This window comes from Gopherus evgoodei, chromosome 7 (assembly GCF_007399415.2).
Source record: "Gopherus evgoodei ecotype Sinaloan lineage chromosome 7, rGopEvg1_v1.p, whole genome shotgun sequence".
NCBI classification, from domain to species: domain Eukaryota; kingdom Metazoa; phylum Chordata; order Testudines; family Testudinidae; genus Gopherus; species Gopherus evgoodei.
The window spans coordinates 65831166-65903254 of NC_044328.1; the positions used below are offsets into that span (position 1 = coordinate 65831166).

Genomic DNA, 72089 nt, shown 5'->3' on the forward strand with positions numbered 1-72089 from the left:
AGATCCATTGTTGCTGCCCATATCGTACTTGTTCTGTGGATACATTATCATTAAATGCATTTCAAGACCCCTGTTCTCACTCCATGTGGCAATGCACTACTTTGACACTTTTCACCACAGCTGAATTCATTTTCAAAACTATAAAATGCAGTGCAGTGGAATGCCAATACCCTAAAGTATCAAGCAGGGAATTAGAAGTTTACTCAGAGCCTTTGGACATGTGCGGTGGTGGTGGTGGCAGCTTTATCATTATAGCTGTGTACTAAGGCAGTGTGCTGTTTCTGAGGATTATCTGGACATGGGTGGGGGGTGTTAATCACCAATGCATTTGGAAGGGGCTGGGCTTTTCTTCTCCCCAGCATGATTTGACAAGAAATTACTATACTGTCTTATGATGCTGCTTTCCTGAGGGACAAATTCCATACCTGTATAGTGACAGTGCAGATGCAACCCTCATGGCTGGCTGCCTTTAGCAACAACTTCAGGCTCAACTGTACACACTTCTAATAAAAATGCAATATTATTTGGAGGGCAAAGAACATGATTAATTTACAGAGAATGTTAGTCATGTATGAAAAGCTTCTCTTGGTTTATTTCAGAAAGGCTCTTTGCAATACCACCTGAGTGCGTGAAACAGAAGAGCAGGCATGCTTCACACCAAGAGCTATTCCTCTGAAACCAGCAGCCAGGCACCATATGAAACACCATCACTATCTGACCTTCAGAAGCTGTTCTGGTTCAGAGGAGGATCTGACAATCATTTGGACCAAGTCTGGCCAAACCTATTCCTGGGAGATGCGTAAGGGGATATTGTATATAATGTTGTTACTAGCACACTAGAGAGAGATGGAAGGGTGTAAAGGTGGTTAACAGTGAGATGTAAAGCTATGCTCACATCACAGGGTTCCAAAGCTAAACACCATGACAGTCAGCCTCAAGTGGTTTGGATGTCATGAAAAGTTTGACATGTACACGTATAATTTACTCTTAGTCTGCCTGAGCTGTGCTTTCTACATTCCATGGATCACAATGGATTTTAGCAAGATAAACTTATTATTTTTTAGCATGAACATTGGGGGTTTTGGGGGGCTTTATCTCCTCCAAATATTTAGAGTTTGCATTTATAAAGGAAACAGTTTAAAACACAAGCTCATTGATCTGACTGTATTAGAAGTGGACTCATTTAGTTATGGTACAAAGCTACTCCAAGAGACATTCAATAGCTCTTATCTTATTATCTTTTAACTCTAGGTACCTCAAAAAAAAAAAAAAAGATGTCTATTCCCCTCTCTATATAATAGATCCTAGAAGGCCACAACTGAGATTGCTATCTCATTGTGCTAAGCACTGTACATATACATGCTAAGAGAGAGTCCCTGCCCTTAAGACCTTATGCTCTAAATAAGACAGACAATGCGTGAGAAAGGAAGTATTATTATGCATATTTTACAGACAGGTAACTGAAGTACAAGAGTTTCAGCCTCAGGAGTCAGAATGAAGAGAGGACAAAGATCCATAATTATATGGGATGGGGCCCCACAGATGCAAACGCAGAATTTCTTTTACCAGCTTATAACTAAATATCAAAACATATTGCACAATTACTTTGTACTTGTGGCAAATGAAACATTGCTATGCTGAGCTACTTTGCCTCTCTCTATCAATCACCAGACAGACACTTCTGTCTATTTGTAGAAATCGCTTTTCATCCAAGGATCTTAAAGTGCTTTAAAAACATCAAACATCACAACTTCATTGTTCCATAACTTAATCCCCATTTTACAGATGGGAAATCAGGTAGGTCTGCAGAGAGGAAATGATTTGTTCAAGGTCACACAGTGTCAGAAACAGGAATGGAACCCAAGAAAGAATGGCTATTTTCAATAACTGCAGGGCTTTGAGATATTTTGTTAACATGACGCCCACTTCATGGAGCACATGCGTACCGGAAGTGGGATCAGCGTGGACGGTCAAAGGAGAATCCTAACTACTATCCTTTGCTCTAACCACTGAACAACATTCCCAGTGGTTAACTATAAGGAGGGAGTTACCTGAACAACTGGTATCTCACAGGCTGGCCTGTACTCATGTAGTCCCTTCCCTGAAGTGTGGCTCAAACCTTCTCCCTTCTCTCTCCACGCAGCTTGCCATCATCAATATTAGGAGTTGCTTCTTCCTCCTCCTTGCACGGGTTGGGTCCTGGGTATTTTCTGGAATGTGGTGTCTCCACCCAAGGTGACTCCTCACTGCCCCATACACAGAGGTGCTTCCCTTTGAGAAAAATCAATACAACTAGCTGGCAAGGAGTGTGAAGCCCAGTACACAAGGGACAATGAAATACATAAACAGAAACCCCAGCAAAGAAAGAACATACCCAAAAGAGCAGCATAACAAAGCGGGGCTTTACTGGAACAGGAAAATAGAATTGAGGGAAGGAAAGGGTTGAGGTTAACTAATAAGTACTAAATATTAATAAACAAACAAATACCTCACCTCCCAACACTCACAATTTATCTCAACCTCCAGCTCCCACCTTGGCATCTACTCAGGAACATGGCAACCTGAGGTTGAATCCTGAGAAGGAGTGTTGCAGCACTGAAATATGGTTTAGATAGAAGTCAGCTTACTTAAATTCTTCATGCCTGATTGAGCCAGGATCTTCTCTGGACTCATACTAGGCTTCCTGTTTCCATGGTCTAGAATCCTGGGGGGGTCTTGGCTTGGCACCAGGTTGGATCTCTCTCTGGCTGGGTGCTGGAACGGCCCAATCCATGCAGCTAGATCTCACAGCAGAGCAAACACTTGCCTTGGGGGCAGTGGGCGCTGTGCTGTTTCTTTCCCATTTTCCAAACTCAAAACTGAAATTAATCCTATCTGTGTGGAGTCAAGCTGTCCCCTGCCTGGGGGCGTGCAGCCCTGGCTTGTCACTGGTCCAGTGAACTCTCTCCATATTAGCTTCACCAGTAATTTCTAGTTCCCCACCCCTGACTCCATGCATGCTGGGAAATGGTGTCAAAGGCTCTGGTAGCTGCTTTAGTTGTAGTCCTTTTTGTAATGTCCCCTAGAGGAGAGGTTCTCAAACTGAGGGACGGGTCTCCCTGGAATATATTTGGGGGGGCTGGGTGAGAAGCTTTTGGAAAAAGAAAACTTACTGCGCACATTTTATCCACAGCAATGTGTAACTAGCAAAGCTGTTTCCTCCAGACATATCAGGTCCACAGATGGCGCTGTGCATTTGACTCTAGATGGCGCTGTGCATTTTGACGGATTTCTGCTAAGCTTGTATAGCATTATACAAAGTCGTTGCCACCTGTACATTAATTGGTTTGCTGTCATTTAATTTAAACATCAACCATTACAGTTTGACTCAACATTACTGGTTTTAATATTCAGTGATGGTTGCATGTTGATTTTTTTAAAATCAATATATGTACTTGTGTGATGGGAAGGAGGATGTAAACTACTACAGACACAAACTAGGGGGTGCAATCAAATTAAAGACCCATTGTCCTAAAGGCTCAGTTTGGTGCTCCAGCAGCGGGCAAACTCCAAGTGGTGGTTACAATATCATCTCACATTCCTCAGTAGCTATCTCTCTAAGACCAAGGCGCTATGGACTAACACAGTTGTCTGTTAGCCATTCATAGCCCTGTAAAGCGAGCTGCAGTGCTTGCATTCTTCCCCAGGGTGAGCAGGCATTCACAGTAAACAGTGCTATTTTAATGCAGAAGTCAGCGATGATCTCAGTGAAACCTTCATCATCTTTCAACAGATGGGCTGCTAGAAGTAAAGCAACTCTTCAAAACCTCAATATTACTCACATCCTTAATGCAGCAGATGGGCCGTACAGTATCAATACAGGAGCCAGATATTACAAAGATCTGCAAGTAGCGTACCATGGAGTAGAAGCATTCGATGACCCTTCCTTTGATTTAAGTATCTTTTTCTATGATGCCGCTAATTTCATACACAAAGCCTTACAAACACCAGGAGGTAAGGAAGGTGTTTGATATTATGGAGAACATGTGCGTAAGTGCTTTGCTGAATGGGACCTATAGCTCTAATTCAGACTATTTCAGTCAATTAAGCCTGAGAGGCAACATGAACTAGTGTACTGTGCCAAGGATGGAGGGCCTGATCAATGCCCACTGAAGTCACGGGGATTCTTTCCAATCACTATCAGCATCATGGTCTAGTTGCTAGGAATTTTTTTAGGTCTAGTTGTTCCCTCTGATCCTGACTGGCTGTGTGGTCCTTGGCAACTAGTCAATGAGGATCTTATCCTAGGATGTACCAATCACCCTCCACTTCCTCCTCAGAGCCTCACAGGTCTGGGCCATCAACCACTTTGCATCTCAGATTCTCCACAAGTAAAATGGGGAGAACAGTCATTTACCTCCTTGCAAAGTTGCTGCGAGGGTTCGTGTTCATCCAGTACTTTGGAAAGGTAATGTGCTCTCTAAGTGCTAAGTATAATTAGAAAAAAGAAACCACCTGGTGTAGTAACAAAGGGAGAAATAGAGGTTTGCGCCTGATGCTTGGAAATAACATTTCATAATCCCAATAATGACTAAGGTGTTAACATTTTATGTTCTGTGGGGTACAATATTTTTCATCTTTCCCCCATTTCAAGAGAGGAAGAGTTAAAGAATTTTTGTTTGCAGCAACTGTTGGGGGCACACATGAGCCGGGGGTCTGATCTTTAATGGCTTGGCTAAGGCTCCAAATCACCAGGGGAAAAGACAGTCCTCCTCTGTATAGTTCTAGTGAGGGCATACCTAGATTACTGTGTTCAGTTCTGAGGTACCTCAATACCAGAAAGATTATCAGAGGAGTTTCAGAGCAGAGCAACATAATACATAAAGTGACAAGAGGGTTTGACTTGCGAGGAAAGATTAATAAATAGTTTGGCTGAACAATAGCTAAGAGAGGCGACATGATAGGATCCTACAAGTTCATGAAGCTTGCAAACCCTAAGAGGAGTGGAATTGCCTTAGAGTACAACCTTGGAGTAATGAGGTGACAGTAAGAGAGAAAAAGGTTAAGCAGTAGTAGGAAAAATTTCTTGTTCTGAGAGCTATTAGTCTGTGGAATAGTCTCCCGTGGAAATTGACGGACTCTCCCCTGATTTGAGATCATTAAAGCTATCCTGGAGAAAGCTGTAGACTAAACCTTCTAGATTATAAGTCTTTTATCTATGTTTAACTGCCTTGGTTTGAGGAACATCTGAACCACTTGGCCCATAAATGAAGTCAGAGACTTTTATTGTGAGATTTGAGATACTTCCAAGTTTAAAAGTTTCATATCCCATTACCAACCTCTTGATAGTTTTGCCTAACAAGATGCCAGGCAAGGATAACAGAGGTCAAAATCACCTATCAGGAGGATACTTCCTTTAAGATCAGTGTGGAAACCACAGATGTGGGAAGAGTTCAGCACTTGGGTCACAGAAAAAAAATGGTAACCCTGCACTTCTCACTGGAACGCTTTTAAAATATTCAGTAGTTAAGCCTCACATCACAATTGTTGATGTACAGTAGGTAACATACATATTTTACAGCCAGATGATACATTAACATACAGAACAATTATATAACTTGCTGAAGGTCACCATTAGGGCCGGTTGAAAATTTTCTGATAACATTGTTTTAACGGAAAACAACATTTTTCACAAAAAGCATCTGCCTTCTGCAGAAAGTTTCAATTTTTTGTCAAAAAAACAAAATATTTTGATTTGGAAATGGGAGCTGTAATGTGGTTTCTTCATGTCCCCATTGTCCTCTGTAGGTCATGCTTCCCTGCTGGACTATATGTCCCATGATGCAACATGGCCAGGGACTCTCATGATGCACCACCTCTCTTCTCCGAGACGGGTGACCATGGTGGGAGATGTAGTCCAACCAGGGGGAAATGGGAGTACAAGGCAGTTAAACTACAGCCCCCATGAGATGCTTTGGTAGCCTTTCCAAATTGAAATATTTTATTTTGGGGGCAAAATATTTCTATTTCTGGCTGAAACATTTCAGCATTCAAATTTTATCCAAAATTTTCCACAGAAGAAAAACACCATTTTTCAACTTCCTCCAGCCACAGTGAGTCCGTAGCAGAACCAAGATTATTATCAAGGAGTCCTGATGGCCAAGCCCTTGCTGTAAGATCTAGATCCCACTCCCTTCCGGTATATGTTTAGTAGTATAGCTATTGCTGTTACTCATATATGGATGACCAGAGAGCTTCGTGTCCCAAGCCAACAGCACCTCAGGATGTGCTAACAATCAGTGAAAATCTGGCTATTTATTGTATTTATTGATTCTGGCTGTTTTGACCCCTCTGGGTCTATCTTACCTTGCAAGTTCTAAAGCCCACTAGGCATGTATTGTCTCATTTATTTTCAGGTAAAGTGTTCATTCACTGTGCCATGGGGATAAGCCGCTCCGCATCTTTAGTGCTTGCTTTTTTAATGATCCATGAAAACATGACGCTTGTGGAGGCTTTAAAAATGGTGAATTCTCACAGAGAGATCTGCCCAAATACAGGATTCCTGAGCCAGCTCCGAGACCTGGACATCAAATTAAATGAAGAGAGGAAAGAAGTTAGAGAATCTGCCAGCTAAGAACCATAACACAGAAATGCACAGAGAGTGGATGCAACACATTCAGTATTTCCTGAATCTCTTTTAAAATGAATTATGTTTTCTAAGCCAATGGCATAAACTGAAAATGCAGTGTAACATATATTCTATATGTAAATGCTTATTTGACTTTATTATCTTTACTTTGTATAAAGCCTATCTAAATTCTACCTTCAGCTCAATTGGCTATAGTATTCTTCACTCCCTGTCCTCAGCTGTTGTGAGAAATAGCTGTGAAGTGTTAAGCAGCTGCCAAGCTCCACCACAGAGGTGGCTGCATTTCAGGGATGCATGACTTTTATATTAGTCTGCGAAGTGTTAGGATTCTTTGGGGGTAAAAAGTGCATTCTTATTATATTATTTGTACTTCAGTAGTGCCTACAGGCCCCAATCAGGGCTCCCATGGTGCTATACATGTTTAAGATTGTTGGTGTTTTGAGGTTTTAATGTTGGCATCTGTTTGTTATAGGTTATAACAATTTGTGCAGCAGTCTGAGCCCCTTGGCTGGGCCATGGAGGCTCTTTAAATATAGAACAGCTGGGAAATGTTGAAGCCACTCTCTTTAGAAACAATTCCAGTCTGTTTTCCATATTCCTCCCCCTGGGTCTTCATCAGTAGGGGATTTTCATGAAAGGATCTTAACTTGAATGGATTTTCATCTGCTCTGGCTGCTCCCCATCAAAAGTCAAGCAGTTGCTGTAGAAAATGATTATGCTGTCATAAAGGAGGCAGCTTGGAAATGGTCTCACAGCAGAGGGCCAGAAACTATTGCATTGGCAGCAGAGGGTGTGTGGGGTGTCTGTGTAAAAACTCAAAGCCATCAAGAATCAAGGGTCTTTCATTAGACTTGAAAAGATGATCCAACTTTGCAACTTTAATTTTTATTTATTTACAGTTTTCCCTCTCAAAATCAAGACTACTTTCACAGAAAGTTCATGTTTTGTAGTATTTGCCCATCTATAATGAGAAAACACAAAGAGAAGCCACTGGGGCACTGGATTGTTAAGGAGAGTGCTAATAGATACAGCACCTTTTATCTCTAGGTCACTGGAGCATAGGGTGACTAGATAGCAAATATGAAAAATCAGGACAGCAGGTGGGGGGTAATAGGCACCTTATAAGATGAAGTCCCAAATATCAGGACTGTCCCTATAAAATTGGGACATCTTTCACCCTACTGGAGCAAGTCTGGGCCAGTGTAGCAGTGACCCACAGTCACTGTCATCTGATGGCTCTATGTTGGCTTGTAATTATGTGAAATGAATCACAAAGCCAGCTCCTGAACTGCCACTGATGTGCCCATCCTTGCTGCCAGTTTCAGGAATGAATAGGCCTGGATACCAGACTACCCTGAGCTGGTTGCTCAGGAACAGGGCTGAGGCAGATGAGTATGGCAGCATAGAAAAGCATGCACTGCCCCTCCCTGTGCTGTCCATAAGACAGATTTCATAAGACTCCCTCCCGGGCAGTCAAGTGCAGAACTATGCACAATTACAGGATTTTCTCTGGTTACCAGCAGTTCCCAATGAATATGGAACTTTGAAGTGGACCAGACATCTTTGAGTACTCAAGCATGATCCTGTTACCATTAAAGTCTACAGCAAAGTGCTCATTGACTTCAGTGGAGGGAGGACTGAGCCCTTCAATGTTTTCCTCCCGGGGAACGCTGCCATTGAACCCTGAAGGAATTTGCTGAATAGCAATATTTGCCATTTGCCCAGAAGAAGGTGTAGTAAGATCTTTCCCACAGGACATCCCCAAGGATCAAAACCTAAGGAGATTAATTTGTGTACAACATTTAATATCTTTATTGTTGCATGTTTACACAACAGGACAACAGATGCATTGTAAAAAGGAGAGAACCAATATTTTAATACTATTGAAGTTAACCCACAATTCCAAAGGAGCTGGTTGGCGTGACAGACATATGGGTGTGTCAGAGCTGCTGTGGTTATTCATTGTTATGATGGAAAAATTCTATATGGACTATAAAGTGTCATTGATACTATAGCTGTGACGGTTTACTATAGTGCTGTTCAGTCGTTTCCATGGAAGAAACTCTAGTGCATTTTCCCAGCATTTCTGATTTGTTGGGGGGGGGGAATCACTAGAATGGTGTTTGAACTGTCTCTCTAATAGCAAATTCCAACCCAAGGATTTGCAGACTGTTTCTGCAGTAAGTCTACTCTGTGGGAGCAGTATGAGAAAACATGCCAGCCAGGCGCTATGATCCTCTCTCACCAGTAGATGGCAGTATAAACCCGAGGCTGAGCTGAGGAACCCAGCCAACTAAACTCTGAGTAATATGTACACAGCACATTTAAAATCCTACATACAATCCACAAGTTTTCTCATCATTCTTTCAAGAAAGCAAATCACCACACCATGCTGCATGTGTTCCATTAGAGCCAGAATTACTACATCTCAGATCATTAGGAAAGCTCTCTGTCTCCACCCTGAAATTCTTAACATAAACTCCTCCTTTGTACAGTAATAAGCTGTAAACACTTTTATTCTCTCTCTCTATTTTTATATATAGCAAGCAATGATAGCAAGCAATGATACAACCAGATTGGGACAAATTTGTTGCACATCAAACAGAGAAAAATAATAAATTAATAACTTGTATTCCCTATGCGAGATGTGTTTTACTCCATGTTGAGGTAGAGGTCCTATCCCAGGATTAATGAGGAGCTAGGAGGAACAGACTGGCCCAGTCTGCACCTCTGGCTATTAATTCCAGCTGGTCATTAATCCTCAGGAAATTCCCTGCCTTGAACTCTATATTGCTATTTTTATTTAGGATTCTTTGAAAAAATCCTAAGTGGATGGGATATTTTATGGTGCTTTCAATTGATAGGTTTACTCAACAGCACAAGGAGCTCAGATTCTTAGGTTATGTAAATCAATGTAGCTCCACTGACATTAGCAGAGCTACACCAATTTGCACCAGCTGAGAATCTGATCCCATTTAGATCTCAGTTTCTGTCTGTTGTTGTCTCAGCTGCCCTTTACTGCATGCTTTAGGTTTATAATTAACTCATTAAAAATAGAAGTTGAATACACTGAAAGTAGCAGGCAGTCTGGAAATCTGCTGTGTAACTAACATCTTAGGAAGAAGCTAAACGGCATCATTTAAACAAAATTAATCCAAAACAGCACAGTGAAGGAGCTGCAACTTCAAGGCAAGTACTTTTAAGCTTGTTTACAAACCAATAACACTAAACTTAATAATCTTTATAAGAATCTTGTAGGGGAGGGATAGCTCAGTGGTTTGAGCATTTGCCTGCTAAACGCAGCATTGTGAGCTCAGTCCTTGACGGGGCCATTTACGGAACTGGGGTAAAAATCTGTCTGGGGATTGGTCCTGCTTTGAGCAGGGGGGTTGGAGTAGATGACGTACTGAGGTCCCTTCCAACTCTGATATTCTATGAATACATGCACTGGGCAGAACATAAGAACGGCCATACTGGGTTAGACCAAAGGTCCATCTAGCCCAGTATCCTGTCTATTGACAGTAGCCAATGCCAAGTCCCCCAGAGGGAGTGAACCTAACAGGTAATGATCAAGTGATCTCTCTCCTACCATCCAACTCCACCCTCTGACAAACACAGTTTAGGGACACCATTCCTTACCCATTGTAACTAATAGCCATCAATGGACTTCACCTCCATGAATTTATCCAGTTCTCTTTTAAACGCTGTTATAATTCTAGCCTTCACAACCTCCTCAGGTAAGGAGTTCCACAAGTTGAGTGTGCGCTGTATGAAGAAGAACTTCTTTTTATTTGTTTTAAACCTGCTGCTTATTAATTTAATGTGGTGACCCCTAGTTCTTGTATAATGGGAATAAGTAAATAACTTTTCTGTATCTACTTTCTCCACATCGCTCATGATTTATTATACCTCTATCATATCCCCCCTTAATCTCCTCTTTTCTAAGCTGAAAAGTCCAAGCCTCTTTAATCTCTCCTCATATGGGACCCATTCCAAATCCCTAATCATTTTAGTTGCTCTTCTCTAAACCTTTCCTAGTGCCAGTATCTCTTTTTTGAGATGAGGAGACCACATCTGTATGTAGTATTCAAGATGTGGTCATACCATCAATTTGTATAAGGGCAATAATATATTCTCCTTATTCTCTATCTCCAACATCCTGTTTGCTTTTTTGACCGCCTCTGCGCACTGCGTGGACGTCTTCAGAGAACTATCCACAATTACTCCAAGATCTTTTTCCTGATTTGTTGTAGCTAAATTAGCCCCCATCATATCGTATATATAGTTGGGGTCATTTTTTCCAATGTGCATTACTTTATATTTATCCACATTAAATTTCATTTGCCATTTTGTTGCCCAATCACTTAGTTTTGTGAGATCTTTTTTAAGTTCTTCACAGTCTGCTTTGGTCTTAACTATCTTGAGTAGTTTAGTATCATCTGCAAACTTTGTCTCCCCACTTTTTACCCCTTTCTCAAGATCATTTATGAATAAGTTGAAAAGGATTAGTCCTAGGACTGACCCTTGGGGAACACCACTAGTTACCCCTCTCCATTCTGAGAATTTACCATTAATTCCTACCCTTTGTTCCTTGTCTTTTAACCAGTTCTCAATCCATGAAAGGACCTTCCCTCTTATCCTATGACAGCTTAATTTACGTAAGAGCCTTTGGTGAGGGACCTTATCAAAGGCTTTCTGGAAATCTAAGTACACTATGTCCACTGGATCCCCCTTGTCCACGTTTGTTGACCCCTTCAAAGAACTCTAATAGATTAGTAAAACACATGTTGACTTTTGCCCAACAATTTATGTTGTTCTGTGCGTCTGACAATTTTATTCTTTACTGTTGTTTCAACTAATTTGCCTGATACCAACGTTAGACTTACCAGTCTGTAATTGCCGGGATCACCTCTAGAGCCCTTTTTAAATATTGGCGTTACATTAGCTATCTTCCAGTGGTTGGGGACAGAGGCTGATTTAAAGGACACGTTACAAACCCTAGTTAATAGTTCCGCAACTTCACATTTGAGTTCTTTCAGAACTCTTGGGTGAATGCCATCTGGTCCCATTGACTTGTTAATGTTAAGTTTATCAATTAATTCCAAAACCTCCTCTAGTGACATGAAGTGGGCTGTAGCTCACGAAAGCTTATGCTCAAATAAATTTGTTAGTCTCTAAGGTGCCACAAGTACTCCTGTTCTTTTAATTTCAATCTGTGACAGTTCCTCAGATTTGTCACCTACAAAAGCCAGCTCAGGTTTGGGAATCTCCCTAATATTCTCAGCCGTGAAGACTGAAGCAAAGAATCCATTTAGTTTCTCCGCAATGACTTTATCATGTTTAAGTGCTCCTTTTGTATCTTGATCATCCAGGGGTCCCACTGGTTGTTTCGCAGGCTTCCTGCTTCTGATGTTCTTAAAAAACATTTTGTTATTACCTTTTGAGTTTTTGGCTAGCTGTTCTTCAAACTCCTTTTTGGCTTTTCTTATTAAATTTGTACACTTAATTTGGCAGTGTTTATGCTCCTTTCTATTTATTTCATTAGGATTTGACTTCCACTTTTTAAAGGAAGTATTTTTATCTCTCACTGCTTCTTTTACATGCTTGTTAAGCCACAGTGGCTCTTTTTTTAGTTCTTTTATTGTGTTTCTTAATTTACGGTATACATTTAAGTTGGGCCTCTATTATGGTATCATTAAAAAGCGCCCATGCAATTTGCAGGGATTTCACTTTAGTCACTATACCTTTTAATTTTTGTTTAACTAACCCCCTCATTTTTGCATAGTTCCCCTTTTTTAAATTAAATGCCACAGTGTTGGGCTGTTGAGATGTTCTTCCCACCACAGGGATGTTAAATGTTATTATATTATGGTCACTATTTCCAAGCAGTCCTGTCATAGTTACCTCTTGGACCAGCTCCTGCGCTCCACTCAGGACTAAATCTAGAGTTGCCTCTCCCCTTGTGGGTTCCCATACCAGCTGCTCCAAGAAGCAGTCATTTAAAGTATCGAGAAATTTTGTCTCTGCATTTCATCCTGAGGTGACATGTTCCCAGTCAATATGGGGATAACTGAAATTCCTAACTATTATTGAGTTCTTAATGTTGATAGCCTCTCTAATTTCCCTTAGCATTTCATCAGCAGCACAAAATTAATCATAGGCAACTCTGAGTGGTGGAACAACTGCAGCTCTACACCATGTTATGATCTGCATTGTTGTTCTCAAAAACAAACATTTGTGAAGCTTAAGATTGCTTTCTCCAGTTGGATTATCAGGAGAAGCAACTTGCATTGAAAAGGACAATTAAAACAATGTTGCTTTTAATTCCAGTCCAGACAGGCATTCTTAATTTAAATAGTATATTCTATAATAATGCACTTCACAACATTTTGTAAGGTTTTCCTGATCCCATCCTGATGTTTATATGAGTCTTTTGAATGATTGACTAATATACAGGGAAAACATTAAACTGATTATACACAAAATGCTGTCAAATGCACAAAGCAAACTGAAAAAATAGAGAAATATATTTTTTTGGTAACTCCTTTCAATTATAGTGATCTTAGGGGTTACTTAAAACCAAAGCAGAATGTGAGAAATGTGATTTTTGCAATGATATTCCCTTGTAAATTGCAATTATTGAGGTAATGCATACTATAGGGCTGGGAAGGCAATGAGTAGGAACGTGCAATTGGTCAATCTCTGACAGCAAAGAGCACAGACCTAGAAAATTCATTTCAATTAATTCCTGCTAAATATGGACCAGCAGACATTACTGTGTGCATGCGAAATTATACACAGAGCTATCCCAGGGTTAAGGAGACACTGTTTATCTAAGAATTTATAGCATAGTCCTCACTATGTAAGAATTTAAAGGAAAGCTCCAACTCAGCACACAGGGCTCATCATCTGCTTCTATCAAGATAAAATCATGGGGGAAATCATCCCTCTCGCTCCCGATCTATGCATGGCAGGCTCCTTTATATAGAGATCTACCCTTTTCATGTAGAAGGGAACTCTACCACGTCTGTGGTATTGGCAGCGGTGGCTCCAGGCAGCAGTCAGGCAGCCTTCAGCAGCTTGCCTGTGGGAGGATGTCCCTGGTCCCGCGGATTCAGCAGTGGCAATTTGGCGGCAGGTACACAGAAGCCACGGGACCAGCGGACCTCCCACAGGCAAGCCGCCAAATCTGCAGGACCGGGGACCTCCCGCAGGCAAGCCGCCAAAGGCAGCCTGCCTGCCATGCTTGGGGTGGCAAAAAAGCTAGAGCCGCCCCTGGGAATTGGCCACCCAGCACCACTCAGGCCTTGCAGAGCTCTCTCCATGCAGTCCACACAGGGGTAGGAGGAGGAGACTAAGCCAAGGTGATGCAAATCATTCCCCTTCTAGCTCCATGCAATTTACTCTTAGAACTTGAAGCTGTTTTACCTTTATGTTACCCCTCCCTTTACCCCCACCAGGTTTCCCAGGGCACCCACAGATGAGGGAATGCCTAGTAGCACAGTCCAATGCAGCTGGACTGCCGGGGCCACAGCAGGCAAAGAGGAACTGGGTCTCGTTGCAGATAGCTTAGGCCTCAGTGCTCATCTTCTGCTCCTGTGGCTTTTTCCATGGGGGCCACACACCCCTAACCTGACCAGTCATCATGGGGCAATCGCAGAGAGGGAAATGGGTCCTAACAGATTTGAAGAGCATGTTTGTTTCTGTTTTTAATAATCTATGAGGTTATTAAAGTTAAAAGGGCAGTCTTTAAAAGGAGTGTGTAAAAAACATGATTGTCTCTTTAAAAATAGAGCTGGCTGCTGAGGCTCCAATGCTACACTCCTCCCCTCTTCTCTTAGCTTCATGCTCTCTCTGATCTTTCTTTCACATCCTTCACCTTAAGGTTTCTCTTTAGTGTGGTTGCCCTCCTTTCTTTCAGGAGCAATATCCACTCTACTTACTCAATGCCCCTGTTTTGTGATTCCATTCTCCTGCTGTCTGCTAGGCAGGGAGCAGAAGTTGCAGGACCTGGAGCTGCCTTTGAGGTGCAGGTAATTATTTTGTGCATCTGTTGTATTGTGATCTCTGCCTCAACAGGTGGAAAACATGCTGTTGCTCTGATAGATTTGCAGTGCTCTGTGTTCTTGGCTTCTCCTTACTGTGAAGCTAGTCATGTGCTGGTTCTACAATAATAAACACAGTCTTACCACTGCTACAACCCCCCCTCAGTAAATATCTTTTATTGGAATGAAATATTATGAAGGATTTGAAGAGTTAGTTACTGAAAGCAAAATATGAGCAGTAAGGTTGGGGAAAGAAAGAAAGACTAGTTTGCTACCTCTCCCTGAGGCCTATAAAGGCAGCAGTGCCTGCACTTTAGAGTTGGATAGTGGGGAATTACTTATGATGGAAACAATTCAGACTATCATAGTATAGCATGAAAGTTGCTCACATTACATCTGTTTTCCATTCTACAGGCTATATCCTGCCCTCAGATAGACATGCACAACTCTCATCAACTTCAGGGCAAATTGTATCTGAAACCAAGATATGTCATGCTGTCTTTCTAAAGCATCTCTATGGTTTCATTGATGAGCACTCTCACCTGTGGGCAAAAGGACTGTGCACAGAGCTTGTCTGATTCCCAGTGGTTTAGTTCTCAGGGGTCCATACAAACATCTTGTTTTCTGGTGTCAGTTTTTGAGAGACCCACATTTGCTGAGTTTCGCTTTGAGATTCATCTTCCTAGTAGCCCCAAGCTGTAGGCCAATTTTTCTGCTATGTACAACCTATAAACTTCTTGAACGTATCATCCTCAAAACAATAAGCCCTTTTACTGAGCCAATTATCCCTCTCGAACAGGCAGGCTTCCAGCCAAAACGTAGTTGTTGTGACCAAGTTCGGGCACTCACAACTCACATTGAGGCTGGCTATAAAAAAAACCCTAAAGACTGGCACAGTATTTTTTGACCTGTCATCTGCATATGATATTGTATGGATTAAAGACCTGATGCTAAAACTTGCAATAATTATACCTTGCTACCGAACACTTCACCTGCTGTGGACCATGCTGAGTAACAGATGCCTATGGATGTACCTGGGTAATAAGACCAGTTCACCCCATATCATAAACAATGGGCTACCATAAGGCTCTGTACTTGCGCCAACGTTTTAAAATATTTACATAAGTGATATGCCTCCAACTAAATCATGAAAATTTGGATATGCAGATGATCTTGCCATGACAATCCAAGCACCAAACATCCATGACGTTGAGAAAGCATTAACTTAGGACCTCCAAAATATGGAACAATATTTCTGGAAATGGAGGCTCAAACCAAATCCTGGAAAAATAGTAAGCGCATTTCATCTTGATAATAGGAGTGCCAAAACCACACTGAAAGTAGCTTTCTGTGGTAAAAATATGCAACACGATTACACTCCAACATATCTTGGAGTGAAACTCAACCACACCCTCTTCTTCCATGATCATCTTGAGAAGGTAGCTTCAAAGATAAAAACAAGAACCAGCATTATCCAGAAACTAGCAGGTACAACCTGGGGTGCACCAGCATCAGTTCTGAGCACATCTGCAATAGCACTTGTATATTCAGTAGCTGAACATTGTGAACCAGTATGGAGGAGATGCAGCCACACACAATTTGTGGATACGCAGCTGAATACAGTGATCTGGTGCATCACAGGAACCCTTAAGTCGACTCCAACACTATGGCTACCTGTCCTATCTAACACTGCTTTCCAGCCAATATGCCAAACTGCTGCAACATTCAGCAAAGCTTAGCGAATCCAGGAAAACAGACATCTTCCTATTCACCAAGACCTTGACAATGCCCCCCTGCAACATCTTAAGTCTTGCAAACCTTTGTGGGAACATTCATTTAACCTCATGCAATCAGGGTATGATCAGAAGGATGCTTGGAAAGCAGATTGGGCTAAACAAGACTTAAAAAAATAAGCACCTTGTGCCAGATCCCATGCAGAAGGTTCCTGGGTTTGACCTTCCACGGTCATCTTGGTCAACTCTGAACTGAATTCAAACCAACCATAGTAGATTCAGATATCTAATGCACAAATGGAAAATCAAGGACTCCCCAGTGTCTGAGTGTGGTTCCCCATGACAGACCATTGAATATATCATTACCTACTGCCCAATTTATAAATATGAAGGAAGTATCACTGCAAAAAATTCTGCTACTCCTGATGTAGCCATTTGGCTCGATCAACTTCAGGTGAAATTGTAGTTGTTGCTCTATACGAGCCATAGAAAAGAAAAAAAGCAGCACCAAAATTCAGAACAAAACAGCCAAAACTGCCAATTTTCATGTAGTTCGTGGGTCATAAGCCACTGAGTTTCCCATGAGTTGGTCTAGAGCTAGTGTAGAATTTTCAGACATTTTTTCATTAGAAAAAGTTGATTTGTCCAGCAAACAGTTTTTGTTTAGAAAAGGTCAGTTTTAATGAATTTCTTGATTTAGAAAAAAAATTGAAAAGAGACGTTTGAAACCGTGTTGACATTTTTTTAAAAGAAAATTTTCGTTTGCTGGTTTAAAATAGCTTTTTTGTTTAGAAATTTTAATTATAGTAAAAAAAGTTAAAATAAAAAAGGCTCAATTGAAATGTAATTTTTACAGGTTATTGAAATGAAAGATGTCAGCTGGCACACTTAAGTTTTTGGATTATCCATTCACAAAAATTTTCAAGATTTTGACTTCTGATTTGGTCCTGGAAAATGTTTTTTGATATCTTGAAAACTCTTGTGGATCAGAAAAGTTGTTTCCCATCCAGCACGAGTTTGTTCTAGATATCATAACATTTACCCAAGCTTGTCTAAAAATGCCTTTTTTTTTTTTTTGGAGGAGGGGGCAAATGAGGTCCAAGATTCAGACTGTTAAGGAAATCCCTAGTATTCCATTTTCTGTCTCCTGGAGATTTCATGTGGCTTTGGGATTCATTATGAAAGATTCACACTACTCTAATCCTGGTTGTAGATTATCTGCAAGACTTCAGTTCATCCCCAATGCTCACACTACAGAGTACTAGCTGGGGGACAAGGGCAATATGACCAGGGAGGTTCAAATTCTTCCTTATTCACCACAAAGATACGCAACCACACAGTCAAAAAAGGCAATCCTTTGTCCTGTGAGCAAATTAAGTTCTTCTGAATATTACTGTTTACCAATGTATCTACATGAAGCCCCCAAACGAGGCTGTGCTACAACTCTACCTCTAGCACATATTGAGGAATGAGATAATTGACTGTCCTTTCTCATTCCAGTATTTTCCCCAGTTTAAGAACAATCCAAATCAAGTTTGATGATTGTATGCTTTAATTGGAAATTAAATACATCTTTTATCAACATTATTCCATTTAAGATATTGATATATCTATTTATACATATGAATAGCTGTTACACCCTAGCAGTGCAACCCCACTGGCTTCAGTAGGATTACATTTGTGTCAGAGCCAGATTTTCCCAGCAAGTACAGAACCATACCTTGATTGTCCCTGGAGCTCTGCCCAGGAAGTACAGTACCATAACTTGATTGTCCCAGGAGTTTAGAACAAGTCCAGTCCTGACTTTAGACCCTTTGGCCCCCCCCATGGGCAGACCCATCAGGCCCTTCTCTTTCTCACCAGATTAATAACCTAGTTCTTACTTGATTTATTATTAATTGCTAACATTTCATGATTACTTTTTTCACTGCTTTGCAATGGAAGCAATAGGCTTGGCCTAGTGACCCTGTTGTTCAGTGCTGTGCTCTGCTGCAAAAAAGATCCTGGGCCAATTCCTCGGACCTTTCTCTGGTGCCTCAAGTTGGGAGCCTTGAGAAGGCACAATGGTGAGATCCAAGATTGGATAGATTCATGTTTTACCCACAAAGTTAGAAACAAAAAACAATACTCAAATACTCTCCCTGAAAGATTGCAATGACACTACTTTATTTCTTAAAATGCAAAACCCTAGCACACAAGAACCAACAGTGAGAGATAAAGTAGGCTGCTCCCTAAGGCACAACTCAAGCCACCTTGCTCTAGCCTGACTCTTTGCGGACTGCCTGCTGAAGAACCAGATCACACACTTCCCTATAGAGTTCCCTAGGCTGTAAGCAGGACCAGGAAGCCCCTGACTCTTAAAGCGATAGTATCATTTTAACAGAGTTTTCAATACTCCACAATAAGCAGCTGATATGTCTTTGCTATAATGCCTGTAGCCAGTCCAACAGCAGTCTCAGAACAGAGCCACACCCAGTCCTCTGTGACAGAAGGGCGGTTGTTGCAAAGGAAGCCACAGGGATAGATGGCACAAATAGAACTGAAACTTGAGGAGAACCCATGCAGAGCACCACTAAAAGAACAACACCGGAAAAAAAAAAACAGGAGGGGAGTCTCTGTGCCCAATTGTTTTTTAAATACAGTTTTAAAACCCTGCCTCCTCCAAATGTTAGAGTGTCACATGGGATGAAGGGGATCCAGTTATTATCATTTATTATACGTATTGCTAGGCACTGTATTTAATGGTCCTTGCCCCCAAGAACTTATTACCCAAATATAAAGTCAAGAGACAACAACAAGTGGATATAGACAGATGGGAGCACAATAGTTAGAAGTTAGTCTTTGGGATCATTCTGTAACCACATAAACCTCGCTGCCAGTCAAACCACACACTAAGTTCACTTAGGCCAGGTCCACACTACAGCGTTAAATCGATTTAAACAACGTTAAATCGATTTAACGCTGTAACCGTCCACACTACAAGGCACTTAAAATCGATTTTAAGGGGTCTTAAAATCGATTTCTGTACTCCAGCTAAACGAAAGGAGTAACCCTAAAATCGATATTACTAAATCGATTTAGGGTTAGTGTGGACGGATATCAAAGTTATTGGTCCTATTCTTTTACTGAGCTACCCAGAGTGCACCGCTCCGGAAATCGATGGTACCCTGGGACCATGGACACACACCACCGAAGTAATGTGCCCTAGTGTGGACGCGTAAAATCGATTTTATAAAACCTGTTTTATAAAATCGATTTTACTAATATCGATTTGAAGCTGTAGTGTGGACGTAGGCTCAGACCATTTATAGCCCATAACATTCACTCTCATGCAACACTGTAAGTGTAGATGGAATTCAGATCCTTTTGCTCCAAAAAACAGAGGTTCCTACCATTTGAGTTTAAGGAGCGTCTCCTTCAGCTAAAGCAGCATTAGTGATTATAGCCTCCTTAGGCCTCCAGCCACTAGAGGAAGACATGCCCTTCATAAAGTTGGCCATTGCATCCAATAGAATACAGTGGAACATAATCACATTAGCCAATACATTGCCCTCTAATTGTGCCTCTTTTTTTTTTTAAATGGTTAACTAGTTCCTCATACTGCTCTTTGTATAGATATCTTTCCTTTCCAGGGTAAATCTTGTTCTTTTCTCTTTTTTGCTTGTAACATGCGTTATGTTTTGGATCGTTTTTATCTTGAATGGTTAGTTATTTTAGAAATGTGGTAAGAATTAATCTATACTCAGGCTGATCCAAAACAACAGACATATTCTGAATCCAGAAAACTGATGAAAGTCACCCACAAAGCAAAATCTGATCAGTTCCTGTTTGTCTTCACTACAGCTGGCTTAACAGTGAGATTTTACAATGATGGCTTACGTACATTGGGATTTCATTTATTTCCACTGTATTTTTTAGACTGTGAGAGGGTAAGCTAGCAAATCCCATTCTGTTCAAGTTCAGTTTGACCTTTGTACTAATTTACTTTATTATTTTTAGTTCTCAAATGGTGCATTACTCTGTACTCAGGGGTCTGATTATAACAGGCCAGTATTTTAATGATTTATGAGGGGCACCTGGGATTGCATGGGTAGCACATGCATTTTGTCACTGTTATCGGAGAAGCCTTTATTGATCCATACCCGAGCACCAAGACTGAAGCGTCTCAAATTCCAATAAGCTTTAGCTCACAAACCTGATTTAACAGGTGGCCTGTGGCCTTACTGTGGGAATAAAACAAAACAGCTGAATTGCTTCTGTCTGTTGTAAGTCTCCCAGCGTGGGAAGATTTCCATTCCTCTCTCCTGTTCTGTGTCTACTTCGCAATGGGCAGGGAGGTGTCAACCTTTGCCTATTATCCAGCTGGAAACTGGAAAGACAGGATGTTGGTACAAGTGGCATGGCTCATCTCTTTGCCAAAAGAGACTGGTGGAAGGAACGTGCTGCTGAAGCCGCACTTCTGAAGGCTCTCTGATATGCTGAATCTTGGACTCTGCAAGAGGCAGTCATGCTGTTCGGATTAGTGGGTAAAGAGGTGAAGAGCCACTGAGAAAGCAAAATTCAGAGGCAGTCACGGCATTTAATGCAGGTGCATGCCTGCTATATGATGGGGGTCCCACAGCAGCAGCAGCAAGGAACTTACAAGTTTTCCCAGCTCTGTCTGGGAAGGAGCCAGGAGTCCCGGAGAACAGCATGTGGAGCTGTGATGTTTCAGTACTCAAGGGGTCACATCTTCCTTGGTTTGGGTTTGTACATCCTGAATTTCTTTCTGAACTTCAGGGTCAAGTGAACCCCAAAACTCAAAGCAATACTCAGCCCAAAGCATCATTTTGGAGTGGGGATCATGCAGAAGCACTAATTTTTTCCCACTTTACACTTCAGACCCTAGACTGACCTAGGTTCCCTGGGAGACAGATGTAGCTTTGCACAAATCTGTCCCAAGTTTTGGACTTTGCCTGGATTCAGGTTTCGCTACCAACATTTTGCATAGCTCTGCCTCTGGCTAAGCGAATAACCTGCAGTCACATAACTGTTCATTGCCTCAGTTTCCCCATCTGTAAAATGGGGATACTAATGCCTGCGTCACAGGCTAAATTTAGTAATGATTCGGACTGCCATAAAATGCCAATTCTTAATATACTTAATGTCAGCCTCCTGCCATTTCCCTTCATTCCTCTTACTCCCTCACTAAGTGTAAAAGCCTTCCTCCTGTGTAAATACAGAGATACCCAAATCATCGTTCTCCTGAAGCTAGTAGCACAGAGCTACTGGTACACCACAACTTACAGCAAAGGCTATGGTTCAGGAACAGAGGCAGCAACACTGCAGCTAGCCCTAAAGAAATAGACATGGCAGGAGGCAACCTACTAGCAATGACCTTCATAGACAGGAAAGTTAACCCATTCTTTTTTGGCAGTTTTAATGGGGAAGTACTTTGGAGCTAATACACTTTATATCTGCTAAATAAGTACTTTGTCAGTAAACTCTTTGGGGCAAGCGTTGTCTCTTTACAAGTAATGGGATTGAACCTAGGACCTCTGGCTCTTAAACCATAAACCTCTTCAGCCTGAGCTAAAAGATACAGCAGGTTCATCAACCTCTATGTGTGGCCTGGCCACCACTAGAGGGGAACAGAGCCCCATACGGAGTGGGTGTGGATTACAGCTGTGTTTTTGTACAATGCCTAGCATGATAAGGCTCTGGCAATAAAAGTAATAAACACCATTCTGTCAGACTATTTGGGACAGAGATCAGCTGAGCCAATCTGGAAAAGTGGGTAAACTGAGAAAAGGAACAAGGGTATAAACCTAGCAATGGGTGAGAGGAGTGGATGACGGACAGGAAGCAACAGCATTTAATACTTCTGTCATCTAGCTAACTGTAGTTGGACCTGCTCGCTGTGGCCTCCTCTTGTTCAACACAGATGGTGACAAGATATCCAGGTTGACAGCTCTCGAAAACAAGCCTGTATGTTAAATAGCAGAAGGCTTATGCCTGGTGGGTCAGCATGACATGCTTTTTACAAGTTGCTTTGGGTATGACAGTCATCCCAGCAAAGAGAGAATGTTTCCTGCTATGAGAATTTACCTTGTGAGGATAAGGTCCTAACAAACCCGTTTCCTGCACAGCCATCACTCTGGCGTTTAACTCACATCACCATCAGTTACTTTTTCAATAGTCATTTCTGTACCTGCTTGGAAGAAATCAGCCCAAATCAGCTGTGAATAGTCCAAAATTTGTGCTTCTCTGCAAGAGTACCCAAAACAAACACTATCTGCTAATAAGATGGTGTGAATCATGGGTTCTCCAACTGGGGGCCACAACCCCCAGCGGGGATGCAAATAAACATCATGTGAACAAGCAACCAGTGGTCACAACACTTGCTAACTGGGACAGTGGGAGGTCCTACTTAGATGAGAGTGAGACACCTAGGGGCAGTCCTGATATGAAAAAGGTTGAGAGAACTATTGATATAAGTGAAATGAAGCCATCTGGTCACTTACAGTCCAAAACAAAATCAAAGTGACACATATTCTTCTACCAGGCAAGGGCAGTTGTATTCCCTACAGGAGGCCAATGGAGATTTATTCTGTAAATCTGTAGACTGTAACCCACTGGATGGGAGAATCACTTTGGGATGTAGCAAGGGCCTGATTTTGCCCCTGTTCATAGAATCATAGAAGATTAGGTTTGGAAGAGACCTCAGGATGTCAGCCAGTCCAACTCCCTGCTCAAAGCAGGACCAATCCCAACTAAATCATCCCAGCCAGGGCTTTGTCAAGCCAGGCCTTAAAAAACTCTAAGGATGGAAATTCCACCACCTCCCTAGGTAACCCATTCTAGTGCTTCACCACCCTTAGTTTTTTCTAATATCCTTCCTAGACCTCCCCCACTGCAACTTGAGACCACTGCTCCTTGTTCTGTCATCTGGCACCACTGAGAACAGCTCCATCCTCTTTTTGGAACCTTCCTTCAGGTAGTTGAAGGCTGCTATCAAATCCCACCTCACTCTTCTCTTCTGCAGACTAAACAACCCCAGTTCCCTCAGCCTGTCCTTGTAAGTCATGTGCTCCAGCCCCCTAATCATTTTTGTTGCCCTCTGCTGGACTCTCTCCAATTTGTCCACATTCTTTCAGCAGTGGAGGCACAAAACTGGACACAATACTCCAGATGTAGCCTCACAGTGCCGAATAGGGGGGAATAATCACTTCCCTCGATCTACTGGCAATGCTCCTACTAATGCAGCCTGTAGCGGGGACCCTGCTGGGCCCACCTGGCTCCTGCCCCCATTGGGCTGAAAAAGTCAGAGTCTTTTGTTGCAGTGCTCACCTGGTGCTTTATTGTACAAATAGTCTTCCCACCACCTTTTCATCACAATACACACAATCCATTTCTGCTTGTCTACCAGCAGGAGAGAGAGGACAAGCTACTCATCCCTGCTTTCCCTTAGTGCAGCTTCCCCTCTTCCCTGGCTTCCTTCCCCTGGGGCTTTTATCCAGCCTCAGCCTGATGAGGCAGCAGCTGTTCCAGCTCCCCCAATCAGGGCCAGGTGATCTACCCAGCTCCAATTCACCTCCCTTAATTGGAGCTGGAGTGACAGGGGGTTGGCTAAGCAGCTTTCTGCTTAGCACCCTGTCACACAGCCCAATATGCTGTTAGCCTTCTTGGCAACAAGGGCACACTGTTGACTCATATCTAGCTTCCCATCCACTGTAATCCTCAAGTCTTTTTCTGCCAAACTGCTGCTTAGCCAGTCAGTCCCCAGCTTGTAGCACTGCATGGGATTCTTCTGTCTTAAGTGCAGGACTCTACAATTCTCCTTGTTGAACCTCATCAGATTTCTTTTGGCCCAATCCTTGAATTTGTCTAGGTCACTCTGAACCCTATCCCTGCCTGCCAGCATATCTACCTCTCCCCTCATCTTAGTGTCATCGCAAACTTGCTGAGGGTGCAATCCATCCCATCATCCAGATCATTAATGCTTGTGCAAATCGGGAATAATGCCACCAGAGTCACTATAGTTACACCTGCGTAAAACCTGCATACAGAAGCCAAATTCAGAATCCTACTTCCAAATTTTACCCCTATCTACAGGAAGAGCCAAATTTGACGCAAGCTTCACTTCAAGTAGAAGTCTTGAAGTGGGAAGAGAAAGTGTTCTAAATGAATTGTACAGTCTCAGATCATTTGGCTCGATGAGATAGTCCCCCAAACATAGGATGCTTATCTAAATTAGAGGTGAGCCTCAATGAACTGAGATCCAAATTTCTCCAAGTTTGGGAATGTTTCGATTATTGGAGTCCATACTAGGAGGATGTATTAGCCATGACATTTGGATCTGGATGCAAATTTCCCAAAGTTCAAGGGGATGGAACTGGAGCTGGACCTCCAAACCAAAACTCTCAACCTTTCCAGGCTCTGGCCACTCTAGCCCCAATGCATAAAATGTCACCTGGGACAAGGGATGATTTGCCTTATCAAATAGTGAAAACTGAGGGGCCCCCCCCACTTCTAACAGAGCTTGAGTAATCCTCAAGCTTCTTCTCAATAAGGCTATTGCACATAATTCACCATTGGCATCAATCCAATGGTGGAAGAAGATATAGGGTAGGCAGGACTCAGGCAGGCATTTACCATCATGACCTCCTACAGATTTAAAGAAACAGTGCACGTATCCTCACAGCACCCAGGCATTTTTCCTGCAAGAGAAGTCAATAGTCCTATGAAATTCTCAGAGATTACTTAGGCCTGGTCTACACTGGGGAGATTGATCTAAGTTACACAACTTCAGCTTTGTGAAAAACATAGCTGAAGGCTACGTACTTAGACCTACTCACCGCTGTGTCTTCATTGTGGTGAGTCAACAGCCACCACTCTGGTCAACTCTGCCTGCGCCTCTTGCAGTAGTGGAGTACAGGAGTCGATGGGAGAGCACTCGGGGGTCAATCTATCGCGTCTAGACTAGACACAATAAATCAACCCTCACTGGATTGATCGATGCCCGCCGATCCAGCATATTATCATTTTTATCACAATCCAAAATGGAGAGCAACGGAAAACTCGAAGCAGAGCAGCAAAGCAAGCAAATCTCTGGGTTTTAAAATGGCAGCATGTACCTCTCCTGACTCCATAAGCCAAACCTCCCACTTAAGTCTACCTTCCTAAATACCACTTGAAGTTTGTCTGGAGGGCCAGTTTGGGTGAAGGGCATGAACTATAGACTATAGCTGTGAGCAAACCTATAAAAAGTACCTCTCCATTTTTCTTCATTTGAGATACCAGCATCTGAGCTGGGCAGGGCAGTTGTTCATGGTCACACTTTTAATGCAGACTGAAGTGCTTCACAGAGAAAATGTTTGAGATCCGTGAATCACTAACAGTTTCTATCTTGCAGTTTTGTGCTGTTGCCCATAACTATAGTATCTGATTGCCATCCATGTAAAGGAGACTTCAAGGAGTGTCTGGTTCCTCTCCTTTCTCAGGTAATGGAAAGCTCCTCTGGGGTAGGATTTGAAGTTGTGACTGTTGTTCTGGTTATGGTGGGAAAGGTTTATTAAAGAGGAAGTGATTGCAGCATTTCCTAAAGGTGGGCAGACTGGATTCATCTCCTCTCCTCCAGACATTCATTCCTCAGCCAGATCCCCTGGAGCAAGAATGCATTTTCACCTGGTTTTCACATGCTTCAACCTGGGCATTGTCCCAGAGGGGTGCAACTGTCCTGGTGGTTGGTGGAAAGAAAGGCTGTGTGTAACACAGCTGGGTGCTGATCCATCCCTGGCTTTGAAGTCTGTGACCAAGGCATTAAACTTGGGAGCAGAAGCTGACTGGGAGCCTGTGGAGTGTCTGGAGTATGGCTTTCATTACAGAAGAGGTGGCAGATGCATTTTGGACCAGCTGGAGCCTTTGGATTGTTTCTCATTCATAATCACTGTATCTGAAGTTGTACCAGAGCCTAAGCGTTTCACTTTGCTGCTCAAGTTGATGGGAATGGAGGAACCTCAGCCAGCTCCCAGAAGCAGGGCTCTGTTGGGATGCATGTGCAGTCATTACAGTTTCTGTTCCAGGACGTCATCCTGCAGCCATTCTCCTGTACTTGCTCTGCCAAAAATCCAACCGTCTTCAGTGGGCTGAAGGGGGACTGACTGGAGGATTTGGCCCATGCTGCTTCCTTCACTCCTCTGCCAAGAGCTAAGTTCAGGCCCTCAGGGCTCTGTTTCTCTCATGCTCCAGCTGATGACCTCATGAACACCTAGCACAGGGGAGGAACAGAGCTCCCTGCACAGCTTTAAATGTTTGTGTTTCCTTGCAAATGCCAATGGCATCATTGACACCTAAGGGCCTGACCTCCGGTCTTGGCAGGTAAAAGCCTTTCAGGTCACTTTACACTGGGGTTCCTACTCTTGATGAATATTTATTTAATGATAGCTAGATGGCTGTAATTAAAGTTACTGTAAAGCACAGTCCAAAATGCATTAGTAATAAATTCTTAATAGCTGATGCTATAACAAGCAGTTACAAAAAAATACATCGTAATGTGCAGATTGTTAACACAATGTCTGGGCCTGTTTAATGCAGGTCTTTAAATAGTTACAATACATGCTATTAAAGTGGCACATAAAATTCGTAACTAGTAAATAAAGGGCCCAATTCAGCAACAAACTATTTCCAGGCAGCAGGGATGCAGAAGCCATGGAAAATTGATTTCTGTGTGTTCACTGTCTGCCATGCTCCCCATAGCTATATGTTGCAGTCCATATTGGGCCCAAAATACCTATTCATATAATAAAGGGAAATTTTCCTCCCACAGTTGAGTAACAGATTAGACTCCTGATTCTGCAAACCCTTGCTCATCAGTCAGCTTTGCACAAGTCAGTGGGAATGCTCACAAGAGTAAGGACCCAGTCCTGCAAATCCTGTTAGCTCACCATAGCCACATACATTATCTTAATTCAATGTCTTAGCAAAGAGGGTCTGGTGTCCTTTTCTAACCCAACTCACTCAGGACACAAGCCCAAGCAGAGCCACTTCAGAATCTTGCTTTTCTTGGTCAGCCACTTTATATACTTTACAGAAGGTACAGCTCCATTTGTTCTGGTCTTTTGCATCCTCTTTCAGCTACATTCAGACAGATGCCTTCAGGTTACTTACTGGGGAATGGCAGAGCTGGCTTCGGATCAGGCCTTAAATCTTCCTATTCCAGCATGGAAGTGGTGAGATATTCCCACTCAGCACACATACACACCCATTCCCAGGGTGCTTACACCCATCCTCTTCTGGACAGGAATTAATAGACAGACTCCCTGCTGATATTGAGGAGGGATGTGTGTATGGAGTGTACCTTTGGAGACATCATTGCAATCCCACCTACATTACCTGACAAAGCCATGTTTTAACAGCCATTTTGAAACCCTGCCAGTAGACTGAGTGCTCACCATGGCAACCAAGAAGGAAGGGGCACTATAGTTGTGTAACCTTTTTGCCAGGTGGAGCTGGCAGCAACCAGGGCCGGGTTCAATATCTAAGGGTTCCTTTTCAACAGTACCACACAGAACCAGCTCGAGGTCCCACCTAGTTACCTGGGGGAAATTACACACGACCCCATGGCACCTCCGAGAGGCAATACTTCCCCACTTGCAAACACAGAGTCTGAGGGTACGTCTACACTACTCGCCAGATTGGCGGGTAGCGATCGATCTATTGGGGATCGATTTATCACGTGTAGTGTAGACGCAGTAAATTGATCCCCGATCACTTTCCCATCAACTGCTGAACTCCAGCAGTGAGAGAGGCAGAAGCAAAGTCAATGGGGGAGCCGCAGCCATCGATCCAGCGCCGCAAGGACACGAAGTAATTTTAATTCGATCTAAGAGACGTCGACTTCAGCTACGCTAGTCGCTAGTCTCCAGCCCCCAGCGTAGAAGAAAGGAGGAAAGTTACCCAACATTAATTAGGGAAAATGCCACAAGCAGGATTCATAATCATAAAACTGTGAGCAGGACACTCACCCCAGAGTGCATGGGGCAGTGCCTTCCACCTCATGTTCTTGAGTTCTACAACCAACATTTCCTTTTCTGTGCCCCTCTGCTCCCTCACCATACCCCACTCACAGTGGTTGTCCTTGGTCAGTGAGGACCCAGGATTCAGAGATGTATCTGTGTGAGTTCACCTGCCACCTGGGGATGAAGGCATCTTGCTTGCGCTTCCTCTCTGCCTGGCCGCCCCACCAACCACTCGTTCTGCTCACCGTCCTGCCAGCCACTCATTCGCCAGCTGTCTGTCACCTTCTGCTACAGCCTCTGCACATCAGTCTCTAAGGCCTTGGCTACACTCACACTTTACAGCACTGCAACTGGGGTGTGAAAAAACACCCCCCTGAGCGCTGCAAGATACAGCGCTGTAAAGCGTCAGTGTAATCAGGGCAGCAGTGCTGGGAGCGCGGCTCCCAGCGCTGCACGCTACACCCGTAAGGGATGTGGTTTACATGCAGCGCTGGGAGAGCTCTCTCCCAGCGCTGCCGCTCTGACTACACTCACACTTCAAAGCGCTGCCGCGGCAGCGCTTTGAAATTCCAAATGTAGCCATACCCTAGTAATTTTCAATTCTTTGCAGGCTGGGCAGAAACACTGCCCCATCTCAAGTGATTTCAGCTCTCATTTGAGCACTTTAACATAACAAAGAGGGTCCTAATGAAATCTATTTAGCTCTTTCTTTGAACAGTGGGGAAGAACAGGTTAAACCAGACCAGGGACCCTTAGAGAGAGTCCACACCTCCTGGCTGGGATACTTGTCCCCACCCCCTTAGTTTCATAGGGCTCTGAAATTTGAGCCCCTGGCTTAACCAGGTCCTTTCAGCTGAGGATGACTCCCTCATTTGGGACAGGTTAAGCACATTTCTCCTCCCCTTTATTCATATAACAATGAACAACAACAACAACAACAACAACAACAACAGTAACAGCATTTCACTATCCCTGCATTCAGTACTCAAATGATTTGTAACCCAGCACCAGCCAAAGTTGATTATTTTGAACAACATCACTCTATCTGATGGATATCTAAGCAGAGGAGGCGTGTTCATGTAAATACAGTTTGCTCCTGAAGTCTCTCCCACTCCCAGCTAGGTGTCAAGGGAGTATTCCTTCAGACCCTACTTACAGTTGGAATAATGGTCTCCCAATCCAAGAGGAAGAGGAGAAACTCCCATGTACTTTTAGCAGGGGAGCAAGGGCTGTGTTCCCCTGAACTTTAAACCCTGACCGTGACCTTCAATGCAGTGTAGGCAACTTCTTTGGTGAGCCCATTTCCACTTTAAAGAACAGCAACATCAGCAGCTGTAACCAGACTTTGCAATTAACCACAATATTACTGCACAATAGAGTGAATCCTCTCCATGCTCTCCCCTTCAGTGACCACACACACACACATAATACTCATCAACAGAGATACAGCAACTAGCTGATGTCACAAGAACATCTTATACTCTATAGAGCAATATAGACCCATCTGGAGGGACCATGTGCTATTTTACTTCCTGCAGCATTCAAGATCAGCTGGTATGATCCCAGCTGACCAGCCACAGAATCATTGAGAGAGGAAAAGAGATAGGTCAGGGAGACATATCTGAGGCATGGTTTACAGAAGTACTGTCTCTCCACAATTCCAGCTGAAGTCCATGGGAGCTAGGGCAGGCTCAGCACCTCTGGAAATCAGGCCAGATAGTGATGCCCTTATTGATGTTTGGGTAGTACACCTTACTCCACAAATACTTCCACTGCATTCAGTGGGACTTACACTGAGTAGACCTTACTCCATGTGGAGTAAGGGCATCCCAGTCTAGCCCTATATTGAGACAGGCCACTTGCTACCAGCATAGTATCTAAGGAGAAGACAGGCAGATGTTTCATTCTCATCCGTGCAGCTCTATGTTGTGTCAAGAGTGATCTAGCTCACATTTCTCCAGACGTTGACACCACATTGTATAGTGAAGAGCAGGCCACTGAAATGGATTCTGCAAAGTCAGACTAGGGCATGTGGTCATCACCTTACACAAAATGCACAGCTGGTGCTAAACTTGTCCCTACTAAATTTGGAAATGTTATTTGGATTACATCCTCCAGCTGCTGAAGAGATTTTCTTACAGACAGTTGGCTGCTCAAATAGCTTGTGCATCCCTGGAAACAGCCAATGTCTCAGCTTTCAAACCCAGCCAGTCCTACCTCAATCATCACTTTAGTTGATTCATACTATTTCCCACAGCACTCCCAGCAATCAATAAATTATGGCTCCAGTGAGACTATCGGGTTAAACGGCAAGAAGGAAGAATGATGACTATAATATTTGCCATTTGTGTAGAGATGCAACAGATAAAGTACAAAACCTTTCCTCAAACATATGTTATCATGGAGTAATCTTTCCAATGGATAGGTTTTCTGCAAAGCATTTGTGACTTTCTAAAGCACAACTGTTAGCAGTGGTGTTGTGGTGGAGTTGGTCCCAGGAAATGAGACAAGGTGGGTGAGGTAATATATTTTACGGACCAATTTCTGTTGGTGAGAAAGACAAGCTTTCAAGCTACTCAAAGCTCTTCTTCAGTTCTGAGAAAGATAGTCAGAGTGTCACAGATAAATACAAGGTGGAGGATTTTTTGTTTGTTTGTTTGTTTGTTCTGCTTAAGGTGGCAAAAAACCTGGAGCTGGCCCTGATGACTACAGAGGTATTGACCTTGAATGGTCTCTTGCAACATATGCTAATGACTTATGCTAAACAATCTATTCCAGCTTGTATTTAGCTATGACACTCTAAGTACCTTTCCAAGACCTAAAAAAGAGCTTTGCATAAACTCTAAATCTTGTCTCCTGGTCCAATAAAAGTGATTACCTCATCCACCTGTCTCTCTAAAGATACAACTGGCACAGATCTGACATGCCCTTCCTTGGCCAAACCCAGAGCTTCAGTCTGGTCTTTTACAATCATCTGTCAAACATAATCCAATTGAAGTGCATTCAGGTTGACTTTTTAACTAAAATGATAGGGTTACAACATGTCCCAGCCAGTCAAAAACAAATCATGAGTAATGTCTCTGCAGAGTGAACATTAAAGGCGTGTTTGTTAAGTTGGGGAAAAGATGGTATTCTACAAATGCACAGACTGATAATTACTGATGGGATTAAAACACTTAATAGATTATTGAAGCAAGGATAATGATGTCCTGAAATTTTCCTAAAATTTCTCCTCTATCCCACCAGAAAAAAAAAAACTACAGTGAAGTGATGAGATAATGCTGTGCTAGGGCATTGGCTTCATATCCATGCAAAGAACACAATACCACCTACTGAAGTGCCAAGACTATTTTGAGCAGCACTGTGTCATCTGCTAATATGGTGCAGCAGTTTGGTTCAGTACTGACTCAAAAGGAACAGTGCCACTTAGTCACTAGTCACCCTGCCCTATTATTTCCTTCCTTCCTATTTAGCCAAGTATTATGTCTACAGATAAATTGGGAGGAAAGTAATATGAGTTTCAGAGGACTGGGATTTATGTTAGGGGACCTTATTTCAAAGGCCCTTTCCATATTGTGGCATGAAACTGTGCTAGTTACAACACAATGCTTCAGAGCACCCCGAGGATATGTCTACACTACAAAATTATGTCTACTCAAGTTATGTCAGCATACAGCCACCGCAGTAATTAAATCACTTTTGCTTGTCCACACTACATGCCTTGTGTCAGCGGTGCCTGTCCTCACCAGGAGCACTTGTATTAGCTGGACTATCATAGAATCATTGAATCATTGAGAGGTAATCTAGTCCGGTCCCCTGCACTCATGGCAGGACTAAGTATTATCTAGACCATCCCTGATAGGTTTTTGTCCAACCTGCTCTTAAAAATCTTCAATGATGGAGATTCCACAACCTTCCTAGGCAATTTGTTCCAGTGCTTAACCACCATGACAGTTAGGAAGTTTTTCCTAATATCCAACCCAAACCTCCTTTGCTGCAATTTAAGCCCAGCGTGGGGCACTGTGGAATAGCTTCTGAAAGCCAGTAACAGTTGTTGGAACCAACACAGTGTCTACACTGACACTGTCAACCTAACCACATCAACACGGACTCTACACCTCTCCTGGAGTGGAGTTATTAAGTTGGTGTAGCAAGACAGTTACGTCAGCAGGAGCAAAATTTTAATGTGGACACTTACATAGTTAGGTCAGCGTAAACTGCCTTGCGTCAACCTAACTTGGTAGTGTAGAGCAGGCCAGAGTTAATGAAATTGGCATTCTTTGTTGCTTGTCTGGGTGGGAAAAGGCCTTCCAACCTACCCAAATGGTGATGAAGAGAGAGATTCTACCTTGGCATTCCCATGGGAGGAGTAAAGGACAACATGTGAAAGGACTTCAAGGTTGCCATGAGACAAATCACCTGTCTTCCTATGCATATTACTTTTGTTACCCAGCCTTCCTCCTCCCCTTCATCCAGGCTCTCTTGTTTGTCTGTAAGCAATTTGGGGGCAGGGATTGTTTTTTACTACATATTTGTACAGTATCTAGCACAATGGGCCCCTGAGCTGGTTGGCCTTTAGGCACTACCATAATACCAATGCTAAACAACATCAATAATTCTCCAGGAGTTGTTGGGCTAGGTGCTGGAATCACTGATGACACTCTGGCCTGTGTTCTGCAGGGGGTCAGACTAGATGATCATAATGTTTCTTTATGGCCTTCAGATCTATTAAAGGATTGCCTGATTGCAATTCTCCTGCTAACATATATTAAATATAAATATATATTTATATTTAATTTAGTTACATTACACTGTTCAGCTAAAATTACTAGCTCTAGTATAAAGTGACTCAAAAATAATTTAAATATAGTGCTCACATTTCTCTTACATGGTTGAATAATTACGGTGATACACTTTCAATAGGGCAAAGACCATAAATGTCTCATATGAATATCATTAAGAGCATCCCAGTGATCCGGGCAACTACAGGCTTGTCAGTTTGACATCTGTAGTATGCAAGGTCTTGGAAAAAAATTTGAAGGAAAAAGTAGTCAAGGACATTGAGGTCAATGGTAACTGGGACAAAATACAACATGATTTTACAAAAGGTAGATCGTGCCAAACCAACCTGATCTCCTTCTTTGAGAAGGTAACAGATATTTTAGACAAAGGAAAGGCAGTGGATCTAATTTACCTCGATTTCAGTAAGGCATCTGATACAGTTCCTCACGGGGAATTATTAGCTAAATTGGAAAAGATGGGGATCAATATGAAAACTGAAAGGTGGATAAGGAACTGGTTAAAGGGGAGACTACAACGGGTCGTACGGAAAGGTGAATTGTCAGGCTAGGGGGAGGTTACTAGTGGAGTTCCTCAGGGATCGGTTTTGGGACCAATCTTAGTTAATCTTTTTATTATTGACCTTGGCACAAAAAGTGGGAATGTACTAATAAAGTTTGCAGATAGCACAAAGCTGTGAGGTATTGCCAATACAGAGAAGGACCGGGATATCATGTAGGAAGATCTGGATGACCTTGTAAACTGGAGTAATAGTAATAGGATGAAATTTAGTAGTGAAAAGTGCAAGGTCATGCACTTAGATTAATAATAAGAACTACTGTTATAAGCTGGGGAGGCATCAGTTGGCAGTAGCAGAGGAGGAGAAGGACCTCAGAGTATTGGTTGATCACAGGATGATTATGAGCTGCCAATGTGATATGGCTGTGAAAAAAGCTAATGCAGTCTTGAGATGCATCAGGCAAGGTATTTCCAGTAGAGATAAGGAGGTGTTAGTACCGTTATACAAGGCAATGGTGAGACCTCATCTGGAATACTGTGTGCAGTTCTGGTCTCCCATGTTTAAGAAGAATGAATTCAAATTGGAACAAGTTCAGAGAAGGGCTACTAGGATGATCCAAGAAATGGAAACCCTGTCTTATGAAAGGAGACTCAAAGAGCTTGGCTTGTTTAGCTTAACCAAAAGAAGATATGATTGCTCTCTATAAATATATCAGAGGAATAAACACCAGGGAGAGAGAGGAATTCTTTAAGCTCAGTACCAATGTGGACACAAGAACAAATGGATATAAACTGGCTATCAGGAAGTTTAGACTTAAAATTAGATGAAGGTTTCTAACCATCAGAGGAGTGAAGTTCTGGAACAGCCTTTCAAGGGGAGTAGTGGGAGCAAAAGACATATCTGGCTTCAAGACTAAGTTTGATAAGTTTATAGAGGGGATGGTATAATGGGATAGCCTAATTTTGGCAATTAATTCATCTTTGACTACTAGTGGTAAATATATCTAATGGCTTGTGATGGGTTCTGAGTTATTACAGAGAATTCTTTCCTGGGTGTCTGGCTAATGAGTCATGCCCACATGCTCAGGGTTTAGCTGATCGCCATATTTTGGGTTGGGAAGGAATTTTCCTCCAGGGCAGATTGGCAGAATCCTAGGGGGGGTTTCGCCTTCCTCTGCAGCATGGGGCAGGGTCACTTACGGGAAAATTCTCTGCACCTTGAAGTCTTTAAACCATGATTTGAAGACTTCAGTGGCTCAGACACAGGTTTGATATAGGAGTGAGTGGGTGGCCCGCATTGTGCAGGAGGTCAGACTAGATGATCATAATGGTCCCTTTTGACCTTAAAGTCTATGATTCTATTATCCCACCTGGATGGGCATTTTAAGACAATATAGTGCATTACATGTGAAGTAAGCCATAAAACCAAGCCCACTACAGAAATAGAGTAAAAAGATTTAAACGGGCAATGTAAGATAAGTTAAACAAGCTAGTCATTAAATATATATTTTAAAAATATTTTACAATAGCTTTGGATAACCACATTAAAAACATTAAGCACACATGGAATATAAATAATGTACAACCTTGTTTTAAGCAACATGCCTCGCTTATTTCAGCTAGACAAAATAACTTTATGCATTTCATCACTTTGTTTAAAGTGTGCATTTAAATAAATTGATGCAAAATTAATTTTCATGTGTGAATTCAGTGTGTAAAAAAGTGGTAGACAAAACTAAAGCCAAAATAGTTTGGAGTGAATAGTTTATTCAGTAAATTTTGCCTCTTCTATTTGTAAATTTTCTTTTGAAAGCTACTTATTTTCTTAAATGGGTTCATTATTCAAATGATTTCTACAAGCAATCTATAGATCATTTGTGGTCAATTTGCTATGAGTATTCTGTATTTGAAATTTGAGCAACGATAGCTAGCTTTGACTGGACACAGAAGTCACACGACACAGTTCAATTCCCTAGCTGGATAATAGTGAGTCTTAGAATCAGGCCATACTGGGAATATTTGTGTGTGAGAATTCAAGGTTCGATTTCCATGAATTTACTGTAATGCTCACTTTTTCAGTGAACATCCTTGCTTGTAAACTCATTTGCTGGAATACAAAATAGGTGAGATTAAAGCTGGAGCTTACTTGAAAATTACTTACTTTGGAAGGATTCGCCCATCTTAGTTTCAGTCTCCAAGACTTTCAGTATATCTTCTCTTTATCCATAGGGCACATCCAGCACAAGCTTCCCTGTACGATCTGGTCAACATGCCTCTGCTTTCCTGGAAGGACCACCTCTAGTGATACATCTACATCACCGCTATTCCCAACATTTGTCTATCACTGATGCAGCTCCATCAGTCATAGCGTTGGTGGAACTGCCAGGAAATGTAGGACTGCAGGTGTTTTCACCATCAGGTCACACTGTGAACACAGTTCAACAACAGGATGATAAATAAAAGCTCATGCATGCTCTGTTTTAGTGCTTACACCATTGGCAACTCTGGGAAGTACACTATTGGTTGACCAATGGTGCAGAAAAGCTAGTGTAGACGATTCCCAGGGGCAGAAAAGTCTCCATGACCCATTCAATCCTTGTTCTCTCTGCTGAGGCTTTCAGTAAATTCTAACTGTATTTGTGATATAGGTGCCTCTGCACTGTCATCCAAGAAAATACTCTCTCTATTTGTATTTTGATAAACTTCCCTCTCCTAATATAATTTAACAGTCCAATTCCTGGAGGGGCAGTATGATAAATTTTAAGCCACCCTGTTTCCCAGATCTCATTCAGCAACACAATCCACACACAGCTACCCGGAATGCTCACAAGATAGCCTATAATTCATTACTATTGTATGGCTCCGAGAGGCAAGGTTGATAGGTTTCTTTGGCTCTCAAAGACTCAGCAATATTAATTAAAGTCAACCGAGAATTTTATGCAGTGGAGAAAGAAAGAGGAGGGAATGACAGGAAGCAATAAATAAACAGAGGCCGAAACAGATGAAGGAAGCTTGTAAGGTCATCAGCTACACTAGAGTGGTCACCAACCATGCTGCAAGGGATGGGATATGTCAAAGGAAGAGAAGGTTAGTTGCAGCTATTATGAGAGGGGAGGGACTTAGGGAGCTGCTGTTTTTTAATGGAATGACAGATGGTTTGGTAGTTAAGACACAAAAAATGCTAGTTCTGTTTCTGCCGCAGATTTCCTTTGTGACATCAGGCAAGTCATGTAGGTGTTTGAGATCACCAGCTGAAGTTAGGGCATGAATTGACACAATTAGGTTCATTATGCATTGGAGGCAGGGCTGCCCAGAGCGAGTTTGGGCCCCGGTGAAAAAAAATTTTCGGGCCCCCCAGCAAGGGCGGACTGGCTAAACAGGGCTGAGAAAGCCGGGCCCTGGGCCCCCTTCCAGACTGCCGGGCCCTGGTAATTTGTACCGGCTTCCCCACCTCTCATCGGCCCTGACTGGAGGTGGAAGTACCTCTGAAGTAGCTGATACTGGGACTCAACAATGTCAAACTAAGTATATCAGAATAGGTGAAGCATGTCTGTTCTTATATGCAAATTCCTATGTTCCTTCCCTTTCCTAAAGTAAGCAGAACTGGGCAATTTTGTAAAGGCTCCATATCTATGGCCGGTCCTCTGAAGCATTCTGGTCCTTTATCCTCAGGAAACATTGCTGTGAGTGAGCCAGTGGCCAATATGGCCACACTACGTCCAGGGAGTTAAATAAAAGGTCAAGATGGAAAGAGGATTATTCATAAGTGAATTTTTCCCCAACATTTTTTTTATTGTAGTGTAGACAAAAGAGTGACCTCACTTAGAGTGTTTCTGCCTCATACCGCTCCTAAGAATTGTCCCAAAAGTTCAAACCCATGTCCAGTTAAAGAACCAGGCGCTACTATTCCAAGAGAAAGATATACCATACAGGGACTGCACAAACCCAGACACAAGCAAAGCCTGCAGTTTCATTTTCTATCTGCAATTCCAACATTTATTTCAAGACTAGAAGTTTAGAGAGGAGAGAGAAAAGGAATGAAGGAGGAAAGTAAGTGAAATAAAATTAATGATCTCCAAAATGCTAACATCTACACGTCTGTGAAATTGTTCATTAGTCAGAATTGTTCTGTCCTGCTCATACAATTCCTTCCTACTACGGCAGTTTGTCATCAGGACATTGAATAGGACCACTGAAACTGAACTGTTCAGTGCTATCACAATACGGCCCTTACAGCTGAATATACTACTACTACTATTTATATTGCAGTAATAGCTAGGGGCCCTTGTCATGGATGAGGACACAAAACACAGAACAAATAGATAGTAAGCTCTTTGGGGCAAGGATCTTGTAAGTTGTTATTGTAGTGGTAGGTGAGTTTTTGAGTGGGAGGGAGAATGAAACATTATATAAACAGGGGTGTATGTCTTCTCGATCCTGTATTTCAGAATGGCTTTCAATTCGTTATGCAAAGATGACTTACTGCGCCCCAGGATACGAAGCTCTTTGAGCCTGACCCCCAGAAGCCGGAGCAGTTACCAAACGCCATCTCTGACAGAGCTTCAACGCCTGCTGTGGACACACAAACCTTCCACTGGCCACGTGAATGAAGTCTGGCCAAACCTCTACGTGGGAGACTTGTAAGTGAGATTCTCCTAAAGAACCTGACCTCAAAATGAGACAAGAACTAGGAGATAAGTGGGGGCTCTGTCAAATGAAATCACTTGAGAATGGAAGGTTTGGGAATCATCTGCTAATGGGGGCCCAATCCTTGGGTCTGGTTGAACTATGCCTAGGCAGGATCTAAAGGACAGGGGAGGAGAAGGCAGCTTTACACAACCTTTACGCCGCCTCTAAGGCCTAAAGTGATTGTGGACCACATCTCCTCTGTGGTAGTACAGAAGCACTGCATCAGTACAGCAGCTAAGCATGCTACCAGTGCTTAAATAAGAACGATACTTTTTAAAATTTTTCTTTGAAAAAAATTGTTTTTTCCAATGAAAACCTGAAACAAACATGATGGAAATGAAAAATTCACAAGAACCAGTTTGTGCTGAAAAAAAAACATATTGATGGGACAAAATTGAGCCACACCAGTTTGCTAGTATTTCAAAGCACCTAGCATCTGTAACCAACAGCAGCACAGTTCCATTATAGTTTAGCCCAGAGATTTGTGGGGAGTGGGCAGAGAAATCCTTGCACAACCTCCTGCATACTCAAGGTGTCCCTTCTTTCAGATATACAGCTCGGGACAAAGAGCAGCTGCGCCGAATGGGTATCACCCACATTGTGAATGCTGCTGCTGGCAGATTTCACATTGACACTGGAGCTAAATTCTACAGAGACCTGGCTGTAGATTATTATGGAATAGAAGCTGATGATGATCCGAATTTTGATCTCAGCATTTACTTCTATCAAGCTGCCAGATATATAAGAGCAGCGCTGAATTCTCCAAGAGGTAACAACACTGGCTATGCACATTATGTGGCTTCAGCATAGAAACAAGCAGAGCAAGTAATCAGCTAGCATTCAGCACAAGCAGATTCCAAGTAGAGATGGGTGGGAATTGAAATACCTGGTCACACAGCCATTACCCATACTCCCACAGTTAGTCTGGTAAGCCAGTTAGCCCATTAGCCATAAAGGAAAGGGGTGTAGTTTCTCACTCAAACCCTAGCCCTGCCAAGAGAAGGAGACACAAAGCCTTGCTACAATTGAAATCTACTTCTATATCTCCCACTATACTCACAGCTTATTCTTCATGGAGGTGCTGCTCCAAAGTCCAGTGACACAAAGACTCCTATAGACTTCAGTGGGGTTTAAATCAAGCCCAGAGTCCCTTTCTGCGGCATTTAGAGATCCAACTCCTGGACCCCAGAACTCAGCTGGAGCAGCCAGGCTGTGTGTGCTCTGTGGGAAAGTAAGCTGCACGCAATTAGTGTGGCTACCACCAGACCACAACACAGGAAGAAGGGCATCTTTAAGAGCCATCTTCACAGGTCTCACAATTACAGTAATATCTCTGCCAATCCATGTGACAATTCAGTGCTCACCAGCACCCATAATTGCTCCCAGCACCTATAGAGTGGTCTGTCACTGGGGTGTAGTATATAGCATGCAGAGACATTAGACTGGCATGTTTTTAAACCACAGTCATACACTCTTATGCAAGTGCACTTTCTGCAGGTTACAGATCACAGCTTCTTTACATCCGACCATTGGAAAAAATAGAGGCAAATTTAAAAGATGTGGCACTATGAGTGGGAATAAATCAGCCCTTATGCACCAGAAAGAAAAACTCAAACCTCTCATGAGGAAAAAGAGATAGAAGACTTGCTTTCAAACCCGCAGTCTATTTCAATGCCAGAAAGCCAGTGGTCTGAAATATTATACAGCACAGAAGAATTAAGGGCCAGATTTTTCAGACAAATGAGGCATGCAGTTGTACACTCAGCCTTCAAAATAGTTAGCATGATGGCAAATGAGGGGGAAAGGTGTTGCCACTTCTTGAGCTGTGTCAGCCCCTTTGGGCCCCCTAGGGGAGAGCAGGTTGCATCTGCTTTCTGCCAGGACAATCTCTGTGAGTGGGGTTTCTCTGTGGTCAGGAGGCATAGACCCTGTGGTGGATCCAGATAGTTAAGTGCAAATCTTTATCAGGAGGGTTTTCCATAGCATCACAAAGTTAAGTGATTACAGACTTGCACAAATGGTAATTATGCACCTAAGGGCCTCTTCTGTTTCAACAGTTGCAAGTTTTTACAGCAACATTGATCCTAAACACTATTTACTAAAGTAGGATGTATCTGACACAAAGGCCCATAGCTACTACACTCTAGGGTTAGTCCTAAGCGGCAAAATTTGGACCTGGATTGTGAACAGCCAGAAGTTCAGAGGCTATTTGGAAGACTTGATCTAGCCCATCATAAAGATTTACTTGGGCTTTGAAAAACTGAGATCTATGTTTGGCATTCAAAACCACCACCAAACTTCAGGGAGTTTGGATCTGGACCCCCTTCTACCACAGTGTGTGCTATTTACGAATTAAGTCAGCCCCCTGAAGAAAGGTAGAATCCGTTGTAAATCCATTGTAAAGTCATTGTAAATTCTAGTGTAGAGAATATACAAAGCAATAAAACATGAGAACCAAGTAGACTTAGCGGCTCCCTTCTCCCCGGATGATGTTAGTACAACTTGTCCACAAAGCCTTTCTGGGTACATTCCAGAATACTGAAAGTGGAACGGTTAAGAAAATAGACTATATTGCTGCCCGATGGAACTACAGTTTGAGTATAAGGTAATCACAGCTGAACTAATCGTAGCTAGAATTGATATTTAGTCCTACTGTTACAGCTGTAGATATTCCTTTACTGAACTCCCTGAGTCCACATGCCAGCAGGAGTGCTGGGAATGGAGAGAAGACCAAATTAAAAAAAAAAAACACAATCCAGCTGCTGCTGACAGTCATCGTTTTAAGTTTTTTTAAAAAGGTGACAGAGTTTGATACGTATATGAACAAGATGTTCTGGAAGCACAATTTCCTGAGCTACAGCAACTCAGCAGCTCTATATCCAGGGCCTGCACAGGAAAGAAAGGAGGGATGGGTGTGTTATCCAAATAGCTGCATTTATTTAAAAGTACTGATGCACAGCAACACAGATATACTAGGTAACATGAGGGCCATTCATTTGAAAGTCAGGATATACCATGGTATTTTTGTTTGATCGAGAAACTATTTGGTAGAACTGCCACTTAATTATGATTAGTTAGTTCCACACAGCTTTTTAGAAGGTACTTTTATTAACTTGTTCATCCAGGAGGATACTGAGTCACATTTAAGTATATATGACGCACACACATGCCTTTTTTTTTAAGCTGGGAATCAAATACTTTATCTTTAGAATTACACTTGAGGCCAGATTCTGTTCTGTTACACCACTGTAAATCCAGAGTAATGCCACTGAAATCAGAATTACTCCATATTTATGCTAGTGTTACTGAGCAGGAGATGTTCCCAGCAAGGTAGGGTTGGTTTTGTGTGATTTCAGTGTGAGTCTACTGTATTCTTAAAGGGGAACTGTTGTCTTAGTTATTGGACACCCTTGACCTCCTTTCCACCAGTACTATTCTGGAGAATTGGTAAGTAAAGGAGCACTCATCACCCTCAATGTGCAACCTCTTAAGTCTTGACTGTCATAGAGAGCAGGTGTCCAGCGTAGCTGCTGCTGCGGTAGCCAGGCCATGAGAGCTCTATTTAATGAGGTGCCACCATTCCAGCTTCTTTGGCTTGTGCCCTGCTTGAAAACGAGTCACTCCATACCTGCCCGGCCCTATGGTACACAGTCAGTACAACCATTGGTTTCAATTGACAATTTAACTACCACAGTAGTTTGAGAATCCCCATTCATGGGTCAGCAAGTGAGATCAGTCTCCTCCAAGCAAGCTAATCCATGCATCCAGAAATGTTTCCATCTGATCCTTTTCTGAACTTGTTTGCTTCAGATAGGAGAAGATACGAGGGGAGTGAACGACACCATGAATATCAATTTTGCCCCTTTGCATGGGAATGCGTACAATTTGCATTTTTTCAGAGTACAACTAAATGCGAATGCAAATCTGCAGTTTTTGATAAAGTCTGCAGAAGGAGAAAAATCATCTGTGGACACAGATGAGAGAAATCCATGGAAAATTATTAGACTAACTACATGCAGAGAGAAAGGTTTGCAAATACAGGATTTTCCTTTTATTGATCTGTGCACATATTTTAAACAAGCAGATGAAAACCATCAATTAACTCATTGAAATGATGAGTGTTCAGAAAAGACCATTCTTCTAACACTGTGCTGGTGCAAATATAAAAGTTGGTCTCCTCTTAAGGGAGGCAGAGCAGCCCAGCGACTTAACAAGGATTTTCCTCCTTGAATCTGCTGCAGGCTCACTAGGCATGTCACTTAACCTCCCACTTTCCCCACCTGATCACAATTCTTGGCCACATCTGTGAGCATTTTCAAACCCTCAGATAAAAGGTGCTATATAAGATAAGGGCTTGTCTACACAGCGCAGCAAAGTGCGCTAGAGGAGGGTGATTTCTAAGGCGCATCAATGTGTTGTGTACTAACTATCCTGTGTACACCTTGCTGGCATGAACCAAAAGTTCCCTTGGGTGCATTAATGTAGAAATCACATCCCTCTAGTGAGCATTGCTGTGCTGTGTAGACAAGCCCTACATTGGAAGTAGGCCTTTATTATTGTTCAGCTGATAGTAAAGACATAGTTGGTTCTGCCCATGGCTTTATGGTAGTGGGTAAAATGAAACAAGTGATGAGAAAAACAAGGGTAAGCTAGAAGATTCACAGATGCATAGAATAGTCCAGATCCTTCGCTGTTATAAATTGGTGTTACTCCACTGAAGTCAATGGGGCAAAGCCCATTTACACTGGCTGAAGAGCTGGTTCACAGTTTTAACCCAAATTAACTCAGTCCTATGAGGAAGCAAAGGCTAGTTCAAGGCATTTAGATCAGTTAATGATGGGTAACAAAAAGGACAATCAGCTCTTATGTGCTATAATGTCTAATTTGTTAAACAACATTCAATTTTCCAACTTGAATTTGGCCAACAAAGTTGAATTTGCAAAATTCATCCCTGGTGGAAACCCTGTCAAGTCAGCAGAGTTATATCAGGGATGAATCTGAGATAATAGCTATAATCCGTTAGAAAGAAAGTGTTATTGTTCTATGCAGACCCAGCCAGATGACAGATCTTCGTCCATCCATGGCATGTCTGGCTTTCTGCTGACTCTGCTCTGGGAATGAGGACCTGGAGCATGGATACCAGACACCAAAGTGTCTTTGCTAGCTGCTTCCCTGCTAAAGGCCTAGGTAATATTCTGCCATTAAGAATGCTCAGGTCTGCCATTCAGAACATACCCATTTCAGGATCTAGTCGGTAAAACAAGTGCAATACATCACAGTGAGTTCAGATTGCATTTACCCCATTTATATCAACTGCTATCAGACAAGGATCACAGCCTGTAAGAAGAGCTAAATAGCAACATGGCTTTTTTTTTCCTTACTCAAGTTTAACATTCATTTGTTTGCTGCAAAACAATCATATAGTAAATTAAAATCCTCTTTCATTAGAGCAATTTCACACTAATGAAATCATTTCACGTGAATGATTTATCTGCATCAGTCACTTTATTGTCAGTACACAGAATTCATCCAAATCTCTGTGCAACAAAGTACAACAGCCAGGAAAAAAGACTGAAAATATAAAGGAGATAAATTATCTTAATCTACATGCCGTGGTGATAAGTGCTTTAGAAAGCTAGACAGATTAGCTCTAAAGCCAATCATAGGCTGGTCTAGTGTCTTGGTGGGAGACCTTCAGAAATTAATAGCTTATATGAAAAGGAGTCATTTAAAGTGAAAGACATAGTCAGAGAAGCAAATATGAAAAGGCAGCACCTTCTTACTGCCTCCATCTTCTTTTTGTATTTGAGACATATCTACTCACTCATTGATAAAATCAAAGGTCTTGCGGCTCCCAGCCCTGCAGATGAGAGGCAGATATAAGGGAGAGTCAGGTAAGTTCCAATGGTGGAAGCTTTGGGGGTGCATAAGGAGGAAAAAAACACAGCTTGGTCTCCAGATCCCAGATTAAATGTGGAGACTGACAGGAGTGCTGGAACAATTTGGTAGAGTGGGAGTGCTGAGAGCCATTGAACCAAACTGTAGACCCTGTATATAATGGAAACCACTTCAAGCCAGGGGGTGCGGAACCCCCCTTGTTTCAGCACCTATGGAGACTGGGCATACTTGAGATGGAAGAGTCACTGAGCGAGAATAAATATGGAACCCAACATTTAAAAAAAAAACATAGTCACTTTGCTGATTGCAGTTTCACACTCCAAGGGCTTGTCTGTACAGCAAGCTAGTGTGTGGCAAGCGAGGAGGTGAATCTACAGCTGCCGCAAGCTAATTTGCAATGTGACCCCTGCTATCATGCACAAAAAGTTCCATACAGGAAATTTTAGTCAAAGTCAAATCACATTATGGCACTTTCAGTGCATGGTGGCAGGATCCACACAACACAGCAAGCTAGTGCGCTGTAGATTTACACGCCTGGCTTGCCGCTCACAAATTTGCCATGTACACAAGCCCAAAGCCAACAAATGGAGTTCTGCCTGACAAGTCTGACCTGAATCAAGTACTCAGAACAGTCTCCTATTTAACCATGCTGAATTTCAGGGACAGTTTGGATTCAGATCCAAACTATTCTGTGGATCTAGTGCTGGGTCAGACCCAAACCAGTAGGACCTTCTTTTCTGGATGTAGCTCAAACCCTGGACATTTTTAATATTATTATTCCTAAGCTTCATAAATACGTACAGTGTTTTTCAGACACATAAAAGAAAGTGTCCATGGCTTCTCCCAAGAACATCCTTTCTTCCAAGATTTCCACTATTTGGGCCTGGGGTATGTAAGAACCCCTGGAATCTCCCAGTGCCACTAATTGATGTTTGACCTTGTGCAAGCAACTTAGGCTTGGATTTTAAAGAAACCAATGGGAGATAGGCACTTGATTCCTATTTAATTTTAACAGGAGTTGTGTGCTTAACTCCTTTAGTCTCCTTTGAAAATTGCAGTCCAAACTTATCTGGGTCTCAACTGCCCCCTCTGTAAAACAAGGAGAGCAATGCAAAACCTATCTGCCTACCAGGGGTATTATGAGGTTTAACGGTTGGGTAGAACTTTAAAAATGAAGCACTCTGAAGTGCAAAGGAATTATCTTTTAAGGGCCATTTCCCTTACTCACAGCGCATATTGGCCTATTTTGCAAGTACTCCCATTGACTTCAATGGAACTACTCATGGTGTAAAATACAATTCAGCATGAGAAAGGGGATCATGATTTGTCTCAATAATTTCTGAAATCTGTATATGAAAAGGAAAAATGATAAAACAAGCAGCAGCTCATTTTTTTTTTTTGATTGCAAGATCAATATAAGAGATTTTAAAAAAAGTTTTAAAGCCTGGTCAATATCTGCTCTCGACAGAGGGGAGTTTGCTCTACTTCCTTGTAGTCTATATTTGTCCTTTACTTTCTATTGCAGACATGTCTATATTTAGGGGCAGGGCTCAGGTTTCTTATGCCAGGATAGTGAAAGGTGACTGTCTCATCAGATACAGGCCATTGTGAAATTAAACCTTCTCTGACCCTGCTGACAAGAAGAGGTTTTAAACCACATGCTCGCTCATTCTCTGAGCATGTGACGATGAGGTCATCAATTGTCAAAATTGCAACTGTTGCTATAAACTCCTTAAATAAAAGCAGTGTCACAAAAGCAATGAAATATGAGATGAAAGCCAGTGCACAAAGTACAAGGTATTAACATCCAGGGAAACAGGCACAGCAAACACATTTCTTTGGCTGGACAGATTGACATCATCCAAACAGAGGTATCTTTGGCCTGCTCTACACTTGAAAATTAAGTTGACTTAATTAGGTCACTTGAATACATGACAAATCCACACCCAAGCGTTGTAATTAAGCCAACCTAACCCTCAGCGTAGACAGTGCCAGGTCGACCTAGCTAGTACCTCTCGGGGAGGTGGATTACCTATGCCAACAGGAAAACGCCTCCCGTCGGCACAGGTAGTATCTACTCTGAAGCACTTCCATGGCACAGCTGTCGCATTTCAAGTGGAGACAAGTCCTTTTTTCCTGATCCCTGATAATAGAGAAGCTAATGTGCTGTTAGAATGAACAAACCAAGGACAAAGCCTGACAAGCTGTAGGCTTTACAATGTCCACATCATCAAACGTCCCTGCATTTTAAAGGCTTACAATAACCACAATGGTTGTATTCTGCCTCCAAGGGACAACAAAATGGGATATTTTCTGCCCCATTGGGATCCATTGGGATCAGTTGTTCTCACTTTCTTCTGGACATAAGTTGTAACGTATTCTAACAGTATCTAGCTGAGTTGGATGAATAGCATTTGGTAAGCAGGAAATCTGATGGATTAGTGGCTTTTGAAAAATGAGTTGGTCTCAAACCTGCTTCTATAAATCTCCCATTCCCTATTTGGGCTGGATCTTGAATAGTGGTGAGTGCTGAGTGTACTCCCACTAGTTTGAATGGAGGAGAAGAGAACAATTACAGAACAGCTGTGGAAAGCAAACTACCCAATCATACCTAGAGAGGGTGTCTCCAGGGCAGGATGGTGACACAGTGCAGGATTTGCTATACTGCTCTTCCCATAGTTTGCATATTACTGAAATCAGTGGCATACTCAAGATAGTCAATTATCCATTTTTAAAGTTACCTGCTAGTAAAAAATGAACTGAATGTCATAGGGATAGCAGCAATTGCTAAGCCCTTGTTGTAAAAGGAAAGAGCAAAGAAAATCATATTCAGATGAGTGCAGACAGCCTATTCAAATGTTAGGCTACTTTCCTCAAAGAAATGCCAATTAGGATTTAATTTTCACTCTCAGCTCAAAAAGCTGTCAGCACCTCTGAAAAGTCTTCCCCTCTGTGTTGCAGACAGATAAATAGAGCAGGTAGAACAATGGGGACATTTTACAAAAGTTTGTTCACTTTTTTGTTGGAAATTTTTAAAAATCAGAGTTTTTTAAACCAGCTCTACTAGATAATACTGCACGTTTCTATACCTGCTTTCATGGAAAGGCTCTCTGCCCACATTTTACAGGCAGACTTGTGAGCCAAAGAGTTTTGCAGAAGGATGAGGGAACCACAACACAGAGAGGCGAAGGGCTGGATTGGTACCTTGCAGTTCATCATGAGAGCGGGGATCAAATGGTAATCCAGGCACAGATCAGTCCCTGCTCCCTCCTTGTTTTATGATAGAAGTAAGCTGTTCCAGCCCTTCTTCTGGCATGCATCCCTTCCCCCTTCATGATAGCTTAGCTCCACTGGCTGGTTCACTGGGGGAGAATCCACCATCACTCTGCACCCACTTGCACAGGATGGTGAGGAGGCTCTGACAATGCGGGGTCAAGCACAGGTCCTTACACCTCCTTACTCCCCTATCTACATGTGCATCTGGAGCGATGAATGACTTGCCAAAATAAGCCAATGGCACACAATAGAACCTCGGAGGACATGTCTACACTGCACCTGGGACCACAGACTTGCACTAGCAGGGCTCGTGCTAGCCTGCTAAAAATAACCATGCAGATGTTGCGGCTCAGTTTGGAACTCAGGCTCTGAAGACTTGGTGGCTGGGGGTGACATTCAGATCCCAAGCCTCAATGTCAAAGTGCCATCTACTCAGGTATTTTGAGCGCACTAGCATGAGTCTGGGAACCTGGGATGGGAGGTTTGCTCTCAGGTGCAATGTAGACACACCCTGAGTTTGTCTGTCCTCAACCATCAGACTACATTCCCTCACAAATGATGTACCATGCCTGGTCTGATCATGAAAGTCTAGATGCTCTTGTCTGCAGCAGTAGCCCGGCCAAGCTCAGGCTGGATGAACTCTATCAGCAGATACGGTGTAAAATAGTAACACCTGCTCTCTCTCTTTTATTTTCAGGCAGAGTATTAGTTCACTGTGCAATGGGGATCAGCCGATCAGCAACGCTTGTACTTGCTTTCTTAATGATCTGTGAAAACAAAACCCTTGTTGATGCAATTCAGGCTGTGTGTAAACATCGAGGGGTCTGTCCCAACTCCGGCTTCCTCAAGCAGCTTTGGGAACTAGACATGCGATTAGCAAGGGAAAAAGGAAGAGGAATAGATCCCCTCAGGCTTTAGATGGGGGGACGTCTTCTGATTATAGACCAAGATATAGAGGTTGCCTCCAGGAAGATTGTACCTCTGGCAAGATAGATGAAGCAGGACTGTGCTGTAGTTGCCTGGAGAAATCCACATGGAGTGAGCAGGGAGAGTCTGAAATTTCACCTTCTGCAGAAATACAAGCCAGACCCTCAGTTGGTGCCTGTCAATGTCGTTCCACTGGACTAATGCCAATTCATACCAGCTGACCATCTGGCCCCTTCATTGGATCCCCTCCTTCCCCAGCAAACCTTAGTGGACTTGTTGGGGTCCCTCACAACCACCCCACACTCTCAGACCCTTATAATGATCAACAGATATGTGAGGGCCCAGTGACGTGCTGGAAGCTGATACACATCTGTGAAATCATTAACACAACACAGTCAGAGCCCACAGCCACGTTCTGAATGCTGCTATTTTATATAGAAACAATCATAGCTTCCATTTCCATTGGCTTTTAATCCCAGTGTCTCAAAACACTTGGCAAATAATTGGTTCAAGCCTCACAACCCCTCAGTGAGGTAGGTAAGTAATGTTAGCCCCATTTTACATATGGGGAAATTGAGGCCTGAAGATGGCACTTGCTGGAGGAATCTCTGCACCTTGAGGTCTTTACACCATGATTTGAGGACTTCACTAACTCAGACATAGGTCAGGGATTTGTTACAGGAGTGGGTGGGTGAGATTCTGTGGCCTGCATTGTGCAGGTGGTCAGACTAGATGATCATAATGGTCCCTTCTGACCTTAAAGTCCATGAGTCTATGTTAAACCCCACTGATGCACTGCAAATCAGTAACGATGCCAGGAGAGGAATCCAGATCCCCTGGCATCTAGTGCCATGTTCTATTCAGATTCTCCATCTTTCCCTTTGAAAAAGGAACGCTAACCTTATGTCAGCAAAACCGAACAATGCACCTACCAAATCCAAAGCAGCAGCTCTGTATTCAGTTTTCTCTTTTACGTCCAATTGACCACATTCTCTCTCATGAACAACTGGAAGGAGATATTTACTTTGATGCAATTACAGCTCCATGAAGCGCATTGGCAAAGGCAAATAATATAGAATTTCCACTCGACAGCAGATTAATTTGGTGTGATGTTTTCCCTGGAGAGTTCTTAAAGGCTTGCAGTAGTGAAAGTGTCATGCAGCTTGTGTTTTTAGTACTGTGGATTCTGAGCAGGAATAGAGGGCTATATACACTTGCCCAGAACTGCTGGGTTTGTAAACTGCCACTCAGTAACGTTTTTACTGAATGCAGCACCTTTCCTGTGTATGTCTCAGAGTAATATGAAAATGAGACTTCCCTGCAGAGTTGGTGGCTAAACTTAGGTGATGTTTTCCTTTTCATATGCACTGGTAAGCCCTTGCCACCAGTGCTAATGATTTGTATCCTCAAAGGAGTCAGGTGACAGCAAGGTTGATTTTGTCTCCACTGTTAAGGTAGGACAGCTGGAAGAAGACCGATCCATTGAGGAATGGAGAAAGTGGCTGGGAGGGAAGTCACAGTTAATGATGGGGAGTAGGGGAGAAAATCAGTGTTGTATTACAACTTTTCAAGGAAAAGCTCTAGGGACAATGTGAGGGATGTTTGGTAACCTGTGTTGTACAGGAGGTCAGGCTAGAAGATCACAGTGGTCCCTTCTAGCCTGGGAATCTATGACTCTAAGGTCTGAGATTCCCAGTTTCAGCAGAGAGGCCAAGTATTTCAACAAGCATGGAAGCTGAACTACCCTTTCCCTGTTGTAGGTGGTCCCCCTCCATGTCAGGGGCAGGGCGTATTGATGGGGCAGTGTGAGGAATCTTGTGTTGTCACTGCCCGACCTGTACCTGTTTTGTGGATAGAAGCCTTCACTCTCCACAGCTGTCAACCAGACACTTTTTTCTGAGCACCGGACTCACTTTAATTTGGTCTTTAATTCGGTCTGTACGGTACAATAGGGCATTTCTGTGCAATCCTAGCAGAGCGCAGGCAATGTTAGAAAGGCATGAGTCCAAAGGCTCAATGCATTTATCCAGCCCAGAGAGGTCATAACCCCCATAAATTCCATGCCTCTCCATGATTACACAGTGGAATTAAAATAAAACAGCCAATGATCAAATGCATTATTGACATGTGCCTCGCATTATAACAGGGGAACTTGGACTGCGACCCAGTCAGTGTTGTGACAAGGAAACATGATCAGATTCCTCAGGGGGCTCAAATTCTTATCCCCAGACAGCTCTCCACCAACAGCAGCAGCAGCTCATGTTCAACAGCACACAGCAATGCAACACAAGCAGCAAACCCCACAATAGCAATGGCATGACTCCCATGACCACTCCAAGTCACTGCAGGCCCAGCAGCATTAATTGAACTAGCTAATGAGGATAATAATATGTAACTTCTTCATGGTGGTGTTGTGAGGCTAAGTTCATGTGTGCAAAGCACTTTGAGTTGCTGGGATGAAAGGTGTCACAAAAAGTCCTGCTATGGCAGGTGTCACCAGGTGTCATTATCCCATGTAGTTTTCTAGATTCTCTCTTTTAGCATGCAAGCAAATGTTGACTCACGGGCAGGCATGCTGTGCTGTTAGCAGTTCTGGTTATGTATGGAGTTTTTGCATAGAGGCAGGTTTGGGTGAGAGGGAGCTGTATGAGCAGCAGGAGACTGAATCTGGGGCTCTGTTTAGAGTCAGTTCCTGAAACAGAGCAAGCATTGGAGTTGGGCTAAGATATCTGGAAGAAGGGGTTGCCCCATATGCTGTTTGACCATCTCAAGTCAGGGCCAGTGCACATGCTGTCATAAACAGATAGTTAAGGGTTAATGTCTCTTTCACCTGTAAAGGGTTAACAGTGAACCTGCAACACCTGACCAGAGGACCAATCAGGAGACAAGATACTTTAAAATCTAGGTGGAGGGAAGTTTTTGTTTGTGTATTCTTTCTTTGTCCGTGTTCTCTCTGGATTCTGAGAGGGACCAGACATGTAAGCAGATTCCTCCAATCTTTCTGGAAAAAATCTCTTCTGTTCTAATTTTAGTAAGTACCAGGAAAAAGGCAAGTTTAGTCTTTTGATTGTTTCTGTATTTGCAAATGTGTATTTTGCTGGAAGTATTTTAAATTGTATTTTGCTGGGGGGAGGCTTTTCTCTAGTGTCTATACGCTGAAAGACCCTGTAACTTTTACCATCTAAATTACAGAGACAACTTTTACTTTTTTTTCTTTTTATTAAAAGTTTTGCTTTTTAAGACCTGTTTGATTTTTTCCCCTTGTTGAGGCTCAAGGGAATTGAGTCTGTACTTACCGGGAAATTGGTGGGAGACAGGGAGAAAGAAGGGAGGGGGGAAAGGGGGAATCCCTTTGTTTAGATTCATGGAGCTTGAATCTGTCTATCTCTCCAGGAGCCCAGGGGGGGAACGCCTGGGAGGGGGAGAGAAGGGAGGGAAAAAACCCTGATTTCTCTGTGTTGTGATTCAAGGAGTTTGAATCACGGTGACCTCCTAGTGTACCCAGGGCGGGAAAGATCTGGGAGGAAGAAAGGAGAAGGAGGTGAAATGGTTTATTCCCCTTTGTTGTAGACTCAAGGAATTTGGGTCTTGGGGTCCCCAGGGAAGGTTTTTGGGGGGACCAGAGTGCCCCAAAACACTATATTTTTGGGTGGTGGCAGCTTATCAGATCTAAGCTGGTAATTAAGCTTAGAGGAATTCATGCTGGTACCCCATTTTTTGGACTCTAAGGTTCAGATTGGGGAATTATACCATGACACATGCATAAATAAAGCAAGTTACACTCAAACTATAACCAGACTCTGCGTCACTGATTTAGCCTCCGTAGGGAAGCTGACCCGCAAGGTCTCAGAAATCTCCAGCCACTTGAGAAGTGACATCAGGGGCAACAGCACAATTTATTATTACTAGATAACATTCAAAGCATACACACAGGGTTGAGCTACCTTTCTCTTGGGAGAGGGACCCAGAGAACTAAAAGAGGCCAAACTACAGGAGCTGAAAGTGAACCAATAGCATCCTCAATGAGAAGAGAAGAGAAAGAGAAGGAAAGCTTTTCCCCTCCCACAGTGGTCAAGTTGGCTCCCAGATACTCCCCTTGAGTCATCCCATTTTGCCATAACTTCCAGGTGCTGGTGAGCAGCTAGTCCTCCTCATCCTTTCTTTGAACTTAGTTGCATCACTTCACAGTTCCCCCTTATCTTCCCCTCCTGCGGGTATTTTTATGGATATAATAGGTGCTTGCCTGCCTGTTGAACACACGCCATAGCTATGAGAGCATCTATGAAAATAAAGGCTCTGGCACAGGTGCATCTTGGAATTAATATTTTATGAAGATTAAGTAATCATAACCCTTGACCTACATGCATTACACACACTGGTGGCTTCTTCCCACCAGGCTTAGTTACCACATAGACATTACTTAAAGCGCATTTAGCATCAGGACAAAAATCAAAGAGGCATTAGGGGGTGGTTCCATATTTATTCTCACTCAATAGCTTCCAGATCCCATGTGCAGAGCTTGCTCACTGAGATGGCTTTTCAAGCTGCCAGCTCTGCAAAACCAACTTCAGAATCTGAGAAATCCAGCCATTATTTCTGCCACTGCAATTCTCACCAGTAACAAGGAGTCTGATACCGGAACTTAGCTGGCAATTTTGCTGATCATGCACCAGGAGAATAGAATCCCACTCACTCTGCCATAGTGAGTGCCTCTGCAGTGTCAGTTCTAGTAAAACGTGTCTGCAAGTGTACTAATTACTACTTGTGAGAGAAACAGGCAGCAGATACTATAGGCTGAATAAGGTGGTGGCATTTTTCTGTCCATAATGGCAAGTGCAGAGCTAGTCATAACAGATACATGTATGTTCCCTAATAAGCATTCTCTTCTTCCCACCCACATTTTACATGGCACTATATGAGCACTAAGGATTATTTCATCAATATTTATTCAGCTTAGGTGCTTATATGACCCTACTTCAGTTACTGTGGTATATAAGCCTTGCAATCTGCGATGTATTTATCTTTAAAATCCCTTTGAGAAAGGGAAGTACTATTATTCCCATTGTACGGAGGGGGAACAGCAGCACAGAGAGGCTAAGTGACTTGTCCACGGTCACACGGGTCTTGGGTGGAGCAGGGAATTGAGCACCAGTCTTCCCAGTCCTACAGCAGCTCCCCAACCACTGGACCATCTTTTCTCCCCTTCTGAAGATATATTAACAACCTCTCTGGCTCTCCCTCCCAGACATGTGTTAATGATAGTAATTATAGAGAATGTTGCAGCAGACATGTCTGTGCTGCATTATTCCCTCTTTGTTTTTGCACTTGGGGTTTTATTTGTAAAGGAAAAGAGACTATAAATCTGTCCTGTGAAGAGCTAAGGGAGGCAAGGCTACTGACTCCAAATAAGTAACATGAAAGGAGCAAGGACAGTGGCTTTTGCACGAGAGGTGATTTCCCAAAGAACAATTAACGGTATTGCACAGATGTACACCATCTGGGGAGATGAATATGTGAATGAGACAGCCATGACAGCTATGTATATTGGTCTCTTCATACCCCGGGGCACTAATTTATACCATCTTTCCAGAACTACAGATGCAAACCTTGCAGACATATCTCCATTGCTACAATGATAAATATGCACCCCTACACCTTTCAAGATCTAGGGGTCGTACACATGCCTATCACAGCATGTGGTGTATCAGCCAGTGCATCAAATGCCCCAACAAACAACTATGAGAAGCCAGGCAATCACTACGCTCTCAAAAGAACTCACACAGAAAAAAGATAAAAGATCTATCCATATCTGACCTGTCAGTTCTCATCCTCAAAGGAAACCTGCACAACACCTTCAAAAAGGCAAGCCTGGGAATTAAATTCATAACTCTGCTGGACACTTAAAAAAAGGACTTAATGGAAACATGGATTCTCTGGCTCATTTACAACAAATTTATAACACACCGTACACACTGCCTATTAATTCTTAATTGCCCACTTGATTTTAAGTGATTTCCTACAACATGTGTGAGCCCCCTATGCTTAACGTGTCTCACCTTGTAATTAACTTGGACACCCCGGTAACCTTCTCCAGATGGGAGGAAGAGGTCTTTGAAGATCAAAAGCTTGTGCCTTCTACCAACAGAAGTTCATCCAATAAAAGGTATTATCTGACCTCCCTTGTCTCTCTCACAGCCTCAGACCAACCCAGCTACAGGAGCAGGGCAAACATCCATCTCTCTAGGATAGTTTCAGTGTAGTTATGGGAAGAACCACCCCTCTATCAAGTTTTTCTTTGTACATGGGGTGGATGATTTCGCTGTTCCTCTTGTGCTAACAGCCTGGGCCCTTGCACCAGAACATGTCATACTACTAGAACATTAAACATGACCAAGGTCTGTAATGCCTCAGCATGGGAAGGACCCACAGATCACTTCCAGTATAACTCTTTGGCATGCAACTTGCAATAAAAAGATACATTTGCTCTTTGAATCTAGTATCCTAAAAACATAACACCCATGAGCAATGATGGACTAAGATCCATTTAACAAATAGAACTCCCACCTCCGCATCTGTATTGAACATACTGCTCTTGTTTAACAAAGGGAGCCCTGCTATCAGAGCGCTATCCATATGGAGTCAGGGTAACTTTTCTTCTGTTTGACAGATCTAACAGCCTGTATCCAGATCTGAGTTGCATTCCCTTTGTGCTCCCACCTGCCCTTCCAGGATTTTAAAGCTGACAAAAGCTTGTATGCCCACTGTTAATTTGCCCCGGTTGCTGCTTTTCATTCCATGTGTACCAGAGATAGCTCTGCTTTTGAGGAATGCCTAGTTGCTCCATGCTTTAGTATGAAGAGCTTATGTGCAGAATACTTTCATGCTTTGCAAGATCACTTGAGATTTGTTCACAGTTAGGAATGTACATACATCTATTGGAATCGTGTCAAGCTGGAGTCTTGCAATACGTCTATACTACCCACCGGATCGGCGGGTAGTGTTCAATGTATCAGGGATCAATTTATTGCATCTCATTTGGATGCAATAAAATCGATCCCCGAATCGATGCCCGTACTCCACCTTGGCAGGAGGAGTAAGCAAAGTCGACAGGGCAGCCGCGGCAGTCAACTCACCGCCATGAGGACGGCCAGGTACGTCAAACTAAGATACTTCGACTTCAGCTACATGAATATCATAGCTGAAGTTGCATATCTTAGTTCAAATCCCACCGCTAGTGTAGCCCTGGCCCTGGTCCCAATAGGCTTTGGACTGTAAAACTTCCTTCTAACTTCTCCAGTTTCACTGCACCTTATAGACCAGATCCTCAGCTGGTGTAAATGAGTGTAGCTCCACTGAATTTGCTATTTGCAATGCACAAGTTTTATTAGTTCTACAGAACCCAGAAACAATTATGCATTTTCTTGAGAACCACCTACTGACACTGTCTCTTTTAATTAACTATTTTTAATTTTACACACAAACACACACACCCCTCTACTTTTTAGAGCTCTCCTGTAAAAATGCTAATTTATACTCACTGTGGATCTGGTCGGACATCTCCTTTCGCTTGTGGCACCACAACACTTTTCTGCTACCATCAGTACCTAGAACAGTCACATTCCTTCGGTTTGCCAAGCAGTCTCATTCTCTTCCTTTCCCCCTACAAATCTCACTTCTTTTAGAAGATGGCTCTTGGCAGAAGGGACTAGTGGCTTTAACAGACACAGGCCTGCTTCAACAAAGTTTCCACGTTACCCAAGTCTGCAGCTATACTTAGGTATTGACTGCTGGGCTCATATCTGAGTCCATACTACCCCTACCAAATCCTTGCCTGCATTTCCAGGCTCTGCCTCAGTTTTCAGGCACTAGGAAGATTTGGTTTCAGGCAGGGAAGACAGAACCATTAGAAAGAGAATAAAAACCATTGATTAAATATTTATAATCAAATTGGCATATAAAGATGACAAATTAAATGCATTCAGAGATTTCAAATCTGTTCTCAGAGAAATTACTCAGGAGATGAAACACCTCTCTCCAATGCAAGCCCCCAAGGAAAACTATAAATATTCCCATAATAATAAAAATTGAAAATTTGCAAAGCAAAAATCCAAGCAAGATTCAATTCATATTTCTCCACAGCTGATTTAAAAGACATTTCCTAACTAGTGCCCAAAGTAACCTGCCTCTGTCAGAGAAGTGCCAGTCTCCAGTGGACAAAATCTGCCACACATTACCCACCTTTGACAGGTCCTGATCCTGTAAGGTGCTTAGCATTCTCCATACCCACTGAAACCAAGGGATCTTCAGGTCACTCAGGAAGCACTTAGCACCACAGAGAATCAGCCCTGGGTTGGGAGCACACAAGTGCTAAGACTCCACAGAGACAGAATCCTGATTCCTGCTGGGGTTCTTAGCTATTCATGCTGCATCGTATGTAAATCAGTACTTTGGTGGATAAAAGCTAGAGCTGAGTTAACACATATTCGGATTCAACACAAGTGTTTACTCAAATAAAAAGCTGAACTTGCTTCAGCTGTGTTTGCTCTCTTTTGGCACTTGTTCCCCATTAATATTTGAGCAAATGAGCTTGATTCCAGGACTGCTCACTGATGCAGCCAGTTTTAAGTAAACATTAGCAGGCAGTATTCTTTTAACTCATACATAGGAGTATTCGCACTGGAAAACTAATTAGAAGAGCTATACCTATCTAGTCAGAGAACAGAGGCAGTACCATGAGACCTACATGTCCAGTCCAATGAAAGCTAACCAAAATACATCTCCAATGTGTTGATATCGAATATCTTCAACAAGCCACTAGTGAACAGTCTACAGAACAAAATTATTGACCAAATCCTTTTCTACGAATATTTCCTGGATAGCAGTCATGTTTACCATAAACCATTAGAGAAAGAGAAGGCTTGGAATATTTAAATGAAAAATGTCAAAGTCAACAATTTTTCATAAAGTTGTTAAAAAAAACAGCAATTTTTTGACAAAAATCACCTTTCTTTAAAAAAAAATCCCCACCAGTTCTAGCTACAAATTATTTGTTCAGCTCTAGTGTCAACTGACTGTTACTAGAATTATTCTGACACACTGTTCAAGAGAACATCTGTTTCCACTCTGACTCCTTTAACTTTCGGATGTGAATAACAAAAGCTTATTGTCATGCCATGTTTTCCATCTCCAGTTGGCAAGTTATTGTTATGCTGGATGTTCTGTTTGTCAGTTTATATTTTCCTTTTGTATCTATTTTTAGGTGCTCATTAGCATTCTGTGGGCCCTCTCCTATAAATCTTAAACCTTTATAGCACATCTTGACAATTCATCTCATGAAGCCAACTGCCAAGGAAAGGAAACCCAAACCACTTCCCCCCACTTAACTGAATAAGATTCATACTCATGTCTTTTAAACTTCAAACTCAACATTTTCCCAGCTGCTCTTTAGACACCACAGCCCTTTTGCGCTACCGATATTTTATTCTCCATTCATAACTCTTAATTTCCCCCCAGAGGTTTCCAGATGCTTTTTAGTCTGCTACACTCATGGAAATTTGGATTTTAAGTTCACTTTTCTCCCGCTGCACCCAACCTTCAGGAAAAAATTACCGAGGTGGCTGAATGGCCATTACTCCCTCACAACAGTTACCTAGTGAAGTCCAATGGCCACAGATTGTTCTTAATGCAATGTTTAGCCTTCCAGAGTGACTAGCCAACACCACAGACTAGTTACATTATTTTTAAACATTTCTTGCTTTTACTTTTCACTATTTACGCTGTTTGTTGACTTCTATTTCCATCAGCTTGGAGAAGGATGGAAAAAAAGTTTCAACTGAACAATTTCAACAGCTATTGGCTGTGCATTGTTGGGGCACCAGCACTGCTGACCTCACAATACAGGGACAATTCCAAAAGGCTTTGCTTTGTAAATGAGCTCTGAACTGCTCCAGGATCATCTTGACCGGATGATCTGATGGTAATGCTGTGGCTCTTTGGCAACTCATCTAAAGCTACCTGTCTGTATTGGCAGTCATACATCTGGATCCCCTGTTCATAATGATGATGATCGGGATTGTGGTGCTCAGCGGTGCTTCCTCCATCCCGCCCGACAGCAATTTGAGAAAGTGCTGGTCTGCTAAAAATTAGAAGAATTATAGAATACCACGAAAGGAATTATGGTATGGTGGCATCCAGGGTTCCAGGTGGTATCCCACAATCCACCACAAGAAAAACCAAGCAAGTGGCAGAATATGGTGTATCTGGCCAGAACACAGAATGGTTATTTTCAAAAAACACAGAGCTGCCTAGTCACAGTGTCTCACAAAAGACTTAGATTAAGCCAGCATAAACAACACAGTGTGGATACACTGTTTCAGTGTAATTAAACTGGTAAAGTTATAGTGGGAAAACCTATATTGGAAAAACATTACCATCTAGACAAGCCTCAAGGCAGATGGGCAGAATCCATTGCTATGCCTTTGTATTAACACTTCATTTTAACTGAAAATGAGCGTGAACCACAAAATTCAGATCCTAATCCAGATTTCAAACACCCTGGACACTGGGGTTCTTTAGACCCGGGGATTTTGATTCAGTCTACTCTGGTAACAGCAGCAAATTGAAAACGTTGATCTGGAATCAAATTTGGAATCAGATAAGCACACAGAATGCACCACTTAGTTTTGTGAGCAAGAACTGCAATATTGTCAGCTCCGAGTGTTCAGAAATCATGGGAAAGCTCCTCCTCACCCCAAATCATGAGTATGGTTTATAAGTCATGATATTTGGGTGCTTTTTATTTGCCTTTAAGCTTCACTGTTTAATGCTTTCCTCCACAAGAGAAACTGACTTATTTTACAAAAATGAAAGCTGAGGGTCTCATACAGGAAATAGTGATTTAAGAAACACACCAATCTGAGATGCAATAAAATTGGGAGAGTTGGAACATTGCCGACTGGCATGGCATGCAGATGTACTGGTGCTAACACAAATAGGAAGTACAGGCGGTTGAATATACTTGGCTATGCCCTAAAATTAGAAGCTCTCAGGAAGGAATATGTCTATACCAACATTATTTACTTCTGTAGTACTGAGACATATATAATTAAGGCTACGATTTTGTCACGGAGGTTGCGGAAGTCACAGATTCTGTGACTTCCAAAAACCTCTGTGGCAGTTGGAAGCTGCAGGGTCCTGCCACCTCCCGTGGTGGCAGGGAGCTGTGGAACCCCCAAAGCTCTAAGCCACCATGGGCAGCAGGGTACCCCGCAGCTCCTGTACCCCATGGAGGACTGGGGGACCCCAACAGCTCATTGCTGGCACAGGTGGCATGCGGACCCGAGCAGCTCCCTGCCCCATGGGCAGCAGGGGAATCCCTGCAGCTCCAAGCTATGGGGGAGGGGGACCCTGGTTCTCAGAGCCCCCATGAGTGGTGGGGGCCCCCAGAGTTCCCAGCCATCCCCGCAGCTGCCCAGCACCTTCCCCTTTTGTCAAGTGTATTTTTAGTATTTTCTGTGAATTGTTCTTTATTGCCCGTGACCTGTCAACGACTTTTACTAAAAATATCTGTGACAAAATCTTAGCCTTATTTATAGTCTATTCTTTAATTAGCTACCTTGAGTCTTGCAAGCTTTCACGATGGGACAGCCTTTGATAGAATATCAGTAAAGTTGAGGTTGCTAGTTATATCCAAGATGACTCCCAGCATAAAGTGGAAATATGTCCATCCCCCATGTCACAGCAAATAAATTGATGGAACAGATTTTTGTGTCAATTTACAAACAGAGCCATATCTAATCAAGTTTTTGACATCTGGAAAGATCATATACTAAGATTTATACAAGGCATTAGGCTTTACTAGGGAGATTTTGATACATTAGCTTATAAGATCTTGTGCAAATTGCCTGGTTTTGAAGCCATCTTCTCAGAAACATACACACACTTATAAATGAATCTTCAGTTGTAAAATTGGGAGAAAATGACATTTCACTTGGAACTATGTTTTGATTGTAACAAATGGATTCCTTTGAAACATATAGTGCTTAGCTTTATGCACTGAACTACTGACTGTTTTTATAAATGTCATTAATGTTTTTATTGCATCAAAAAATCAAATCCAGAGAAATAAAAAAAAAAGTGTTAACACTGTAGAATACAAGAGACAAACGGCAAGCCACTTACTTCACAGGATCTGACCTTCCAGAAGTTGGAAGGGCATGTGATCTGGTGCTCCAATTCACTTTCACCTCTGTTACCTTTTTTTATTTGAAACATATTTAAACCATACTACTTTACTGGTATTTCTCAGCTCTGACATTAGCACTGTTGTATGATTTGGTGGGTTAGACCTGAAGTTCTCAAACTGATTGGTGGCTCACCAGCTATCTCCCAGCTTTAAAAAGAGAAGACTTTGAGGGCCAACAAGAGATTAAATGAAGAGCAGAAAGAGTCATCAATGCAAGCAACTTGTTTTTTCAAAAACCACTCACAACCTCAAAGTCAGCTAAAAACATATACATATTTATTTTAGGGAAGTTCTATATGATGAATTATGGCAGTGGTCATGTTTGTGAGGAGAGTAGTCCCTGAGACAGCCTGCACTGTGACGTGATCCACACTATTAAAAAGTGTGAAACTCCTCTTGTAGACCATTATTCCAGAACTCAGCAGTGTCTTCATAAAAGTTTCTCACTGTTACACACAGGGCCAGCACTTCCATTAGGCGACCTTAGGCAGTTGCCTAGGGCGCCAGGATTCAGGGGCAGCATTTTGTGCACTCCCCATGGAAGCTTCCGGTTCCGTTCCCGTCGCGCCGCTGAAGAAGGACCTTCTGCCGACATGCCACAGAAAACAGCGGCAGGCAATTGAGCAGCTCAATGACTGCCGCTGTCGCCTGCGGCATTTTGGCGGAGGGTCCTTTTTCGGCGGCGCGATGGGAGTGTAACTGGAAGCTCCTGCGCTCCCCGTGGGGCGCGCACAAAATGCTGCCCCCAGAATTCTGCCTAGGATGCCAGAAAGTCTGGCGCCGCTCCTGGTTACACAAGCCATGGTGGACTTTTGCCAAAGTCGTTATTGTCGAGCAGTGACCAGGTGGAGGCATTAAGATTCTGAGCCCCAAGTTGGAGGGCCATTTATGGTCACTATAGATTACCACTGCAAGATCAGTAAAAGATTAGTATCAACACTGGAATCTCTCTGAAAAAATGCATTACGATTTTTTGTGTTTATTAGCTGTAAGTCAGCTTTGCATATGATGCTCTAGACTCATTATGTGGTGTCCCCTTTACAATCTTATTCCTAAATATACAGTCAAAAAAGAGACAGGTTTACTGTCCCCAAACATGACAACTGTTGTAGCCTTTAAAATGTGGAGTATTCCGTGGCCCCTTGTCAGTCCATAAAGGATGTATTCTATAACCAGTTCTTCTGGAAGAATTCATGAAACAATTGTTAATTATTCATCTAGCTCATATTTTAAATAGTATCCATTATTACTAGGTTGTCTCGAGTCCCCCAAGAAGAAGGCTCAACCTCTACGATGAAACCACTCTCCAAAGAATCTAAATAGGAGAGAATATACATCACATTCTTCTTCGAGTGATTGTTCATGGGCATTCCAAGCAGGTGTGTGCGCACCGCGTGCACGCCAGCCAGAAGATTTTCCCTTAGCAGCGTCCGTAGGGTCAGCCCTGGCGCCCCCATGGCACCTTATATAGGGGTCTGCTGACCCTCCACCCCCTCAGCTCCTTCTTACCACTGGTGACGGCTAGCTGGAACTTTGCTAGTTCTTACAGCAAGCCTAGCAGTGTCTTGTGTAAGTGTATATAGTTGTTTCCTCTCTCATAGTTTAGAGTTAGTGTTTAGTTGTAGATAGTTAATAGTTGTTGGGGGATTCCCCCCTCCAACATACTTATTGCCCTGCTGGGGCATGCCCAGGTCCCCAGGGTTTAAACTCCCTTCGGCATAAACTTCCCACAGTCCCGTGCAATGATCCACACTCGTCTTGCTTGAGATGCCTCGGGAAGAGCCACCAAAGAGACCGGTGCAGTATCTGCAGGGGATTCCGTCCCAGAACTCTTAAGGACAGAGAGCAGAGACTCAGAGTGCTCCTAATGGAGGTGGCTTTACGGCCACACTCAGACCCTGAGCCTGCTGATCCGGCGCCAAGCGCCTCATCCTCGGTGCGCAGTGCTCCAGCACCGTGCACAACACAGGAGGCCCAGTCTAAGACCTCTAAGTCCCGGCACTGGAAAGAATCAGGATATAGAAAATCTGCCTCCATGAGGCACCGATCATCTCCGGTGCTCATGAAAAAGAAGAAGCCAGTGAGGGACCTATCACCGCACCAGGACCTTAAAAGGCTGGCGGCGTCCACAACTGCAGTGGGACAAGCCGAGCCACAACTGCATCCTCCCAAGGTCCCCTTGACTCCCGCCCCAGTGGCGGTGCATTTTAGTCCAGACCGGTCTAGATCCCGGGACCTCAGTGAGGATGCGTGTCTCCCATTGATGCCAGAGGCATTCGAGGCAGCTTCTGACTTATTAAGCTTCCCACTAATGGCCTCCCCACACCAGTGAAAAGACCTGCCAGACACGGCCCGACCCCCAATCCAATCAAGGGGCAAGCCGGCCATGTCGTCACCCCAATCCCCGTCCTGTGCTGCTTCAGTGGCACCAGCAGAGAGAGAGCACTCCCCAGCCTCGCAACACCACTCCCCAGCAACAGTGGGTACTGCTCTCCTTCGGTCCTCCTATTCGGAGACCTCGGACTCAGAGACGGAATCCTACCACTCCAGTAGATCGAGCAACAGTAACAGTGGCAACCGCCCACCCAGTGGCCGTTCTGGACTCCTTGGGCCTACCATCAGTCCCTGGGACAGGCGCATGGCCCATGGTCCAGGTCTGCATTAGTCTCCTCAACATTGGTGGCTCCGGAACAAATGCCTCCACCACTGGCATGACAGGAGTGTGCCACAATAGAACCAGCACCGCCTAGTCAGACACCGGCACTGACGAGGACCATGTTTCTGATGCCGCAGGCACCACCCAGCATGCCTCGTCATCAACCCCAGTACTGTCCGCGGTGCCACATCCTACATCCGCACCAGCCATGCAACCAGAGTACCGTGTGCCGCAGAACCCTGCAGTGGCTGAGGGTACAGAGGAAGGTCCTTTGAAGGTGATCTCCTTCTCTTCCTCACTGGATGAGTTGGTTGCGGGAACTTCAGCAGCACCAGCCCTAAAGGACAACCAGGTGCTTCAGCAGCTACTTAAGCGTGCTGCTAAGAGCCTGGCGATCCAATCAGAGGAGATCGAGGTATTTGTAGATCTGGTAGTGGACATCCTGGCCCCTCGGGCCCATCTAGGGTTGCCCTACCGTTGATCAAAACAATAGCTGATACGTCCCACACCTTGTGGCAGACGCCAGTTTCGTTGGCCCCTATCGCCAAAAAGACAGAGAGGCGCTACTTTGTACCCTCCAAGGGCCATGAGCACCTATATACCTACCCTCCCCCAGACTCTCTGGTTGTAGATGTGGCCAACCAAAGGGAGTGTCAAGGGTTCTAAGGGTCTACACCGAAGAACAGGGAGGCCAAGAAGTCGGACCTCTTTGGTAGAACGGTGTACTCAACGGGGGGTCTGCAACTATGTACAGCCTACCAACAGGCTATAATGGGCCATAACACATGCTCAGCCTTGTCCAAGTTCGCTAACTCCTTCCCCAGGAATCGCAAACAGAATTTTCCGCTCTGGTAGAGGAAGGGAAGCTAATTTCCTGGGCATCCCTCCAAGCGGCCCTGAATGCGGCAGAGGCAGCCTCCCACACTCTGGCAACAGTTCTGGTCATGCGGCGGGGAGCCTGGCTTCAGCTCTCAGGCCTTCCACATGACGTCCAACAAACCATCCAGGACCTCCCCTTTGAGGGGCCCATGCTCTTCTCTGAGAAGACAGACAAGAGGCTCCATAGCCTAAAGGACTCAAGGGCTACCTTATACTCGCTAGGCCTGCACACCCCAGCCACCCAACAGAGGCAATTCAGACTGCAGCTGGCTCCGTGGCCATACCAGATCCAGAACCGCCCGGAGCCCTCACGTAGGTGAAGCAGAAACGGCAGAAGGAGGCAACAACAGCCCTCCAGCCAGTCATCCAGCCAGCCGCGGCCTCCCTCGGGGCCTAGACCCCAAATTTGAGGGTGAGGTTGAGGACAACCTACCAGTCAGGACTCTGGACCCTACCAACCCTACCTTTTCATCACGTCTGTCCCGCTTCTGTCGTGCCTGGTCCCAAATCACATCAGACAGTTGGGTGCTCCACATGGTAGAGAGGGGATATTCTATCCAGTTCTCCTCCCTCCTGCCCCACAAGCCCTCCTCCCTGTCCTTCTTCAAGGACCCCTCTCACGAGCAATTTCTAATTCAGGAAGTGCAGTCCCTCCTCATAGTAGGGGCAGTAGAGGAAGTTCCTCAGGAACTATGGGGCCGGGGGTTTTACTCCTGGTATATCCTAATACCAAAAGCGAAAGGGGGCCTCAAACCCATTCTGGACTTGCAGCATCTGAACAAGTTTGTAAAGAAGCTCAAGTTCCATATGGTCTCCCGGTCCTCCATCATTCCCTCCATGGATCCAGCAGACTGGTACACCGCCCTCAACTTGAAGGATGTGTACTTCCATATTGCAATAATCCCTCAGCACAGACATTATCTCAGGTTCATAGCGGGCAACACCCATCTCTAGTTTGCAATCCTGCCTTTTGGCCTGTCAATGGCCCCAAGGGTCTTCACAAAGTGCATGGCTGTTGTAGCAGCTTTCCTGAGCAAGCACGGAATTCAGGTGTTTCCCTACTTGGATGATTGGCTCATCAAGGGCCGCTCTAAGGCACAGGGGGAGGCTCAGGCGGTCTTTATCAGACAGACCTTCCTCAAGCTCAGTCTCCTGTTGAAGGAGACCAAGTCTACCCTGTCTCCTGTCCAACGGATAGAGTTCATAGTGGCAGTTCTGGATTCACAGGCCAGAGCATACCTACTGGAGACAAGGTTTTGGTCCATGTCCGACATCATCCTAGGTCTCAGCCCTTTCCCGACCACCACAGTGAGGAACTGCCTCAAGCTGCTGGGGCATATGGCTGCATGCACCTATGTGGTGAGCCATCCCAGGCTTAGGCTGCACCCTCTTTAGTCCTGGTTAGTGACTCTGTACCGACCAACCAGGGATGCGCTGGACTCGGTGGTGACACTTCCCCAAGTGGTGCTGGATTCCTTCCAGTGGTGGCTCGACCCATAGGTGGTCTGTGCGGGAGTACCCTTTGCCAGCCCTCAGCCATCCCTTTCCTTGGTGACAGATCTGGGGTGGAGGGTGCATCTCGGGAATCACAGGACCCAAGGCCTTTGGTCCCCAGAGGACCTCTCCCTACACATCAACGTCATGGAGCTATGGGCTGTTCGCCTTGCCTGCCTCACTTTCAAAGCTCATTTGGTGAGCAGGTTCATTCCAGTCCTCATTGACAATACCTCGGCGATGTTCTATATCAACAAACGGGGGTGCACGCTCCTCTCCCCTGTGCCGGGAAACCCTCGTGTTATGGGATTTTTGCGTACAGAATGCAATTCACCTAATGGCATCCTACCTCCTGGGGGTGCAGAACGGCCTGGCAGATGCCCTCAGCTGCTTGTTCCATGGTCACGAGTGGTCCCTTCACCAAAATGTGGCACTCTCAATTTCCGTCTCTGGAGTTATCCCCAGATAGACCTATTTGCCTCGAGGGACAACAGGAAGTGTCAACAGTTCTGCTCCCTCATGGGCAGGGGCGGCTCTAGGTATTTTGCTGCCCCAAGCACGGCAGGCAAGCTGTCTTGGGGCATGCGTGCGAGAGGTCCTCCAGTTCGGCAGCTTCAGCATACCTGCCGCCGAATTGCCACTGAAACCGCAGGACCGATGGACCTCCTGCAGGCAAGCCACCAAAGGCAGCTTGCCTGCTGCCCTCACAGCGACTGGCAGGGTGCTACCCATGGCTTGCTACCCAGGCACATGCTTGGCATGCTGGTACCTGGAGCTGCCCCTGCTCATGGGGCACAGTCCATGGTCTCTAACGGATGCCTTCCTCCTCTCATGGGAAGGCGGCCTGCTTTACACCTTCCCTCTGATCCCCATAGTCCACAGGGTACTCCTCAAGATATGCAGGGATCACGCTCATGTCATACTGATAGCGCCGGTGTGGCCACGCCAGTATTAGTACATGTCACTGCTGCACATCTCCATACAGGTGCCCCTCAAGTTGCCCCCACGCCTGGACCTGATCACACAGGATCGGGGCCACCTCCGCCACCCAAACCTGGAGTCACTTCACCTCACAGCCTGGATGCTCCATGGCTAAACCCGGTGGAAATGCAATGCTCACAGCAGGTCGGACAAGCCCTCCTCGGTAGCAGAAAACCCTCCACCAGGGCCACATACATGGCCAAGTGGAAACATTTTTCCATCTGGGCTGAACAGCAGGGACAGGCTCCCTTGCTCACCCCAATCCCTCTCACCCTTGATTACCTACTCCAGTTGAGACAGTAGGGACTTTCCCTCTCTTTGGTTCGAAACCACTTGGCAGCTATCTCCATGTTCCACCCAGGAGCTGTAGGTTGTTCAGTCTTCACAAACCCATTGGTTTGTCGCTTCCTCAAGGGCCTGGATAGGCTGTTCCCGCATACCTGACAACCAGTCCCAGCTTAGGGACCTTAATTTGGTCCTCTCTGCTCTCACAGGACCCCCTTGCAAGCCACCGGCTACGTGATCTTTGCTATCTCTCCCCTATAAGGTTGCATTCCTCATGGTTATCACCTCAGCCAGGAGGGTATCGGAGCTCAGAGCACTGATGTACGAGCATCCATACACTGTTTTCCACAAAGACAAAGTCCAATTCAGGCCACACCTGGCGTTCCTTCCTAAGGTGGTCTCCCAGTTCCACCTGGGTCAGGATATTTTTCTCCGTGTTCTACCCTAAGCCACACTCCTCCAACGCTTTCATCCATGAATGCTACAATCAGGACAAGGTGCCTGCCCCGCCAATCACAGCCCACTCAAGAGCACAGGCCTCCTCCGCGGGTTCCTGGCTCAGGTCCCAACACAGGAGATATGCAGGGCAGCCACATGGTCCTCAATCCACACATTCATGTTGCACTATGCCATCACGAACCAGGCCAGAAACGAAGCAGCCTTCAGCAGGGCGGTGCTCCAATCTGCAGTGAACTCCGACCCCACCACCTAAACTCAGGCTTGTGAGTCACCTGCTTGGAATGCACATGAACAATCACTCAAAGAAGAAAAAACAGTTACTCACCTTTTTGTAACTGTTGTTCTTTGAGATGTGTTGTTCACATTCATTCCAACACCCACCCTTCTGCCCTGCTGTCAGAGAGCCAGCAAGAAGGAACTGAGGGGGTGGAAAGTCAGTGGGCCCCTACATAGGGCGCCATGAAGGCGCTACTCCAGGGGGCCCCAGGGCCGACCCTATGGACGCCGCTAAGGGAAAATCTTCCGGCTGGCGTGCATGTGGTGCACACGCACCTGCTTGGAATGGACATGAACAACACATCTCGAAGAACAACAATTACATAAAGGTGAGTAACCGTTTTTTCTTGAGGTTAGAGGTAGATAAGGAACAGGCCTTAAATTCATCCAGAGTTGTCTGGAGTGGAGCTTCAGTAAATATTTTTAACTCCCCTGGAGTTTTTATAGCATGTTGGGCAGAGGATAAGGGGTGGGCCTCCGGTAAATACACTATAAGAATTTAAACTGGATGTCTTTTGAAAAGATGTCCTTTGGCTCAACCAAACAATACTGGGTTTGAAACAGGAATGACTGGGCAACATTCTCTGGCCTGTGTTATACAAGACATCAGTCTAGATCGGTTGGTTCCCAACCTTTCCAGACTGCTGTCCCCATTTCAGGAGTCTGATTTGCCTTGCATACCCCAAGTTTCACCTCACTTAAAAACTACTTGCTTACAAAATCAGACTTAAAAATACAAAGTGTCACAGAGCACTAGTATTGAAATAGTGCTATACTTTTTACCATATAATTATAAAATAAACCAACTGGAATATAGATATTGTACTTACATTTCAGTGTGCAGTATATAGAACAATCTAAACAAGTCATTGCATGAAATTTTAGTTTGTACTGAATTCAGTAGTGCTTTTTCTGTAGCCTGTTGTAAAATTAGGCAAATATCTGGGTGAGTTGATGTACCCCTGGAAGACCTCTGCATACCCCCAGTGGTACGCCTACCCTGGTTGACAATCACTGGTCTAGATCAGGGGTAGGCAACCTATGGCACGTGTGCCGAAGGCGGCACGCGAGCTGATTTTCAGCGGCACTCACACTGCCTGGGTCCTGGCCACCGGTCCGAGGGGGCTCTGCATTTTAATTTAATTTTAAATGAAGCTTCTTAAACATTTTGAAAACCTTATTTACTTTACATACAATAGTTTAATTATATATTATAGACCTATAGAAAGAGATCTTCTAAAAACATTAAAATGTATTAACGGCACACACAACCTTAAATTAGAGTGAATAAATGAAGACTTGGCACATCACTTCTGAAAGGTTGCCGACCCCTGGGCTAGATGGTAATAATGGTCCCTTCTGGCCTTAAAAATCTATGAAATATTATGTGATTTTCTCTGAATATGAATCACAAACTGGACAATCTTCTCTCCCCCCACCCAGCCCACCTCCCCCTAGTCATATTGATAAATGTTCCTTCTAGTGCACCATTGGTTATGTCATAAATAATTCTCCCACCTCACTCTGCAAATTCTCCTCCCAATAAGCAAACTCCTTACCGTTGTTGAAATACAGAACAAAAATAATCCTATGTCATTTTCAAGTTCAAAATGGTAAAGTCTTTTTATGGATACATTATAGAATAGAGCTGAGAGATCAGATATAGTTCATTTAGTATTATTATATACCACTGAGCAACAGAGGTACAAGAATAGTGAATGAGTTTGTCTGCCTCCCAGGAATAATCAATCAACTACACTTATGCACTGTACAATGGTCTATCATTCTTATGCAATGTTAAAAATCTTCACCTTTGTGAAGCAGGCCGGTCTCTCAAGCAGCCTTTGCAACCCTTCCAAACGAACAGGTTAGTATTTAAGGATTTTAAGGAATATCCTTCAGATGTATCATTGCTCTTTCATTAATGCTACAAAGCATCTGCATTTTTCCAAAAATCTATTCAGCACATTTTATTTCAGTTGCTACAGAATGATGATAGCTTTGATATTGATTGTTGTCTTTCTCGCTCTCTGGTAACTCATCATTTATAAAGGTAACAATAAAATGGTAAAGGTGGTAATAATTTGACAAGTAGAAAGCCTTTCATTTAAAGAACTCTATGTAAATTACAAATATTAAGACTCACAATGCTCGTGTAAGATCACTCAATATTATACCAATATTACAGATGGGTAAAATGAGGCAATCAGATGGGTACGCAGAGAGATTAAATTACTTCCATGATGTCAGTGAGAGAGAGTGGCAGAGATAAGAACAGAATCTAGATGTTGACACACAGGACTATGCAATGATCAGACGACCACGCTAGCTCCCACCCAAATGGCTTCCCGCTCTCTTGCTCAATCCCTGTAAAAGCATATTTGAGTGGAAGAAGTGCAGTAACAAACCTAACACTATTTGTCTTTAGTTTTTTTTCATAAAATATTTCTCTAAGCTAAGATGCGTGATGCATTTCATGGTCTAGCAATGCAGTGTCTTAGAGATTTCCATTCTGCAAAGGAAAAGCATTATCTAGCTCATTTGTATCTCAACTAAAGTCACCTATCCCTGGTAATAAACAGATCTAGTCAGGCCTCAATGACTCAAATGCTTTATTTGATGCCACCAAAACTAAGATGCAATTGCTGTTTGCTGAAGGTTGTCACAAAGCTTTTCAGTAATCACTTTCAGACAGAATAGATGCTTAATTGTTCTTATTTCCCTTCAAGAAAAAAAGTCATCTTGCTCTTCTTTAATAATTCCCTCAGATTTCATATTTAATCTCTTAAGCAAATTACTAGGAAAGACCTTTGATGTATACGCCAAGCAAACTAATTCATTCCTCAGTAGTGGATGGAGTTGAGAGGATCTCCCATTCTTATGTTGGAGGATGATAAATACTACTTCAAAGCCCTGAGGCATTTTTTAGCTTTTCCTGATTTCTTTGCAGAGTGAGTTTTGTGGGCCACCACCACTAAAATTCAGAACCAACTGTATTTGGATGCTAACTATTAAGACAGCTGTGCCATCTTTCACAGTACAGATCCTATTTCTACTGCACAGTGGAACAGCTCAGTCTGGACTGTGTATTTCCCCATGCAAGGCTGTACCCTACATCCAGTATTTATGGTATATAGCTTTTCAAAATGTTCTCATCTTAGACCCTTAGGAACCTGCCTATACTCAGGCTTAGTCTACACTACAGAGTTTTGCCAGCATAGCTATGTTGACTAGGAGTGTGGCGGAAAACACATACACACCCTCCCAGCAGACATAGCTTTGCCAGCAAAACCCCTGGCATAGACAACTACAGCGACAGAAGAGTGTTGGCTTAGCAAATATCATTCAGGGAGGTGGCATAGCTATGCTGGCAGAAGAATTCCTTCCATTGGCTTATGCATCTCCACTAGGGGGCTATGCTGGCATAGCTATACCAGCAAAGGCTCTAGTGTAGCCAAGCCCTCAGAGTGAGAAGCGATCATAAGGCTTTCTCACCCAAGCATAGTCTAGCTATTATACTGTCGGGATGCGAAAGTGTCCCTGGTAAATTTTGATGCATTGTTTTGCTGTTTTCTTTTATTACATTACATATATTTTGTTAATTCTGAGCTGGTTAGCAGACCCACCCTGACAGTGTTGCTGCAGATTATGGAACCACAGACCAGCTACAATATGAACAGTAGTTGAGGGGAGGGGCACAGAACATTCAGTGCAAAGGTGGCAAATTCAAACCTCATAACAGAAACTATTTTTCACACTGTTAGCCTGTGGAACTCACTGTCACAATATATCATTACGGCTTAGCAGCATCCAAGAAAGGATTGGACATTTTATAGAGATAACAAGACCAACCAGAGACAAAAAGTAAATGATTTTAAATAGTTTGGGAAGGAATATAATTGCTCTTGCTTTGGTCTTAAGCCACCTGCAATTGTTGGGGATTAGGTAGACATTTTCCCTGGGGACAGATTATCCTATAACCTCACACTTCAGGATTTCTTGTACCTTCCTCTCAAGTACCTAGGACTCACCAGTTTTGATGGCAGGACCCAGGACTATATGGACCAGAATGGCAATTTCCACATTCCCTTATAATGCACTGGCAAAGAGCGTGAAATCTGTACCCAAGGGATAACCAACAGCAATATAATTCCTAGCTATTTACTTTGTGGTAGACTCAGTTTTGGCATTCAGCACATCACATGAGGCTACTTTGACATGAAATGTGCACTCAGCATGCCTGGAAAAACTTTTTCATTAGAGTTACATGCAAAATATCAACTTATTTTTATTTACATTGCGCTGAGGGGATAGATTGGCCT

At 43.4% G+C, this 72089-nt stretch overlaps 2 protein-coding genes across 4 annotated transcripts; both read left to right on the top strand.

Moving 5' to 3' along the window:
* Positions 1-617: 617 nt before the first annotated feature.
* LOC115654916 (dual specificity protein phosphatase 13-like) lies at positions 618-6692 on the top strand. The gene is made up of 3 exons (XM_030569821.1): positions 618-799; positions 3773-3993; positions 6396-6692. Exons 1-3 carry the CDS (start codon positions 648-650, stop codon positions 6611-6613), a joined length of 591 nt encoding a protein of 196 aa, XP_030425681.1. The 5' UTR covers positions 618-647; the 3' UTR covers positions 6614-6692.
* Positions 6693-9703: 3011 nt separating this feature from the next.
* On the top strand, positions 9704-49171 carry LOC115655500 (dual specificity protein phosphatase 13-like). Of its 3 annotated transcripts, none has more exons than XM_030571007.1 (4): positions 9704-9817; positions 38152-38343; positions 38941-39161; positions 48264-49171. In XM_030571007.1, exons 2-4 carry the CDS (start codon positions 38153-38155, stop codon positions 48482-48484), a joined length of 633 nt encoding a protein of 210 aa, XP_030426867.1. In that variant the 5' UTR covers positions 9704-9817; position 38152; the 3' UTR covers positions 48485-49171. The 3 variants fall into 3 exon arrangements, with proteins under 3 accessions (XP_030426867.1, XP_030426869.1, XP_030426868.1); XM_030571009.1 differs by lacking the exon at positions 9704-9817 and adding an exon at positions 14551-14661; XM_030571008.1 differs by lacking the exon at positions 9704-9817 and adding an exon at positions 25815-25888.
* The last annotated feature ends 22918 nt before the right edge of the window (positions 49172-72089 follow it).

Excerpts from the sequence above, each read along its gene's own strand:
- LOC115654916 (XM_030569821.1), top strand. The coding sequence starts at position 648 with ATGCTTCACACCAAGAGCTATTCCTCTGAAACCAGCAGCCAGGCACCA. Across the intron at positions 800-3,772 it reads AACCTATTCCTGGGAGATGC|ATGGGCTGCTAGAAGTAAAG; the intron begins GTAAGGGGATAT and ends ATCTTTCAACAG. Across the intron at positions 3,994-6,395 it reads AGCCTTACAAACACCAGGAG|GTAAAGTGTTCATTCACTGT; the intron begins GTAAGGAAGGTG and ends ATTTATTTTCAG.
- LOC115655500 (XM_030571007.1), top strand. The coding sequence starts at position 38,153 with ATGGCTTTCAATTCGTTATGCAAAGATGACTTACTGCGCCCCAGGATA. Across the intron at positions 38,344-38,940 it reads AACCTCTACGTGGGAGACTT|ATATACAGCTCGGGACAAAG; the intron begins GTAAGTGAGATT and ends CCCTTCTTTCAG. Across the intron at positions 39,162-48,263 it reads AGCGCTGAATTCTCCAAGAG|GCAGAGTATTAGTTCACTGT; the intron begins GTAACAACACTG and ends TTTTATTTTCAG.